The sequence below is a fragment of the Coptis chinensis genome, chromosome 7 (assembly GCF_015680905.1).
Source record: "Coptis chinensis isolate HL-2020 chromosome 7, ASM1568090v1, whole genome shotgun sequence".
NCBI lineage: Eukaryota > Viridiplantae > Streptophyta > Magnoliopsida > Ranunculales > Ranunculaceae > Coptis > Coptis chinensis.
In genome coordinates this window covers 10,868,446-10,940,534 of record NC_141462.1, presented here as the reverse complement: position 1 = coordinate 10,940,534, position 72,089 = coordinate 10,868,446, and the positions used below count along the sequence as shown (strand labels likewise).

Here is a 72,089-nt window from a genome sequence, read left to right as displayed (position 1 = left end):
GAGTGATGCTGCTAACAAGAACCACATCACTACGGCAATCCAACCGTGATCAATTAGAACACTGAAGAATAAATTCGAAAACAAATGAATGTTACTTTGTCAGGACTTTCAAGCTGTGTAAAATTATATATGGAGCTTATAAAACTACCAGTTTGCAAATTCAAATTACACTTATTCCTGATATGGCTCGTTCGGACATCTGAGCTTGCTAATGGTATTATCTCTTCTCATTCTTCTGGACTAGAAATCTCTTCCACAAAATTCTCCTCCTTTCAGATACTAATAGAATCGATGAGGAATGCGGATTCGTGAATTCAACAAGTAGAAACATATGCCCAGGCCCCGCATTAAAATTGACAGGTAGTCAAAAGGATCACACTCAACTGCAAAAAGGGAAGGATTGGAAATGTTGAGATTCGAAGAACTAAGACCTGGAGTCGTTATTCAAGGAGATCCACGCCTTGAATAATAACATTAGTCCCCCTCTTTACGATGCGAGTTTTCCAAACAAGATCCCACTAAAAACAAGTGCTCCAAACCACTTATTGGACACAAACCTGCAACCAAAATTGGAAATGTTAACTTAATGGTGATTGAAAATTGAAAAAGGGCGACATGTTCCAAGAATGATAAACCATAGGGTACTGACGCTTGTGGAGTACATATTCTGCAAAACAGGACTTGTTACTGTTTTCTGTTCTCATAGCATAGATCATTAGAACCTTACGAAATCCAGCCTGACTAGTAACTGTTTATGAATTTTTACTATCACCCTCAAGGTTGGTGAAATGGAATCTGCATTATATGATGCAGTTAAGTACATATAGCATCATATACTATGTTGAAATGTAAAAGATGCAATCAACCTGATTGGTAACAAGACTAACAATTAACAACTCATCCTCAGCAACATAAATTATATTCTGGCACTCTACTTAAAGATCCTATAGACTTGCACATCTTTTTTAACCTAATTTATGACCATGACAGGTCCTAAATAATTTTTTCCTGGGTTCCTACAAAGTATATTGGTTCATTTGGTTGAAAAGAAAATGGAAAAAAGATGCATGGTGAAATGTGTCGAAGGATATACAACAACTTTCTCAAGTACTTTGATAGTATCCAGCATTCATACAAGTCACAACACTAATTCTTTTTTATTTTTCTTTTTCTATCTTTTTTACTTATTTATGATCCCCAAAATGCAAGTAACAAAAAATAGAGAAACAAGGCAAAAGCCAGGTGAAGGAAATCCAGTCAAAGCTATTGAACATTAGAGGATATTGTGCAATTACAATAACTTCGCAGAATCTCTTTATTCCAGTTGGCCGACCATAAATTATTTGGTGCGTTATATATACCAAACGTAGGTGGAAATGGTGCATCAGTGAGCTACAGTATAGTCAGCAATAGAAAAGTTACCGCCTAGCTCTGTCAGTCATGCTCAGCACCAGAACATGATTACTCTTACAGATGAATTTACGGAAAAGAGGTTGAAGATGATAAGAGTGATGACTACTTACTTCCTGTCGCAGTCTGCACGACTTGACAAATCAACAGTCCAAATCTGCCATGCCAGTTGCCCAGATGCAGCCAACAGAAAAGGATAAAATGGCCATCCTGAAAAAGGCAAACAGATAAATGATACAATCCTGATTCAGTTTCCAAAACCACAGTTGAGACTTGGGTAAGGAAGATTTAATACCAATGCCTGCATTATATCCACTCAGAGTAAGGCTGCTTATACACGCAATACCAAAACCAGTGACCCAGTTCTTTGTTAAATCACCAAACCTCAAAGCTGTAGATTTAACACCCACTTTCAAATCGTCCTCTTTATCCTGAATGTGATTATTGAGTATAAAATCATATCCTGCTTCTAGCAGAACCAATCATCCCCAAAATTATTGAACTGTTTCCAAACGTATACCTGATGTGCATATATAGTATCATACACAAGTGTCCAGAAAACTCCAGAACAGTACAGTGGGAGGACTATAGCAGGATCCAAGCTTCCTCGAACTGCAGCCCATCCTAATAAAGCTCCCCAGTTAAAGGTTAAGCCTAAATATGCTTGAGGCTGCATATGTGTAACCAATGAAACGTTGGTAAACTTGTCATTAGATGTTTTGCATTAGAAAAATGAAAGCAAAAGCTGTTCAATGAATCATTACCCAAAATGTCACCCTCTTCATGAGAGGATAGGAGAAGACAAGAAGCAATGAGGATGCTCCAAGAACACGACTGGAAAAAAAAACATAAAATATGATAAGCTCTTAGCTCTAATATACTACACAAACAAGTTTAAATGTCAAATCAATAATACCAAAAGGTACTAGAACAGAAACCTCGAAATGGAAACTCGAATTACAAGCTTTTAAAGAAAATGCAACTCATAGTTGAAAAACTTAGCATGGATAGGTGGATTTGAAACAAGATAACAAAAATTTTGTGAAAAATCCCTTCCTTTATATCATTCTAAAGATCAATAAACAGTTGAAATTAATATCTTCATTTTTAAGTCCAGCCAAACACATAAGTTGCACAGCAGCATGATTACATATGCTGTTTCGTGACACCCAGATATTCTTAGCGATCACATAGAAAGAGCAGCTGACCTATAATTATTTAGCTGAAGAAGAATCCCAAGACCCAAGAGCAGTTGAGCACCAAGAAAGCTGAGCCCCTGAAATGGCGTTATGAGGCCACTTGCAATTGGTCTATGTTTAGTACGATCCACCTGCCATACAGAACTAGTAATTAAACAATAAAATCAAGAAACCACAGGCACTAGATTCAGACTTGCTCATTGTATGACAATATAAAGTATTTCAAATTGGAAGAGAAATCAGTTGCATATTGCAGGGTAAAATCAAGATAAGACGAGAAGTGCCGCACATTCTTAATCCCAACAAGAAGAACAATATGTTGGCAGGTACTTCCAAGTTTCTATATTGTAAACCTTACATATTTCTTATATAATAAGTGTGAGAGAAGGCCGAACTAATCAATCCGTACTCTCTTTTCTTTCCAAACTTTCTTCTTCATTGGGAATAATATAACTCTACTCTGTATAGACATGGGAACTCGTATTCTTCTTTGGATTTCCTAAAAGTTGTGATTTTGAAAAGTATGAGGATTCATTTAATAGGAGAGAACTGCAACACATAATAATTAATCAATGAAACCTACTGATGAACGCTTGCCTACTGTGGTTAGTAGGACACTGGAGATAATTATAATCCAATTGGCCAATCCAGCTCATCATCAAACTAGATGTGTAACTTATTTAAGTATCAATATACATGTAGTAAATTCCACTATGTTGGTCCTCACTCTCAGCTTGTGGAACCTTTCAGGTATACAGAGTGTTTTAGCTTCACACGGGCATCTAAAGGTGGCATGCGCAGGGCAACCTCTTAGAAACAAAAGAAACTCAGCCCCATCCACATACACTACCAAGTTTCTCCTCCTCCCCCATCCCAAATGTAGTTTTCCTTCCTAGATCCACACGACTTCAATATCAAATGTTAAGGGCCTTCAACCAAAAGAATCACAGAGGAAAACCAATGCATGGGTAGGTTAAGGCGTAAGGCTGTCATATGAACCCAGATAATTGTCTATTCGATCATTGAACTGTTCGCTATAAAATATCTATTTTGATATAAGAAAAGCTCATATCAGGCGCAAGACAACCCGATGAACTTAACATAAGAAGCCAAAACATGGATACTATCGGAGGAGAAAAAATGGTGTCCACAAAGATAATAACTGATAAGTGACTTGATACATATCATAAAGCTAAGAGTTGATCAAAATTTCAAAATGAAGAAACACGGGAAATTGTGTGCACATGTTACAGTCTACAAACAATCTAAATAGAACATCAATGGGCTACAATTTTATTACTGAAGTATTGCCACCAGAAAAACTGATTCATCAAACAAATGAGTTCTAGATGGCAAATTATATCTAGATTTCATCACAACTCTTCTAGTCAAGCCATCTTGTATATACAAAGACCAACTCTCATGAGTTAAAATATATTGAAAAACATGCTTTCTGATAAGACATAGACAAGCGCAAGTCAACAAATACAACAAAACATAGTGACGTTGCGTTTCTACCAAACTACAAATCACAAATTTGTAGGAACAGAGCTACAGTGTATATTTTCTTTAAAATAAAATAGAAGTTAAGACCTTTGGATCAATATCTCTGTCTAGGAGGTCGTTCACTGTGCATCCAGCCCCCCGTAGAAGCAAAGATCCACAACCAAACAGTAACAACATCTTAACATCGGGAAGGTTTCCTGAAGGTGTTGCCAAGGTAATTGACCTACAGCAATGGATTAGCAATTTCAAGTAAGATTTAGTGTTCAGAGATGGGCAGCACAAAGACCTTCACTTAAGAAAATTATTTACCAATATAAATGGTGTCAATTGATGTATAGAACCAAACTCCTTACCAAAGACACACACCCTCAACAAATTCACAAAGTCAAATAACAAGATTGGAATATACAGATAGAGCAGGTACAACAAAAATCCACCACCACCCGCACAGCAATTTCAAATTAACACAGAAGCCCTATGTGAAACATCCAAAAGATTTAATAAACTACAGGACCTTTACTAGAAACTACGATATAATCATTAAATTAAAAGAACATGGATAACGTTGTCAAGAAAAGGTTTGAAGACATGCAATGCATAAATCTAAGTCACATTGACACGGATAGGTGTGTCCGTATCCGACACGGATACGAAGTGTCTGACACAGCAAGATATTAAAAATTGTGGTATATCACATACAATAAGTGTCTGATAGGTGTCCGACACGTGGATACGTATTCGACACAGGTTATTTTTAAAATATAGTGTGTCCTTGTAACATAGCTATAAATGTATGCATTATAAGTCCAAGTATATGCTTTTCAATAGATTTACTCAAAAGTGACCTCAGTTTTCTATATCTAAATCTTCCAAAGAAATTTTGAACCCAAAACCAAAAATACATGAATTTAATAAGAATGAAAAAAAAAAATATAAGAAAAAAAAAAAAAAAAATTGAAGCTTACCACAAACATGGCCAAGCGAGTAACCAGGTTCCAATTGGTTTATCCAACCGAGCAAGCTGAGCGTAGGGGCGCACTGAGTCGGGAAGATACAGATCAATCCATGAGTGCTGAATATTTGATCCTTTGTTAACATCATGTTGCTTCCCTCCGTTGTTTGCTCCAGAAGATGTACAGATTTTGGCATTATATAAGTTTAAGCCACAATGGTCAATTTGAAGATCAACAACAAAAGGATTATATGGACGTCCAAGCAATTGGGGTCCACATATTTTGTGATGCAGAGGAAGTTTATGAAATGATTCTGAGAGTCTAGGGTTTGCTGGAGAAACCAAAGCTAAAGGATCAGAGATGGCTTGGGTGAGTAAATATGAAAATGGAGTTCTCTTGAGCTTCTGACAAGCATGAGACAGCCAGGAGATTGTCATTTTTTATACTAAATATGATTGAAATAGGTTATACTCTATCAAGCAACAAGTCAAACATTTGTTTGTACTTAACTGGCCAATTAATAACAATGGAAAGACTTTTGACTCATGGGAGCCCCTTGCTTGATCAAGAACACGTAGTCGAACCATCCATCTAAGAAACGATGAAATGTTAACAAAACAATTATATGAGCACATGATGTTAAATTCACTGAAAAAGGATATTCATAAACAATGTGTAACTCGAAGATTGAGCTTAAAAGGGTATCGACTAAAGGTAATTGAGTTTTTTCAGCTCTGGAACATGTTTTAAGTAGTTGCATTTTCACATTAATACAAATGATGTACAGAATCCTACTTACAAAATTCACAATTAGCATTTACGTAAAACACTAATAACATTCGAAATTATTATTTATTGCAATATAAACCAACAGTTGAAATTTGGTGTAAAATATGAAAAAGAACGTACCATAAAATAAAGCAAAACTTCAAAATGAGAATCTTATTAGATTCGTACTTGTCCTCGTTTTGGTGGCGGGAATGGAATTTATAGAAAGAAAAGAAAGAGATAAATGATGAGGATTATGCACCAAAGCTGACGGGCCGGGCCAATACATTTATGGGTCGGGCTTCAAACTTGTGCAGAGTCGAACAGGCGTCTGAAAAGTCAAACATCATATACTAGTATACTGCTATGCAATGGGGGCGTGAGCGGGGAGAGGGAGAGATTGAGAGGGCGTGGAGAGAGAGAGAGAGGGACGAAAAGGAGAGACGAGGAATGAGGACAGATGACAGAAACCAACCAAATGAATTTTTGTCCGCATAGCCCCTTTGGCCCAGAAAGTTTGCTCCGCTCACTTGATGATGATGACTACGTTCTTGATAAGAGTTTTTCCCAAGCCCAAGCTGGATACAGTGGATGGGATGTGCCTGAAGCTGGGACTCAGCAGAGTACACCTACAACTTAGACGCTCCAATAGAGGGGGCTTGCATTTGTCTGGATGCATGTCTTGCTTGAATGATGTCCAGTTGACCGTGCCAAGATAAAGCAGGTTGTAAGGATCTATGCTGTTTTAGTGTCGGTGAAAGATGCTCTATTGCTTTACGGCATTGTGTAATGTTATAACCTCAAAATACATTTGTGATCCGGTTCGCATTTTCCTTGATGAAGTTTAAAAGACTACAAGCTAGGTGATGCTCGATCAGTCAACGTTAGTGTGTCCCCATGGTTGTATAGAAAGCCTGAAAGATGCCAACAATATGAGGTGCAGGGCTACAGGCCCTTAGTCGCATAATATCTGTACATATAAGTGTATGATAACATATTGATGTTATTAATAACTCATTTGATCTTTGATGGAGTTTCCTGTTCATTGATCTTGAAGTGAGCTTACAAAGTATTTCAAAAAGCAATTTTAAACACATAAAACCCTAAAGCAAAACAAGACTCACAAAGAAACAGTTAATAAACTTGGCATAATGAACTAGCAGCCTAGCAGTTGCTGAGTTGGATAGAGTATATGGGCCGTAGGTCTTTCTCAGTGCCCACCATTAAAGCCCACTAGATAGCTACTCTCAGTCAGTGGTGTTTTACTAAATTACCCTTAAAACCCTGTCACCCAAAAGTCAAAACCCCCCGAGCTTCACAGTACAGTTATCTTCCTCCTCGTTTCCCTCAGAAAGCATGTTTTATAGATGATTTAGAGAGTTTAATAATAATATTTAGTCTTTTTTGTTTGTTCTACGTATTATTATTAGACTTTTCTAAATCCCACTAAACCAATATGTGAAAGTCAACATAAGACTTTTTTTGTAAACTTTCCCAAGAAGAAGCCTGTGTGTAAGTATATATATATATTATAATTGTGTAACCTGTTTTTTCAGTGTGTGCATATATTTACGTGATACATTTTATATACAACTCAAGTTCCATTAACACTTCTTCATTCACTAGCTAGAGTTTTAGCTACTCTTCAACCTATGGAAGGTAACCATTACTTTTTCTTTTTCGACGTAGATAGTAAAGTGAAATGTGAGTAGTATTAACTCTCTTGTTATATGTAGATGTTTTGGTGGTGTAAGTGTGTATAGTTTGTAGAATTTTAGAAGCATTATTTGTTGATTTTTATTAATAGCTTGAGCAAAGCGTCCAACATGGAGATATCCAATGACGACATTTACTTGGACTATAAAAAACTTCTCAAAGGTGTACACCAAGAAGCATTATTCCGATGCATTTGAAACTTCCGGTTGTAAATGGCATATTGATTACTCTCACTTTATTGATTTTTTTTAAATGAAACTGCAAAAAATGTGTTGTACTCACTTATTTTTATCATTTGCGTGGGTAGGCAGGTGCTGATTTATCCTAAGGGGTGCAATGGAGATCATTTGTCAGTGTACCTAGTTGTTGCAAGTCCAGAGTTCTTGCCTCATATTTGGAGTAGATATGCTGAGTTCAGTCTTTCAGTCATTAATCAAATGTACATGCAATCCACTTTGCGAAAAGGTTTGAACTCTATTAGTTCTACAATTCTTTGTAAGAGAAAACTCTATATTAAATATATATATTTTTTACTTCTTTTATCATTAGTTAGAGAATTAGCGGGATAACAGTGATATATTTTTTGCTTCTGCTTTTCATGCTGTAACTGTGCGCAGACACAATCTCAAAGAGTTTGGGAAGTTTGGAGATTATTCTTTGTGTTAAATTGATAACAGATCACATTCTATACCAAAAGCTACTCTGTTAAATGGATTTCATTGGTTTTTGGGAAACATTCTATACGTCTTCAGGATTTTTGTATTTAAAGTCCAAGAACAGCCAATGTCGGTTAAATGCACCACACTTCTAAGAAGGTACCGGGTTCTTAGGAAATGCTCACTAAGGGAGATGGGCGTGGTTGTGTTCTAGCACTTGAAAAACAACAGAGTGAGAGAAGCTAGCTAATATTTTTGTTGTTTTGGGCACAAAAGTTTTAGCTAGCTCGCAACACTTGGTGGGTACATGAACCCCAGCCACAAGTCCACAACTTCTCCAAAAGATGTCAATGCATTGTCCAAAGATGAAATCATCACAACTCTCACTAACGTAAATATAGTTTACTAATTCTCATTATTTCAGTTTCCTCACATGTCCATCTTACAATTTTGTTGAATTTTTGTTTTTTTGGGTGGAGAGTGCAATCAATCAAGTTCAAGAAGTGGGCACTGGCGTTTTGGATTTTTCTAAGAATGTTATTCAAGGATTTAACAGATTAGTATTGCCTATCTTGCAAAAATCTGGTGATCAAGTGGTGAAGATTGCTGAACCAGTTATTGAAGTGGCTTCTAAGAAGACCCAAGAAGCAATTGAGATCTCTGGCAATACAGAGCCAATCCACAAATTTGTTGAGGTTTTACTTCTTCTTTTTATTATCCATCCATGATTTTTCTTCATAATGATCCTATTTTAGCTATTTACTTCAAGTTAATTATTTATTGATTACGTATAACTCTTGGATAAAATATGGATACCCAAATTAAATAAACACTCTACAAATTAGAATGTGATTGCTGGTGAAGAATTGTGAAAAAAGTTGCAATTAGTCCTGTTTTAGTTGTACTAAAATGTAGATTCATGTACTTAGTACATACAGAGTCAGCCATCAAGAAGTGACCAATAAGAATGCATTAGCATAAAGCCATAAACAGACCACTCTTCTGACTCTAAATATCTAATTTAGAATCAGGTAGAAAAGGCCAAATTCCACAAAGATATCTTAAATGTATACACCATTATATACATCCCCAGCCATAATTAACTTGGTTTGACGTTGTAATAAAAAAAGTAAAACTCTAAGAGTGAATGTTGTTCAAGATTTGCGCTGAATTCTAGTCAACTTCATCGCTTCACAAGAACTAGCTGAACACATTTTCACCCTCTAATTAATAGGATGAACATGATATTTCAAAGTTCTCTATTACGTCTGAAAACACAATTTTGTGAATTAAAGTTTTCAGCAAAGAGATAGTAAACTCTGGCATTCATAGAATTTACTAAAATTTACATTGCTTATAATCTTATTTCATATATTAGCATCTTCTCAATAGTTTACAATGGTGACTGATATTACGTGAGTATGTGATAACTGATAAAGTATATATGAGACTTAGATTACCATTACCACCATTCACATTCTTGAATATCAAAAATGTTTTCCACAACTCTACTGACTTTCTATCGTTAAGCTAAAAAAAAAATTCTAATATGAAAAAACTGAAGATGAGTTCCAAAGTTTTAACAAATGAATCATGAAGGTTCATCCTACACTTGAATAGCTTTACAAAATCTACTCATTCTACATCTCTAGCAAGTTCACCCCTAAACAAGAAAGTCAAATTCAAGTTAATACTCTACTTCATTTGACAAAATCAACACAGTGAATAAAGAGCAAGAGGTCACCCAATTACCTTCTCTCCTTTCTGGTAAATCCAAGCACCTTGTCTAAGAAACTCAATTACGATTTTTCTACTGAACACAAAAATAATTCAGTAAGGCTTGCCTGGAATTAAATGAATTTGGTACCTGGTTCGCTTTCAATAAAAACGGATGAATGGGGGAAGATATGAAAATGGAGAAAATGGGAATTTTTCGATTTTTAGGCGCGAGATAATAAAAACATGGGCGGGATAGATGGAAATAAATAGCCGGTCCAATTTTTCATTTCTTTCTATATTAAAATTTACGAGTTTAATTGTTTAACCATTTGGCAACGGCCAACCACACCCCGCGGCCCAACTCCATCCGAGGCAAAATGATGCCAAGCTTCGGCGATAACATATGATTTAGCCGCGGGATGGGCCCTAAAAACTCCATCCGAGGCTAGAAGCCACGACAAAAATCGTTTTTAGCTGCGAGATGCCTACAGCTGCGGCGATAACATATGATTTAGCCGCGGGATGCCCCCAAGTGACAAACCAAATTGAAAAAGTAAAAAAAACCATGTGCGACATTGTCTCTCTTGGCGTGGTGGTCAAAGTCAAAAAAAAAATGGGCGCATTGCAAAAGGGGCGACATTTTTAGCCTCAAAACCTCCAATGTAACAAGAACGCGAAAAATGCGACCATGAATGAGGCCACCTAGAAAACCCGAATTTTTTTTTTGGTAGTGCTTATAGTCTTAAAATTGATTTGATTGAATACAAATTTTTTCTAGAAATGGAGTTAGTGAAGATATGATTGTCTGCATATAATTTTATGCAATGTGATATAAACTAACTCTTTGAGGAGCTGCACCCGAAAGATATCTTGAGTAGAAGTTGAAGCAGTGAGAGAGATATTGGAGGTGTGAGAAATATATGTTTAAGTTCTTGGGGTTTTTAACTCCTCACTAGTGCAACTAGTCTATCCTCATGTAGTACATCTTTTTACTTGTTGAGTTACCTAGGGGTTAGGTTTGTATTAGTGCATGGAAGTTGACAATTTATTTGTTATTCACTTAATAGCTTGTTAATTGGTTAGCTCTATTTATTTAATTGCATGTGCCTTAATCGATTTTTTATTTGTTGCAAGTACTCAAGAAAAGGTTGTTGCTCGTGTTTACGATATTTTAGCAATTGAATTGAGGGATTAATGTTCTGACCAACTTTGACGTGAGCATGCACATAAATGAGTTGGGTCATAAATGTGATCTTCTATGACAAGATATTAGACATCCCAATATTAGGTTAGGTGAATTCGATCAATTCTATGTAAATTTGATTTGTAAATTGGGATTTAGATTGATAACTATATTTTTATAATAATATTTAATTGATTATTGACTTTGTTTTTTGTTATTCATTTGTTGATTAAGTTTGTGGAATGTGATATTTATATCATATTTGCTAGAATTAGATGTGCAGGGTGGACATTATTTGACCCAGGATTTTTTTTTTTAATGGCTACAATTTACTAATGGATATTTCCGTTACAAACAATAGTTAGTAAATAGCAAGTGACACATCCATTACTAACAAATATATCCGTGACATACAAATTTATTTTCCCGCTAGAAACTGAAGCGCGCCAAACTTGACTAACACTTATATCTGTTAGAAATGACAAATTTAATTGGGCTATCAACAGTTGGCTATCTATTACAAAGAATTTTAGTCACGGATATATCCGTTACCAAAATTAATATCACTAATGGTTATATCCGTTACTAAATTTGGCCTAAGTGAGAGTGACACCACATAACTAACGGATTGGATATATTCGTTAGTACAAATATAAGTAACGGATATAGTCATTGGTAAACATCTTTTTCGGTGTAGTGTAGTGATCGGATCTGTTTCTAAAAGACTTGTAGCTAGACTTTGCATGAGTAGGATTAATCCTCTTTTCTCTCTCTCTCTCTCTCATTCGTTTACTGTTTAAACAATAAAACTGAAGTTTAGTTTTTTTTTTTACCTTGTCTTGCATGTTAAGTTATCATAGAAAGTAAAAATAAAAAATTTAAAACTATACTCACATAGTTCTCTAAGGTGCTAGGATTTCAGTTGTGACATCATCCCAGTCTTAAGGTTGGAATGAAAACCCTTACTCTGACAATACTATATGTACCCTCCGTTCTATACTACAGTACATGTGTTCACACACCAGGTCGTACTCCATCAACTCGTACCAATCCATCAGAACGTACCAAACGTCCCAAATCTAGGTCGTCCCAACATCAGTTACAACCATATATGGAAGCAAATTATCTAGCGCAATTCTGAAGCTCAGTCAATGCAACAATCAAGGAGACATTACCTTTGTAACATCAGAGTAATGACGAATCATCAATATAGCATACAATGTAGATCTACACATCATAACGGCCTAGAGCAAATAAGGAAGGTCAGCTAAAATATCTATAAGTAGAGAGAGATAAACTACGTAAGGTTTGATTCAAGTTTACCCCAAAAAACTTGATACGTAGGCAACTCTTATCCTAAGAAGAGTACAACCATTCCCCTTCAACCTCAACATCAGGTCGTAGGCATAAAACAACAACATCTACAAATACAAACGAAAATACGTGAGTAAGGAATTATTGAATGTTGGTACGTAATTGATTTTTAAACTTTCCTACACTTAAAACCATTAATGTGCTCACATCAAGATCCGAACTATAGTGAAACGTAAAGGTGTCATCGATTTCACCGACATTCCCACACTTTCAGTGAAGAATTTGATCCTAGGATTATTTAGGCGGCGCACTTGTCTAGTCGTCGATTTGCACACGAAATTTTGTTAGTCTTTCTCGTGTGGGGTGTTCACGAGAACCATACCTTCCGATGTACCATATAGTTTGAAGTCCATAGTTGGGGTTGGAATTGCAGGGTTGTGGCCAATGGGATAGTTGGGGTTGGAATTTAAGGGTTGTGGCCAATGCTGGAGGCAATAGATATTGTGGATTCCCATATTCTTTCTGTATCTATCATGTAACCCAGAAATGATATTGTCTTCAACGCATGCTCTTTTGTGAAAGAACTTGAATTTGTAGAGGTTTTCCATTTTCGAGAGACAAACTTGGCCTTTTTAAGAAATGGAAGTGGAGCACGTTTGATAATCTCTACACAAATATCACGTGGCATGTCGTATCCTTGGCTCTCGTTGTCACCATTTGAAAAAGAGACTGCCATTGTAAGTTTTTGGTTGATGGTGTTGTTCAAATGGTGAACATATGAGACTTTTCAAGACGTACTTCACTATGTTTCTACTTTTATAATGGTGAGATTCTCTGTATGCGGTGGTTAGAAATAGACAAATCATTTGGATAACAGTATTTCCTATGTAGTCTAACTATATATTGATAACCGTTTTATATAATTATCTACCATATCTACCTATAAGGTGATTTAATTGGGCACTCATCAAATTGCATTGGGCAACTCCCAAAAAAATACATATATATTACAAGTTTGTTATGAAAGCCCAAGCCCAACAACCAATCCAACCGGTCTCGCGATGTTAAAACCCCCGGGTCGTTTGAGTGTATACTCAAACGGTCTCACCATGTCGTTTGAGTATACACTCAAACGGTTTCGCCATATCGTTTGAGTGTACATTAAAACGGTCTCGTCATGTCGTTTGAGTGTACACTAAAATGGTCTTGCCATGTCGTTTGAGTGTACACTCGAGCGGTCTTCACGTGTCGTTTGAGACAAAACTCTTGGGTTTTTAGCTAGATGATATGGCAGGGTCGTTTGGGCAGTCTCCAGGACGACATGGCTGGGTCGTTTGGAGACTCTCTTAGGCGACATAGCCGGGTCGTTTTGACTAAAAAAATTGAGAAATTCATTTTGTTTTTTGGTCACTTTCATATCCCTTTCCAAACACAAATTCTACTTTCATGTCGGGATTGTTGCATGCTGCATCAGTAGATTTGTCAATGCTAGAAATTTCAAAACGAGAAGATGAAATTTGTTCCAAATCGAATTCGGTGGTTGCGAATTCAATTTGTAATTTGTAATACAATTGTCGGGCGAATGCAATTATGTGTGGAATGCTTCACGAGTAGAAAATGGGCGAATGCAATCAAAATGAGAAGATACAATTGTTTTTTTGCTTTTTTGGATTTAGAGTTGTGAGAGAGATGATACCGGTGTAAAACAGTTTAAAAAAATAGTAGCCAGTATGCATTATTGGTGGTGGTGGTGGTGGTGGTGGTGGTGGTGGGGGTATTGGGCTATTGCTGTTGGGCTTCGTTGTTGGGCTTAGGCTGGAGGCTGCCCGATTGAATTACAATGGTACCCAATACAGGACCCTATCTATTATAATGCCTCGAACCGTCACTGTTTCGGCAGTAAACTGCTTCAACACAACGAGAGCAATGGTAAAGAACGCACTAAGAAACAGAGGAATTTGATGTTGGGAGAGATGAAACTGAACCAAATAATGGCTGCCTACGTACCCAAGATCTATTCTCTAGGGATCAAGTTTCCACGTAGTTCCTTATGAAAAATAGTTTGATATTTATAGAGGTAGAGTAGAGAGTCCTTGTAGCTCAAGTAATCTTGTATCTTGAGTAATTGTGATAGAGTATAACTGTCAACTGATAACTATCTCTTTGATAAGAAATGAATCTGGACATAAATCAACGTATATTAGTGGCAAGCCATGTGGCTAAGGTTCAGCCTTAGACACATGAGTTAATGGGCCTGTACATTGATCCATGATATTGCGAATTGGGCTTTAGCCCTGTTGATTAAATGAATAAAATAGAGACCCCTACTAATGGACGTTTGCCACGTAGGTGGGGGTCGAAACACCGCCCCTTTGTTGTCAGGTGAACAAAGTTCACATGGTAAAGAAGAGAAGATAAATCACGGAAAACGTGAATTAATAAAAGAGTAAGCGGAGTGTATAACAAAGTGTCGTGTGAACGTAAACGATAAGAAAATGGACAATCGGGAAAAATTCGTTAATTATCGGAAATGAAAAAATGTCAAATTAACGTATACGGGACGCAATGACGTAGTTAAATAAAAAACGGCCGAAAACGCATAGATAGAATAAAAGATGCACATAAATAAAATACGGGCGAAAATATCAAAAAGAAATTGAGTGCCGAATACTGTACCGAACGCATTTCATAACAAGGCGAAAGTGATGTCAATGACGCGTACCAGCGGAATAGCAATACTAGGATTAGGCCGTTGAAAACTGTGGAGAAAAATCCTCGAATTATCATGGAACGGACATAAATCGGCGAATTACTGTGAACGAAATAATTGGAATTCGATATATGTCCGAAATAACGAGAAGATGTGTACGTGAAAATACCACAGAAACTAGGACTCCAAAATTAAATCCGGATTGGATAATGCTTATCATCAAGTCTTGCACATGAAGTCGGTTTGGCTAAATAGACTTACATACGAACTTAAACACTGGACCAGCGTATATATAAACAGATGAACACAGAGAAATACATACTTAGCATAAATCTTAGAGAAAAATCACGATCTAGCATCGATAAGCGGTAGAAACAAAAAAGTAAACACCACCGTGTTCTCCAAAGTACTAAACCATTGTGGGAAGTTTCCGTCTTTGTGCGGTGGTAGTCTCATTGAAGAAAAGTTCGTGAGGAGAGAAGAAAAAAAAGGTTAGTATTGGTTTTGCTATTCAGTATACATACTGTCTTAGTCATGTACAGATCACAGGAGAAGTGAACATGGAAGCCGCTATAACATTGATGACGTTGTACGAGCTGTTGGCGTTGGAGCTATAGATGAGATAGGTAGTTGCAGCACCTTGTCGTTGGAAGACCATGTCGTCTTTGCCCATGGAAGACTTAAGCTGGGCTTGGAGGGCGCCCGCAGAATATGCACTCGTCAGCCCAGCTTGGATTACGAGGTAAGCATTCTTTGTGCGTTATGCTGTTTTGTGTTTTGTGTTTTTTTTTTGTTTGTTTGCATGGGCGTTGAACTGTTGAATTCCTTCCTTAGGATGTCGGCTGTATTCAACATGTGGTGGTGATACAAAAAGGAAGACGGTGTGGTGTGGTGCGCGACTTCGGCATGAGCTGCTGAAGAGGGAAGACGATGATGGCGCTAAACGAAACCAATATGAATAAACATGTTATGGTGCAACACCTTCTAAGGAAGGGCATCGTAACCGCACTTAATAACCTGGCCGGTGCATTCTGAAGAGTTAATACCAAACAAGATACGGTGAAACGCCCTCCAAGGAAGGGCACCGTACCTGTGTCCCAATGAGTTGGCCTAGTTCGTCCTTGTGGACTCAGTGAACCCGGTTTTCGAGCAATCTGACCCGATTTTTTTTTTTTTTTTTTTTTTCGGTAGAAACTACCATACTACCTGAGACGAAAAAACACTTTCGAAAGCGAGAAAAACTTCGATGACGATCGCAGACTTGGTGAGGTGGAAAGAAGGTGACAGATACAGCGACTACCTGGAACCGCGTCGATGGTCGCTTAAGGAAATACAGAAAATACTAGGACTCGAGAAATTTGGGATAGATGAAGTGTACGAATTTGAAACGAAAGTTGAAGAAGATGAAGTAGTAATGACTTACACACAATTAAATTGCAGGAATGCAATTCCGTTGAGCAAAGAAATTGCGCAATAATTTAGTTATATTGGGCTGCCGAAGAAGACGGAGAAAAGTTCGGAGAATATGACAAAGCGGTGGCAAAAAAAAAAAAATCGACAAAGATGAAACGGGTATGTCGATTATTTTTTTTTTTTTTTTCCAGTTAGCTTCACATTTTGGTTAAGTCTGAAAGACTAACGAAAAGATTTGTATATGCGTCGCAGGTTGAAACGGCGGAATTACGAGCAAAAGATATTGACGAAAAGTTTCGAACGGAAAGATCACAATGCCGTAGAAAAATAATAATAAAGAAGTGAATAAAGTTTTTCGCTTAGAAAGTTAAGCGTAATGCGAATTTTTGCCGCGACGGAGAAACGAGCAGGTTAATGCGAGCCTCGGAAAGTTTCGCTTTCGAAAAAGTTCGGCTTAATGCATTAGAAAAATAATGAAGATGTCAAAAATTTCGGTTGGTAAATTTCAGTAGAAAGATCGGAGAATGCCTTAGAAAAATAATGATCTTGTTAAAATTTTTATTTCGGAAAATTTTTCGGAGAAAGATCAAAGACAATGCCTTAGAAAAAATAATGGCGGTGACGAAAATAAAATTTTCGGAAAATTTTTCAGAAAAGATCGGCACAATGCCTTAGAAAAATAATGAAGCTGACAGACAGTTTAACTCGAAAAGTTTTTCGTTCAGAAAGTTCGACTTAATGCCTTATAAAAAATAATGAAGCTGGAGAAAGTTTTCGCGAAGAAAGGTGACGTAATGCGAATTCTCGCCGCACGGAGAAACGGCGGTATTACGAGCAAATTATATTCATAAAGAGTCGATGGAGAAAAGTTTAGCATAGAAAGACGACAATTAATGTCGTAGAAGAATTAAAGAAGCTGACAGAAGTTTCGTTGAGAAAGAGCGGCACAATGCCTTAGAAAAAAGAATGACTGCGGAAAATAGTTAACCGAAAGCGCTAAGCGAAGCGAATGCAGATTTCGAAGAAGAAAATGAAGATTTAATCGAACAACCGTAAGACAGTTGACAGAGACAATTGATTAGATAATTGTGTGAATTTAATATCATAGAGCTAAAACTTCTTTTGATGAAAAATAAAAATAAAGATGGGTTTGTTATTGAATATTGTTGTTGTGTCAGATAACATACCTGCGGAAAACTAACAATGTTGTAGATTTATGTAGTTGAAATGAAATAGAACGAGACGCCCCCACGTAGAGAAAAACTCCCCAAGGCATACTTAACTTTGCAAAATTAGGCTAAGCGAGCATAAAAGCATTCAAACTTAGGCTGACAAAGCTAAACGTGATAACCTCGTCAGATTTTGTCGGAACAATAGTAACGAACTAAACGAGCATAAAAACGTTCAAACTTAGACTGGCGAAGTTAAAAGTAGTAACTTCGTCAGATTTTGTCGTAGCGATAGTAATGATTAAGCGAGCGTAAAAAACGTTCAAACGTAAACTGACGAAGCTAAATGTGGTAACTTCGTCAGATTTTGTCGTAATGATAGTAATGAACTAAGCGAGCGTAAAAAACGTTCAAACGTAAACTGACGAAGCTAAATGTGGTAACTTCGTCCGATTTTTTCGTAATGATAGTAATGAACTAAGAGAGCGTAAAAAACGTTCAAACGTAAACTGACGAAAAGATGACTGCAAAAGTGATGTGTCTTGACCATTCGCTTTTAACGGCGGCGGAGAGATAAGCCAATGAATCTGCATGACGTAAGTCATTTTAGGGTCTTTGAGTGATAAAGATGCTATCAAATTGTCGAGCAAGACTATGTATCAAACTAAGATAAGCCGCCATACGCTCATCGCTTGCTTAAAAAGACCCACCAAACTGATTGGCAACAAGGCGAGAATCCGTGTATAACTGGAGCTTTCACGCCCCCAGTGTCAAAGCTGTTCTCAAGGCACAGATGGCAGCCTCATACTCGGCTTCATTATTTGAAGCGGCGAAGCTACGTCGCACAGATTTCCCAATCTTTTCTCTCCCGGGTTTAACAAAAAATGCATCCAATTCCAGACCCATATTTACTATGGGCGCCATCTGAGTAAACAATCCATATTACAAAGGAATTGCGTTTTCATGTTGGTCTTCGTCGCCCCCAGTTATTGGTGGCAGAATGTCTTCCATATATTCTTCCTGGTGCAAGAAATCGTCAATAGGAGAATCATCAATCGGAAAATCAGCTATCAAAGAAGCCAGAGCATGTCCTTTTTCAGTAGTACGACTTTCAAAGACAATGCTATATGCACTAAGATAACTTTCCCATTATGCGAAAGTTATCGCAGAATATGCCACTAGGTTGACCCGTTGAAGGACTTGTCAATATAGGAGGACTGACCAAGTATTTCTCCAGTTGTTGCAATGCCATCTCACAATCAACGTTCCAAGTTACCGCCCCCTTTAAAGTCTGGAAGAAGGGATGACAACGATTGGAATATTTAGAAATAAATCTATAAAGAGCAGCAAGCCGACCAGTAAGTCGTTGAATTTCCTTCTTATTTTTTTGGTGATGGCATATCAATAATGGCGCGTATCTGATCAGGATTAGCCTCAATACCTCTACGAGTCATGAGGTATCCCAAAAAATTTCAAGAAAAGAGGCCAAAAGAACATTTGGCGGGATTGAGTCTCATGTTATACTTGTTAAGCCTATAAAAAATAAGTTGAAGATCGGAAAGATGATCACCAGTATGCTTCGATTTAACGACTATATCATCGATATAAGCCTCCATTATTTTTCCCAACAGATCGGAAAAAATTGTATTAACAAGCTTTTGGTAGGTTGCACCGGCATTTTTCAGACCAAAAGGCATAACAGTGCAACAAAAAATGCCTTGGTCGGTGATGAAGGCGGTGAACTCTTGGTCATCCACATTCAAAGATATCTGGTAGTACCCTGAAGAAGCATCCATGAAAGATAGGCGTTGGAAGCCCGAAGTGGCGTTCACCAGTTCGGAAATTCGTGGCAACGGATACGGATGAATCGGACAAGCTTTGTTAAGGTTCAGATGAACTTTATGATGAGTGGGAAGTTACATCAAAGGGACTTCGTGCTAAGCGAGGTGAAATCCATTTTATCTAGAAGATTTAAACAGACAGACGCCCCCGGTCGAGCTTATGTGGAAAATGACACCTGCCATTACCTCTTACAAGAGTTAGAGATTTTAGGCGGTACACACGTTCGGGTCCGACTGGAGATTGTCTTTTTCTATGCGTGTAACCAACCTATCTAGGTCGGTAGTTTGTCTGGGATTGTGGTCTTCCATCTAATTGCTTCTGTGACACCTTCCATCCCTGCTTGGTCGGACCTGTCTGGGATGGCAATTTTTCTCAAATCTGCGAGGTCAGCCTTCCCTGTCGGCCGGTCCAGTCTAGGATGAATGTTTTCCCTGTACTTTCTTCCGTGACGCCTTTTTTTCCTTTCTGGTCGGACCTGTCTAGGATGACGATTTTCCACAAATCTGCAAAGTCAGCCTTCCCTGTCAGGTCGGTCCAGTCTGGGATTAAGGTTTTTCTTATACTTTCTTCCGTGACGCCTTTTTTCCCTGTCTGGTCGGACCTGTCTAGGATGGCGATTTTCCGCAAATCTGCGAGGTTGGCCTTCCCTGTCAAGTCGGTCCAATCTGGGATTAAGGTTTTCCTTATACTTTCTTCCATGACGCCTTTTTTCCCTGTCTGGTCGGACCTGTCTAGGATGGCGATTTTCCTCAAATCTGCGAGGTCGGCCTTCCCTGTCAGGTCGGTCTAGTCTGGGATTAAGGTTTTCCTTATACTTTCTTCCGTGATTCTTTCTTTCGGAGGCATTTGTATCGCCGTTTGTGGTAGCGGTGGCGGCGGTGTTGCTGCCTTTCGGAACCTAGTAACAAAAGTACGTAACTTTTCGTCATGTTCAGAAGTGAGTCGACATCCTTTGGCGTCTTGCAATTGTGGCGGAAACGATTAACAAACTGATTTTCTAGTTCATTGAATTGGTGAATTGATCTTGAATGCAACTCATTAAACTAGCGTAATGCTTCTCCCTTTAGAGTTGATGGAAAGAGCTTACATATAAGCGGATCATCTCCACCCCATAACACCAACTTATTTTTGAACGATAGAACATGCAAGCCAGGATCTCCTTCCGACTCATCATAAAGTTCAAAATCGGGTTGTTTGAAGTCGGGATAGTGGTAAGCTTCCTGAATGTCGGCGAAAACTTATCAAGCACGCATCATCACCGGTGTCAAGTTTTTCATTCTTACATCCCTTGACTCTCTATCGTTAAGTTCTTTTGCAATCAACTCTTTTCAACCGTTGTTCGTTAGAGTTAAAGTATTGGCTCGAACAATTTGGGACGCCCGGTCGTGCCCATATGGAGAAGGATACCTTCCATTATCTCTTATTGGAGTTAGAGATCTTTGGCGAGCGCATACGATCGACTCCGACCCGGTGATTGTCTTTGTCTATCCCTATAACCCGACTGTCTAGGCGGTAGTCACCCTTGGCGGGTGGTCGGAATAATTACACCACTTCTCCCATGTTTTGTTGCTCTTGTCTGGGATGCCCGCCTTCCCAGTCGTGTCGGACATATTTCGGATGGCGGTCTTCCCTGAAATTGCTTCTCAGAGGTAAATCTTCCCTTTGAGATCGGACATGTCTAGGGTAGTAGTTATCCTTGCCAATCCGATTCTCCCCATAAGAATCACGGGTAATAGGGTCATTACTCCTGAGCGTGTTTGGTTGATTGTGCTCGAGAAATAGCACGTTGCTGAGGACGACGAAGTGGATCGTCAAGACGGTCCCATACACTGGAATGGTCTGCATCCATTCGTGGTCGCCTTGATGTTGTTGAATTTGCAACATCGTCCACCGGCCTTTGCCTCTTTGCCAGCTTCCTTCTCAAGTTCCTGTTTAAATTTTTGACTCGTCAGTAACTCCCACTCAACCGTATTAGGGGTGAATTGGCTGTTACTATCACCTTTTCCGCTAGTTGGCGTGAGAGTAATGTCCACGTCCATATCCATGTCAACTGAAGGATTGACATGGACAGACGGCGGACCGCATGGAGGACTACTGACTTGTCGGTTTTCTTGTTGCAAGGCTGTTAGGGTTGGTGCCGGCGGTTTCAGACGGCCTTTTATGGAGGCGGTGGCGGCTCTTCTGATTGGATGTTGAGAATTGATTCTACTACTAGGAGCAACTTGATTGTTCAACGGTTCTTGCATTGGCCGATTTGAATTTCGAGGGTTACGAGCATTATTAGCGGGAGGAATATGTCGACTATTTGGTATGCTTCTTGTGCTTACCATCTTGATTGTTTCACGTGATAATGAATTCTAAATTCCCCACAGACGGCGCCAATTATGTTTCGACAATAAACTGCTTCAACACAACGAGAGCAATGGTAAAGAACGCACTAAGAAACAGAGGAATTTGATGTTGGAAGAGATGAAACTGAACCAAATAATGGCTGCCTACGTACCCAAGATCTATTATCTAGGGATCAAGTTTCCACGTAGTTCCTTATGAAAAATAGTTTGATATTTATAGAGGTAGAGTAGAGAGTCCTTGTAGCTCAAGTAATCTTGTATCTTGAGTAATTGTGATAGAGTATAACTGTCAACTGATAACTATCTCTTTGATAAGAAATGAATCTAGACATAAATCAACGTATATTAGTGGCAAGCCATGTGGCTAAGGTTCAGCCTTAGACACATGAGTTAATGGGCCTGTACATTGATCCATGATATTGCGAATTGGGCTTTAGCCCTGTTGATTAAATGAATAAAATAGAGACCCCTACTAATGGACGTTTGCCACGTAGGTGGGGGTCGAAACAGTCACATTATTGTCTTATGAAGCAGTTGTTGTGTTCTCAAAAGTCTATTGTGATGGTCCACGTGGTTTACAGAGGGACCACTCAATCACTTTAATTATGGTGTGTGCGGCGTACCGGATAACATAAGTTTTAAGTTTTGGGGGGAAACCGAAAAACCTTTGGGAACTGAGACGTCAGCTTGTTCGACACGGCAACCCCAATTTCAATCTTCAGTCTCTCGCCCCTAATTTCTTCTCAAACTCATAAATCCCCAATTTTCTACTAAAATCCCCTAAATCATGACAAATCCTAAAACGAAATGCCCCAAAACTGAAAGGTTCTTTTTTTTTTGTTCCATGCTTTTATACACTTGACTTTGATTATAGTAAATTAGGTATTGCAGATTTTTCTGAATAAAAATTCTTAGTAGGATTATTCCTTTGTCTGGTATTTGAGTTTTTAATTTAATACTCGAGTTCTCTGTGTTTGATATTGGGTCGACCGGATTATATTTAGGCAGTATGCGTCTAGTTTTTTTAATTACCTATAGCCATAGTAATTTTTATCCACGCTTTGTTGTCCTGATACTATCACACTATGGCTTGATGTGTGCTGCGTAGTGGAAAGAGGAAGAAACCTGACGCACCATCCTTGGCAGGAACAAAGATTGCTTGCCGCTGCTGTCCAAAAATGCTTCAAGTGAAGCTTTTCCAAGGGTTTGATATGGAGGAAAAAAGCATGTTTGCATCATCCCCGTTTGGATTTCTACTGAATGTTGATGGCAATGTGGACCCTCAAGATCCTAAACAAAGGAAGTACAATCATTTTACCCACCCCCAATTGGTTGTCTCCATTCTGAAAAGATGAATTGCACCATTGACTTACAAAATTGGGAACAAATATATCAGTTTTAATTCTTTCAATTTCTCACTACTGACCGGGCTTTCCACCGACCGTCCAAGCAACAAGTATTACGATTTGAATCCCCATAATCCGACTGATTTCAGATTGAGGTATTTTAAGGACAGTTGGGGTTCATTATGTGGTCAAATTCAACTGACTGCTATTGAGCGAGCTAGGGAGGTGGCAAAGGCTAATTCATTACGCCATGTGGAGATGAGGAATGATATACATCGCCTTAATAGGTTGTACACCCTTGGAGCTTTCCTTATACCTACTAGGTCGAAATGAGTCAATGTCAGATGGGTTGACATTGCTGCTGATTTGGAGGTGTTTGATGCTTTTCCTTGGGGGTATCTTGCCTATGAACTCCTTTGTAAAAAGTTGGAAAATTTGTATCATAGTATTACTGACCACTTTCTCCAACGCCCTACCCAACAATATACTGGCACCCTCCAGGGTTGTGCCCTTGTATTCACCCTTTGGGTATTTCTCCACATTCCGTCTCTGGAGGCAAGAAGGTTGGATCCACTGACCTTCCATGGTTTAAAGGGTGGGTCCGAGTTGCTGGACACAGCTGCCGTGGCAGTGTTTGGGATAAAAAGCTTGGTAGTGAGACAAAACTTCAAATTCTGGATCGGTTAGACATTCCCCCAGTTGTTAGGGATGAACCGGTGGTCAGAGATGCTTTGGAGGTGTGTATTCATTTACCCAAGTGTTCACAGCCTTGTTACTTCTTTTGTGTTAAACATATTTTCATGTTTGTTTTAATATTTTTATGCTTTATTGTGACAGCGAGAGAGGCTCGATCTGACTCCGGAATACAATATCCTGTTGGAAAGAAGAAGCCTAGGCTTGAAGACTGTATCGGTATGGCTATGATGCGGACTTTTTGTTCACTTTGCTATTCTTATACCATATTTTCATTTATGTTTCTTGTTGTTTTCTTTACGTTTATTCATTTCAGGTGATGAAAAATACGGCAGAGAAGCTCCTTGCTGCTGCTCATGCGACTGGCCAACCCGCTATAGTTGTGAGGAGAAAGGCTAGAAGAGAACTTAGCTGTGAAAATAGTGAGGGTAATGGGGAAGTGGATGAAGAGGAAGAATGGGTTGGCAGTGAAGAAGAGTCCACTACAAAAAGGGTGCGACGTCCCACTACCAGGGAAAGCAGGTCCACAAATCTGGGGAGTGTGATGAAGAAACAACATACGGTCATCAGCATGAAGACACATGTTGTTGTTGTGACAAACAATCAAGAAACTAGTAGCACCACCTTTGAAGAAGACACCACCAACAACTCTGAAAAAGAATGGAAACCCTCCAAAAAATAAGGCTACAACCCAAAACCAAGTCCCAAATAGGGTGTCTGGTATTGCTTCCCCTCAGAGGTTGCCACGGTCAGCGATGAAAGTCACCACGAATGCGACAACTTTTTCAAGCAACACCTTGCCCGACACGATGCCTGTTGCAAAATATGTCCAAATCAAACGTAAACCATTGTCCAAGGTAAACAAAACTCCAAAAATTACGTATTTTAGTTTCTAAAATTGAATTAGAAGCATAGCTTCTAAATTCATTGGTTCCTTAGCTATATATTGAGTTGTATGCCTTTGGCCATACTTGGTTGATTGATAATAAACTTTGTGTTTGTGTCAGAAAGGGTTTCTCTCTTTGTGTGTGTGTGTATTCGTTTAATAAATTGCAGGGCTTCTTTTGTGATTCCCTTCTCAATTTTGTGGGTTTCAAGTCTGGTTGTCGAGCACAACAACCGTAGTGGCTCACAAGCAATTAGTTCGTGATTCTTCGGCATCACGTTCATATCTTTATTTCACATAAGTGCATCACTTTGTTTTTAAGTTGATATGGTATAAGTGTTAGCTATTAAATTTGCATGGCCTCCCGCGTGAATTTTGTTTTATATAGTGCTCGATTCTGGTTATTTACATAACTACTAAAAACATGATATTCACATTTTTCGTAGAATATATCATATATGGGTTGTTAAATATAGGCATGGGCAACAGTGGCACGTCATTGAAAAAGAAACGGCTTGCGGAATTTCCCTCAGTAGTTATGAACTGTGATTTTGTTATTGAAGTTTCATTCAGTATTCTCTTGACGTTTCATTATTGAAGTTACATTAAGTAACTCTGTAGTCAATTACTAGTCTTTGTTGAGGAGAGTGCAGGATTTGTTTTGTTGACCTAAAGTTTGATTAAGCAGAGGATTAGTGCGTTGATGAGATATTGTTTTGTACTACATTAATGATAATTAGTGGCTCAATGACGAGTTGATTCTGAGCTTCCACAATGTTGGCTAACCACTTAATGTCACTTATAAGTATAACACATTGAATGGATTCTGTATTCATTTATTTTCAAAGAAGTGTTCTTAGGCTGTCCATACATATTTTAAGCATAATACACTTGATGTTTCTTTCCTAGGTTGTCCATTTCCGATCACTTGCGAAACCAAAGGAGGATGCTTTTTGTTTACAGCTGTAAGCAACTTACATTCCTACTGTTGTCATTATTATGGTCTGAAAATGTAATGTTTTTGGTTACATATTTTATTCGATGTGTTGAAACCCATTGCCCTTTTCCAGATCGAATATTTTCAATTATGATGAGGTGGTGGAAAGTGTTGCTCGCCAACTTCTTGTTGATGTTTCATCAAAAATCAGGCTTACACCTCACAATTGTTACTCTCAGCAACCTGAACTAATTCCTATTAGGTACAGGGGTGTGGATCATTTGTCTGATATGCTGGTCCAGAACAACCAGGTGATACATCTATTAGTCTGGATTTCTGAGGCTATCTGGATAACTGTTTTGTTTTGTTTTTTTTTTTTTTTTTTTTTTTTTTTTTGTTTTTTTTTGATATTGTTTTGTTTGAACAATTATGTTGTGCATGACTGAACAAATCTTGATGCACTTCATCCACACAGACTGCTCATATATTGTACTATGAAGTATTGGACATTCCTCTACCAGAACTGGAATGCTTGAAAACGCTGGAGGTGTCTTTTCACCATGCGACAAAAGATGAAGTAAGTGTATGCACAATTGGCAGAACCTGGCTCGTTTACATTTATTGTTCATTTAGTATGCCTGATCCTGGCACATTTTCAGGTTGTGACACATTGTATTACACTTCCAGAACATAGCACTGTGGCAGACCTGATAAGTGACCTAAAAAGAAAGGTAATTATTGCTACTGTTAACTTTCGATCATCCAACTCAAAAACAATTGGCAATGAGTGGAGCTGCCCGAGGAGCACATATTCATATGTATTCTCTTGCGAGGCTTAAAATTCCCTATGTCGGATCATGTATGCTAGGTTCTCGTCCTTGTAGGTGGTAGGGATGAGATAGATTTCCTGAATGCATGTTTTATGCTATCTTCTCATCCTACTAGAATCTTACTTGAAAGTTCTATGGTTCGCTTACACTATGCTTAATTTCTGTTTGTTCATCATTTTCCCTCCTTATTTCCTGAGCTACCTAGAAACATCTTGGTTGAATTACAAGTCAGGTATCCTGGTTGGTATTTTGGTAACAGGTTGAGTTGTCTCATCCTAATGTGGAGCTTAGATTGCTCGAAGTTTTCTATCATAAAATCTATAAGGTTCGGAAACTTTTTATTTCAATTATTGTTGGTAATGTGCACACTGCCCACGTCATCTGAGAACACAATTTTGCAAATGAATTCTTGCAGATTTTTCAAACTAGTGAAACGATTGAGAATATAAATGACCAGAACTGGACATTATGTGCAGAGGCAAGTTATATTTTCTCTGTCGAACACCGATATTTGTTAGTAGTCAATATGAGTCTTCAAACCCATATTGAGATATACGATTAATATCACAAGGAGTGGGCTTACAAATTACTCTGCCAGTGAAATTGTTTGATTGTCCGTTTATGTCGTACCACAGATTCCAGAGGAAGAGAAAAACTGTGGTGCTCATGATCACATAATTCATGTTTACCATTTCACCAAAGACACCTCTCAGAATCAGATGGTAAGTTTAAATATCAAGCACAACTTGAGTTAGAATAGGTACTTGTCAAAAGTTCTTGCAACTTTGGGTACAAGATTTCGACCTATTAGCCTATGCAACTTTGGGTACAAGATTGTATCAAAAGTTCTTGCTAATAGGCTGAAAGGGCTGTTGAACAGGATTGTGTCTCCATTCCAAGGGGCCTTCATCAAAGGAAGGAGCATTGGGGACAATGTAGGTCTTGCCTGTGAGGTGTTCCACAATATGAAAAACATGAAAAATAAGGGAGAGGGATGGTGTGCCCTTAAACTAGACATGGCTAAGGCCTACGATAGGGTGGAATGGACCTTTGTGGATAACATCTTTGAACAACTTGGGTTTACTAACAAGTGGAGAAGCATGATTCACCAATGGTTATCCACTGTTTCCTTCCAAGTTATGCTTAATGGCTCTCCTTTGGAGAAGGTGATTCCTGAGAGAGGGCTGAGACAAGGGGACCCCTTATCCCCATATATCTTCATCTTGATCTCGGAGGCCCTCTTTAGGATGATTGCTAGAGATGAGGTCAACAATGAGCTTCATGGTGTTCGGATAAGGAGAAATTCTCCGGCCCTAACACACTTGCTCTATATATGCTGATGACTTAATCTTATTCATTAAGGCTAATCTTGCTGAAAGTGGGCACCTTAAAAAGATCCTTGAGGATTACTGTCATGCCTCTGGGCAGAAGATTAACTTTGATAAATCCAGTGTTTTTTTCAGTAGAAATGTCAATTATAGACAGAAGATTAAGCTTAAACGCTTCTGGAAAATGAGGAACTTTGACCCAAAAGAGAAATATCTTGGTGTCCCCATTATGCTTTCTAGAAAAAAGCTGAGGACTTTGATTTTCTTGTGGATAAAATACATAGGAAAGTCAAAGGTTGGAAAGCCAGAGTGTTGTCTCAAGCTGGGAGAACTACACTCATCCAAGCTGTTATCCAAGCCACCCCTCTATATGTTATGTCTACTTACTTGTTGCCTGTCTCAACATGTAACAAGATAGACAAAGCTTGTAGGGATTTCTGGTGGAATGGAACAGAACTATCAAAAAGTGTTCACACCATACGGTGGGAATAGATTTGTAAGAGCAAATTTGAAGGGGGCCTGGGGATCAGGAAAACAAGAGATATGAATGTGGCTATGTTAGCCAAACTACCCTGGAAAGCAGCCACAGACATTCACTCTCTGTGGACTAGAACTATGTTCAGTATTTATGGAAAGAAATGGATAGGAGATGTGGAGAAACCTCCCGACCAAGCCTCCTACTTCTGAAAGGGCATACATCAAACCTTTAATTCCATAAGTGGGGGGCTAATATGGAGAATAGGACAGGGATCTACCACTTCCATTCTGAAGGATCCATGGCTAAAATGTCTTGATAAGCCTATGACTTTAGAAGAATTGGGAGTATCGGATGATTCTCTGTCCAATTTGCATGTGTCTGACCTCTTTTTGTCAGATAATAGTGGCTGGGACTCAGCCAAACTTAATCAGCACTTCCACCCTTTCATATGCCAGCTGATTCAAGAGATTGTTGTCAGACCTGAGGGTGCAACAACTGATAAAATGATATGGGCTATGGAAAGGTTTGGGAAACTCACTATTAAGTCTGTCTATGATTTTCTGAGGAGAAATAAAAACTCTGAGGTGGGGCAAAGTTCTAGTATGAACTGCATAGCCCTTAAACAAATATGGAAAACCCCTTTGCCTGCCTATATCCAGATGTTTGTCTGGAAAGTTTATATGAATGTGCTCCCTCTAGGAGACAGGCTGGCTGAAAAGAATATGAAAGGGGACTTCACATGTCCTTTTTGCTATAAAGAGCTTGAGACAGCTGAGCACTTATTTTTCAACTGTGACTGGACTAGAGCAGTATGGTTTAGCTCACAAGTGGGATTGAGAATCAATCACTTCCAGCAACATCAAAACTTGAGGAAAAGAATTGATATATGTTCCTGTCCTGGTGCCATAGTAAAAACAGTGAGATAGCCTTGGCTAGGACACACATCATGTACCTGATCCAACATATTTGGAAAGCTAGAAATGAAGTCAAATTTGACAACAGGAAGGCAAATAGGGACCGCATCATCAGACTGAGCAAAGGATTGGCAGACAAGTGCTTCGAGGCTTTCAGAGAAGCTCTTCTAAACCCTCGAGAACCTTCTATCTCTGATTATGATTTGAATAATGTGTTTCCTATAATACCAAATGATTATATTGTGATGAGATTTGATACATCTTTCTGCAGGAACACAGGATGGGCAGGAGCTGGAGCAATCGCTAGTAACAGCGAAGGGGATATAGTTGGAGCTGCAGTCAGGAGATTCAAAGCTAGGGAACCAGGGGAAGCAGAGATGGTTGCAGCTGAAGTGGCAGCTCTGTTGGCTAAACAGCTGGGACATAGCAATTACATTTTGGAAGGTGACAATCGGGAAGTGATCAAAGCGCTTCAAGGGGATGACTGCCCTTGGTTCCTAGAGACGCTGAAGACTTCTATCTCATATAACATTTTGGGTTTGAACTCATGTATTTTTGTTTGGAGAAGTAGGACTTTTAATGGGGATGCAGACACCCTAGCAAAATGGGCTAACCATCAGCTGGGTGGGTCCAAAGTGTATGCTTGATCAGAATTGTGTCCCAGTTCACCTTTAGGTGGTTTTATCTAATCCAATTAGGTTTATATCGAAAAAAAAAAAAAAAAAAGAATAGGTACTTGTCCACGTAAAATTTCTACCATTTGGATGCCCTTGTTTTGAAATCTTGTAATGTGTCTACGAGCTGGTTCAGAATTTTGGCAAACCATTTTTGTTGATTGTAGGGGAGCAATATCCTCATTAAGGAATATAGCGCACGCGCGAAGCATAAGTGAACTCAGGACATCGACCTCCAAGACCGATCTGCGAGCAGCTCCCTTCATGTAGGTGGTGTAGGGGAGCAATATCCTCATTAAGGAATTTAGTGCACGCGCGAAACATAAGCGAACTCAGGACATCGATCTCCAAGACCGATCTGTGAGCAGCTCCCTTCATGTAGGTGGTACGCCTAAGCTCGTTCAAGGATGTCTCAGGACGAATAAACGGCTGGAGACAGAATGCCTCAGATAAAGTCACCACCAGGTGTAATCATTACAAAAATCTTACTTGTACTTCCCACCACCGGGAATAGGGACTACCGCACCAACTTCTAATCAGCCCACGATTCATACTAAAACCAGCCCAACACACCTTCATAATCTCCATCCTACACATGTGCAAGAGGTACACGTGTCTCTAGGATCAACACTCCCTTAGGCCTATAAATACCACCTGCTTGAACTACGTGAGACCTGATTCTTCTCTCCCCTAAAAAACCAAGAGAGGATACGTAGGCAGCTCGCTCCTCAGCGAACTCGGTCTCTCCAGAAAACCTCAACCTATTTTCCTCTCTTCATTTTCAGCTAAAGAAAAACCTAAACACCCCTTTACATTGGCGCCGTCTGTGGTCTCGATTACTTGAGAATCCACTTTCACACTACTCAAAAACTAACAATTCTCAAGCCCACGAAGCATGGCAAGCCTCGAAGCTCAAGTTCAAAACCTCACAAACCAACTGGGTTTAACAAATGAGAGCATTTCCTTGCTCAGGCAAGAAAATGCGCTTTTACCAAGTAGGCGCTAACAAGCAACAAACCGGTAACGCCGCCGAGAACCAACATCAACGGTTAATCAACAGATTAACGAATTATCGCAAAGGATCGGCCAGAGTGCAGTAAGAAAGGATGCGACCCAGATTGTTCAAAAAATGCTCAAGACATACCGCGCATCTCCGTTCAGTGTCGAGGTCCTCAGTAAACCCTCTCCTCAAGATTTCATCCAGCCACGTTTCCCAATGTACGATGGCAGCATGTGCCCCGGTCAGCATGTGGCTCGCTATATCCAAAGTTTGGCGCTTTACAGTTCCCCCGAGTTTGATCACCTTCACTGTCGATTATTTCCAGCCAGTCTCAAGGATGGCGCACTTGATTGGTTCTTCTCGCTTGAGCTTGATTCTATCAAAACCTTTGAACGACTTTATCGATCCGTTTTTGCTATCAATATGTGCCAACATGCTAAAGAAAGCGGATCTTGACTCACCGTTGTTCGGCTATCATTCAGGGGAAGACGAAACCATTCGCCAATTTTAGGACGGTTCAAGGCCGAAGGCGTTATGTATGGAAAGCGGCCCGAAAGAGTCTTTTGCCATTAATCGGCATTTTCTAACGCCTATCGAGTGCGTAATACCGACCTCTCCAGATCATTGATGAAAGAGCGCCCAGAAACACTGTCCGAACTGTATGCTCGGGTCGACAAGTATATTAAGTTGCAAGAAAGTTTGAAGTTCAATGGTTTAGTCGAGGACCAGGAAGTGGCAGCGATCTCTGATCATACCTCGCGTGCCAAAAAGCGATCCAGGTCGCTTGCACCAAAGGCAGCTATCCGACCAGACAACAGCAGAGAGTTCGCTGTCTTGACACGCTCCCCCAGTTACATACTGGACAAGATCCAGCGCACCTCATATTTCCGACCAGATGTGAAGCAACCAATAGATTGACCTGACAAGCCCTACTGCGCATTCCACAAAGCAAAATGCCATGAAACCAATGAGTGCTGGGGGCTTAAGCACTATCTTCAGGACCTTGTGGAAGCTGGTCATATTAAACAGTACACCAATATTCCTGACGGAGATTTGCGCCATAAACTTATGGCTCGCCGAGTACGCAGTCGATCTCCGCCTCACCGTAACCACCAAGAGTTTCAAGCTCGCCCTCAAAGCAGAGGACGTCCCAGAGACCGTTCTCGCCACGAGAGAAGACAACACTCGTCAGATCGTGACAATGCTAGAACCATTCATATGATTACTTTCCCCGATGATTCTGTAACCTCCTCCAGAGAGAAACGACGTCGTGTCGGCGCTCTTCCGGAAGTGTATCATTTCACTTCCCAGGCAGCACACGCTCCGCAAAGCTCAGGTCGCAACTCAGGAGATATCATTTTCACATAGGCCGACCTCAACAAGGTCTGCCTCCCTCACAACAACGCACTTGTCGTCCACGTCAAGATTAGCGACTAGACAGTAAAGCGCATCCTGATTGACCCTGGGAGCTTGTGCGGCATTTTATTTTATCACACCATTCAAGAAATGAGTTTACCCAAATCAGTCCTCATGGATCCGATTGCCCCCCTTTATGGATTCAATGGCTCCAGGGCCGACCCCATCGGTGACATCATACTCCCAGTATCGGTAGGGTCTAAAGAAGACAAAGTCAGCTGCAATACACGCCGTCCGCGGACATCAAGTCGTCCTATAACGCCATACTAGGCCGGCGGTGGATCCATCAAATGCAAGCTGTACCTTCAACATTGCATCAAGTTCTCCGTTTTCCAGGCCCTGGAGGAATGATGGAATTGCGCAGCAATCAACTTGAAGCGTATCATTGTAACCAAATCCTATCAGCAAGTAAGACCGACAGTGGACCAATCCACCTAAGGAACGAACCCACCAGTTATACAATGGCCAAAGACCTGGTTACCGAGGTCAGAGCCAAAGCATCAAAACAGCACGCTGGGGGATCCAGCAAGAAGGTTCAGTCGTCTGTTTTAGCTCCAAAAGTCAGCCCAACCATTGTCGATCCATCATATCGGATCTCAGAAGTCGCATCAGTTGTTGTCAATCCAACAGTCAAGACCCCAGAAGTCACCTCCACTGTTGCTGTTCCACTAGTTAGCACCCCAAAAGTCGCATCGTCATGTTTCGCGCAACAAATATCAATTCCGGAGGTCACCCCAGACTTTATTGTCACGACCACAGCAGCCATTCCAGCCCCTGTTGTCGTCGCCACAGATATCGCTCCAGCTCCTGCGGCCAATTTCACTCTCCCTCATATCGATAAAGTATCACCATCTGAAGAAGTATCAGCGCCAAAGACAACACCTCAGCATGCAGACAGAGAGCGAGTGAACCTAGGAACTGATGACGATCCCAAGTTAGTATATGTAGGGTCTAACCTTGACCCCACACTCAAGGACCAACTTGTAAACTTTTTGGCTATGAATAAAGATGTTTTCGCTTGGTCGTATATCGATGTACCCGGAATAGATCCTAATGTAGCATGTCATAGATTAAATGTAAATCCCAATGCTAGACCAGTTCGCCAATGGCCTCGCCGGTTATCCCTGCGGTTTCAGAAAGCCATTAATGACGAGGTCGACAAACTCAAGCAAGTCGGTTTCATCAGAAAAGTGGACTATCCAGATTGGATCGCCAACATCGTCGCGGTCCCCAAAAAGAATGGAACAGTTCACCTATGCGTCGATTTCACGAATGTCAATCAAGAAACACCGAAAGATAGTTTTCCCCTACCTCGCATTGACCGACTTGTCGACCAAACCTGTGGTCATGAACTTCTCTCCTTCATGGACGCGTACAGCGGATACAACCAAATCCCACTCGCTGAGGAGGATCAAGAGAAGACCTCGTTCATTACCGAGCAAGGAATTTATTGCTACAACGTTCTCCCGTTCGGCCTTAAGAATCGCTGGAGCAACGTATCAACGTCTGGTAACTGACATGTTTCAGGACATGTTAGGAGATACCATGGAGGTTTACATCGACGACATGGTCGTCAAAAGCAAGAAAGCAGGTGACCACCTCACTCACCTCGAGCAAGCATTCTCCAGATTACGCCGAACTCGAATGAGGCTGAACCCAGAGAAATGCCTCTTTGGCGCGTCCTCCGGAAAGTTTCTAGGATATCAGGTGTCACAACGAGGGATTGAAGCAAATCCAGATCAAATCCGAGCGTTCTTAGACATGCCCGATCCACAGACAAAGAAACAGATATATAAGCTGTCAGGTATGGTCGCTGCACTCAACCGATTCATATCCAGGGCGTCAGACAAGTGCCGACCCTTCCTACAACTCCTCAAAAAAGGCGAGTAGTTCTCATGGAACGATCAATGCCACCAAGCATTCGCCACTCTCAAAGAGTACCTCACTATAACCCCCGTTTTAGCCAAACCAACAGAAGGAGAAACACTGGGGCTCTATCTTGCGGTATCAAACTTTGCCATCAGCTCAGTTCGCTTCAAAGAGGACAACAACTCAGAAAAACCGATCTAATTTACAAGCAAGACGCTCACACCAGCGGAAAGGAATTATTCTTTCCTTGAAAGAGCCGAACTTGCTTTGTTGTATTCGGCAAGAAAATTCCGGCCGTACTTTCAATCACATCCGATCAAAGTACTTACCGACCTCCCCTTGAAGAAAATCTTCCACAAAGAAAACAAGACTACTCGTATGGCAGTATGGGCCGAAGAACTCGGCGAACACCATATGGAGTTTGTACCTCGAACTTCTCAGAAAGGTCAAGTCGTCGCAGATTTCCTAGCAGATTTCCCTGTCGATGACCCAAATTGGGAACTAGAAGCGGAGCTCGCAGACACAAAGGAGCGTATCAAATCAATCTGGTCTCTCTTTGTAGATGGCTCTAGCAACCCTGGAGGGAGTGGCATCGGAGTCGTCTTAGTGTCACCCGATGGAACTATGGTAGAGAAGTCAGTTTGAATCGACTTCGCAACTTCCAACAATGAGCCAAGAAGTCACAAACCAGTTTCGAGAACGGTATTTGCATATACGCTCTCAGCTGGCCCTCACAGATGATTACCCCCCCCCCCCCATTCGGCGGGTTGTACTCCTCACTACGTACATTCTCACTCAACCGTGGTTCGTATATCTCTAGATCGGGAACGTTGATCCCATACTCTGCCCTCAGTTCAGAGAACGAGCTCACAGCACGACGATCCACCGTCCTAGGGGGCAACTCACTTGATGACGAACTCTCCCCTCGACCTGACGTACTGGCCACAGCACCTTCCGACCCAGATCATGTATTACCCTCGTCTACCCTAACTCCCTCATCCAACTCAACCTGAATGCCAACACTCACCGATTCTTCATTGTCATCCTCATACTCACCACAACTTAATGAAACCTCCCGAACCTCTTCTGATCGAGTATCGTCAGAATCAGACATTATGACGTCTCCTTCTTATCAACTACCCAAGCTTAAACCCAACAACCTAACACTGACCTACTTACTCAACAAATCGCACTTGAACAAGAAGAAAGCAAATTGAAAATGAAAGGCAGCAGCAGCAGAAGCACTAACCTGAGAAACCCTAGCTTGCGTTTTTGCTGGAGAAGAAAACAAGAAATACTTTTTCGAATGTCCCAAATTTGATTTTGTACAACCGCCCGTTCAGTTACCAAGAAGTTATGATTACAGCCTATGCTCTAGCCCACACACGTGTTCCAAGGACCTGTCTTCTCAAAGTTCTGAATAATGCGGCGACACGTTTCTTTACCAACTGCTACGATTCGGTCACGTGCCAATCACGGGCCAACTTCCCTTTCCCGCCAAATCATCATGCCACATGGTTCAAACTTTACGGCATCTCAGTCAGAACGTTCACCATAGCTCGCTCACGCTTCACACGAACTTTCGTTTTTTCTCTCAGCAGATCGCTTCCATGGATATAAACAATCTACTGAGAGGGGGCTGTGTAGGGGAGCAATATCCTCATTAAGGAATATAGCACACGCGCGAAGCATAAGCGAACTCAGGACATCGACCTCCAAGACCGATCTGCGAGCAACTCCCTTCATGTAGGTGGTGTAGGGGAGCAATATCCTCATTAAGGAATTTAGCGCACGCGCGAAGCATAAGCGAACTTAGGACATAGATCTCCAAGACCAATCTGTGAGCAGCTCCTTTCATGTAGGTGGTACGCCTAAGCTCGTTCAAGGATGTCTCAGGACGAACAAACGGTTGGAGACAGAACGCCTCAGATAAAGTCACCACCAGGTGTAATCATTACAAAAATCTTACTTGTACTTCCCACCACCGAGAAATAGGGACTACCGCACCAACTTCCAATCAGCCCACGACTCATACTAAAACCAGCCCAACACACCTTCATAATCTCCATCCTACACATGTGCAAGAGGTACACGTGTCTCTAGGATCAACACTCCCTTAGGCCTATAAATACCACCTGCTTGAACTACGTGAGACCTGATTCTTCTCTCACCTAAAAAACCAAGAGAGGATACGTAGGCAGCTCGCTCCTCAGCGAACTCGGTCTCTCCAGAATACCTCAACCCATTTTCCTCTCTTCATTTTCAGCTAAAAAAACCTAAACACCCATTTACATTGATCATTCATGATGGCGAAACTTTAGCTGATGTTAAAGTGCGTATTCAAAAGAAATTGCGAGTCCCAGTTCCAGACTTGTCCAAGGTATTTTTCACTTGCAGATTATTTATAAACAGTTAGAGACCTTATTTCAGTCTAAGTTCTACTATGATGAATACAAACTAAACATACATGCGTGCACATTCACACTTTCTGTTGGCGTTTTTTTATATTGGCATTGGTATTGGCATTTGTATTGGTATGGACTTCTACAGTCTAGGAGTATATGCAATTTATTCTGAATTTAAAACAAATTCTTTTGGTTAGTGGAAGTTTGTATATATCTCATTGGGTCGGGCCGAGTACCTCCAGGACAGAGACATTGTGTCTACCCGTTTTCAGGTCTCTCTACCTGAACTTAATATTTTTACTTATATACTTTTCCATATAAATTGACATTTTTTGGTATGTATTGACAAATGCTTCTGTTTGCATTGTTTCACCCACATAGAAGAGAATGTTTTGCACCGTGGGAGCAGTATCTTGGGTTGGAGCACTCTGATATTGCTCCAAACAGGCTTCATGCAGCTAATCAGGTTCAAACTTTAAACCATTAGGTTTTAGCAGAGAATCTTTATAACACCCCGTATTTTATTTCGTTTATTTTTTCTAATAATAATAATAATAATAGATAATAGATAAAATAAAATAGGATAAGTGTTAGTGGAAATAGGAGACGTGGGTTTATGGGATAAACCTTCTTCCCTATTTCGGGGGTTTTTGTTTTTAACAGAAAGAAAACATAATAGGGTTGGAAAAAAAAAAATAAGCGAGGGTTTTAGAAAAAAAAAAGGGAGAGTTTGGCTAAAAGAAGAAAAGGAAGAGTTCTTCGGATAGCTAGCTGACAGTTGACTTCGATCTTTCGGGGTATCGCTTTCGGGAAGCTGTTCGGTTTTAAAAACTGTGAGTAGTCTGAACATGTTCTGTTAAATTCTTGTTTAGTGCTGAATCATCATTTTTCTGTCGACTGTAAAGGTCGGAAATGTGGTTGTATATACGTGTGATTGTTTGAACTAAATGGTATAAAACAAAGAATTATATAAGATTGTTAACGCAGAGAAACAGATATACTGTAAACTCGTCGTCTGATATTGATGGAAGTTGAAGATTTATCTTTTTGTTTAACCAGGAATGAAATCGAGTTTCCATTGAATGATATAGTTAATTGTTCTTATATGGACTCAAAACTTAGTGCTTGCTGCGAGTGTAAACTGTTTGACTGATGAAGTTATATCCTTGCCTTGTTGTTGTCGATTGAATGGTGGTTGTGGTGTTTTTCTTGGTTGTTGGTTGTGGTCCGGTGAAGAATAGATGGGTTGTTGTTGCCGGGGGATGATGGGTAGATTTGATTGTTGTTTGGTGTTGTGAATGTGGAAGGAGGCGTTAATGGCGTTGAATGCCATTGGTGAGCAGTGAGGTTTTTTTTAGCTTGTGTATACCCTAAAGTTTTGGTTGTTGATGGGGATCAACACCCAACTGTTTGGTGGTGGATGGGGTGATGGAGAGGGGACGATTGGAGCTCTATTGATGTCGATCTCGATTTTTTACAGTAAGTCGGAATCATGAATTGACGGTATAGGTAGGTGGGGTTTTTCGTGGGGATGAAAACCGCGGGGTTCTTTTTGGTTATAGCTGGCCGGTGGTGGTTGTATAGGCGGTGGAGGCGCTGGTGGAGAATGGGAGTGAAGAAGATGAACAGTACATCACGATTTGGGCTTGAGCCAAATCGTGATGGGCTTATATGTTTTGTTTGGATTTTATTTTTTGGACTTAATTTTAGACTATGGGCCTTAGGCTTTGGGCTTTTAGAATTTTGGAGTTTAGGCCTAGTTGACCAATGTTGACTGTTGACCCGAGTTGACTGTTGATTTTGACCAGGGTTGACTTTGACCAGTTGACCCAAATTTGACTTTTACCTAAAATTATGATTCGGTCTATTAGGATAAGTTTAGGACTATTAACGTGTTTGATTTTAGGCTAGGACCTTCCTAAATATATTTGTGTACGTGTATTTACTGTTTTGTGTTTTTTTTAGTCTTTTACGATACACAACGCTATGACACTAAGACATCCATATAATTAATAACGTGTAAACCAAAAATATATGAATCAAGATACTCTTTCGTTCTCTGAAATAATATATGAAATAAAGTTCAATAATGCGTAAACAAAATTTACCGCACTCTTTTAGAACTCTCCACGCCTCAAGTTTTGGAATTGAGTTTTATGACTGTTGATGTCATAGGTTAGGTGGGCATTTATTGAATGTGCCATAAATGACCCGTTAGCGTTATATATGGGTATTCATTGAATGTGCCATGAATGACCAGATTGTTTGGACTACCCTAGAGAGGAACTAAGGTATTCGCCTTGCGAGTTAGTTGTATTCCTTGAGTGTACGAGAATGTAGGGTTGGATATTCCTTGAATGTGGCGGGAATGACCTAAGGTACATAGGTTGTGAAATATGTGTATAAGAAAAGTAATTGATTAATTAATAAGAGAAATTAAGTTGATTGTGCGAGTGTGTTTGGGTTTACTTTTGAATGCCTAATATAATATCTACAAAGGTTATATAGAAGTTCTAACTTTCTTTTGCAGGAGGGTAGGACTTAATAACATTTTGTGCAGGGACGCGATCCTACCCTTATATAGCAGTGGATATCGGTAAGTTTTAATTAAATGATTTAGATATTAAAACGAGTTATTTGAATGAGTTAATATAATGGAAGTTTTGCTTGGGAAGAAACTATGCCGATTGAAATGACGGAACTACCTGTCTTCCAAGCTGAGAATGATTAAGTTATGGGAAAATATAAAGTGATTGTTTGGATAATTAAAGTATGATAATGTTTATCTGTGGTTAGTCTACTCATACCAAGCAAATTCCATTTTGTCAATCCATGTTTGCTTTGTTTTGGCAACGTGGGTGTGTTATTGGGAACATAGGTGGAAGGCAGTGGAACCGCGGCGTTTGATTTGGGATTCTTGCCTAGAGCAGTCCGTTAGTTTTCTTTTAGGTCTGATTCTTATTGGAATGATGTAATAACGTAATTTACATTTTTAGTATGACATGAGAATACGATGTTGAGGACCTGTTATTCTTAGAGTGGTTTGATATTTTATTGGGGTGGAAGAAAGTCTTTTAATAAAGTGATGGTTGAGGAATTTTGGAGATTATATTTGTGGTTAAGATTGTTTATGATGTGGGTTTTAGGTTTTGACATGTGTTGTATCCACCTCGTCATAGTCTGGGTTTTTAGACAATTGAAAAGTGATGTTTGAGATATTTATATTTCAAATATTCATTTTTTTAATTGTTTAGAAATTCGGGCTGTGACAATCTTGCTTTGTGACTTTGTACATAGCGCATTATTCTTGTGTGACGATGAAGACCCAACTTGATCCATTACGAAGATATTTGTCATTTAGTGCCTTTTATCATATAAATATATTTTTTTTAATTGCCAAATATGACGAGTTTTTTCCCATTGTGGAATTTTGCCAATTCCCATATTGCTAAAAAGGGTATAGAAAATACCCAGCAATGGTTTTTCTTTGTCAGTCGAACAAGACGAACATTGACAAGTGGGTCTTAAGTTGTTTCAACTTGACTTCGTCCAAGAGTTTGCTATTACAAGATTTTTTGTCAGGGATGTGTTGGTCAGTTGCTTGATCAATAACTCCTTGTAGTTAGGGGTGGGAATGGCCGTGTTGGGTCGGGTTCGTGTCATATCATATTTGGGTACGTCGTAGGAGAGCAAATCCAAATCCGATTTAATTACTAATCGTGTCGAGTTTGTCAAACCCAAAACCAACCCTAAGCCAGCAGGTCAATTTTAGATCAGTTTCGGATCGGATTCACAGACAATCTGTATGCAAAATATTTAGAATTTCACAATTTTATTTATAAATATATATATATATATATATATATATATATATATATATATATATATATATATGTATTAATTCTAAAAAATCATCCATAATTTAATTACATATTAATGAAAATTGAATAATAAAACATATCTTTATCGAATGAATTAATATGACAGCTAATCTTTCTCTTTTTAGTCGTTTATTTTAGATAGTTGGGATGATAGATGAGATTTTAGATCAGTTTAGGATCATATCGGATTCACAGACAACCTGTATGCTAAATATTTAGTATTTCACGATTTTATTTATAAAAAAAACATATATATATTAATTCTCAAAAACCATCTATAATTCAATTACATATCAATGAAAATTGAACAACGAAACATACATTTATCGAATGAATCAATATGACGGCTAATCTTTCTCCTTTTAGTAGTTTATTTTAGGTTTTTGGGATAATGAGATTTTAAAAAAATAATGAAACTTATCTTAAAACAGGTTATACAGGTCACGGGTTGATGACCAGACCCATTAGACCCGAGAACTAATTGGGTCTATTATCAGGTTAATATATGTGACCTTAACCCAACCCATTTATTTGACGGGTTCGGCGGGTCAACCCTTAAATGACCCAAAAGCTTTTTTTCCCAACCCGAATCCGCTAATTTCGTGTCGGGTTCGTGTCGGGTTAGCAGGTTATGTACAAAACTGCCACCCCTACTTGTAGTCTACAAATCTTGAGTTCCTACTACTTCCCCTTTTCCCAACGGATTCAAGAACGTAGGGTGTATTATGTGTATATGTAACAGGAAAAGTTCATTTTTATGATTGCATGCTTCTTGACTAACGCTGTATTGTACATCTTCCCTATAGCTTTCTATTCTGCTTATATGCTTGGGCTGCTACGTTAGAAGGTTTCTATTTGGTCACACTTTGTCAGATTTAATAAATTTTACGATCAAATTTGGGTATTGTGATTGAGTAATTCCCAATTTTATTGTTTGAGTATGTGATGATGTGAATGCCACATGTAGTTTTCTGTCACTAATGTACATGAATTTCTCATTGACAAGCTTTGGCGGTTGATATCGGTGATCAGTCTGCAATAAAAAAAGAACTGATACAAATGTTTCACTCTGCTGGTAACAAAATGTTGCTGTACTAAAACTCTGACGTTCTGCCCCGCAGGTGATGAATCCCTCCTTAACGGCACCACTTATTTCGGCAACTGCATCACCGACTACAAACGAAGATTTAGAATTATCCATGGCAATCGCTGCCTCTATCCATTCCTCCTCCATGGACGAGAGACCACTGCATCCCAATGCACACAAGAGCGTTCTAGTTAGCAAACCAGTTGATTGGATCAACTCGTCAGAAAATAGCTCCACTCCCAACAATCGGGCCCTACGAGAGGACCTGCATCTCCTCTAGAGAGTAGTAGCAGCAGGTGGTCGTACAAGCCAGCCCAAGTTGGCTACAATGGATGGGATGTGCCTGAAGGTGGGCCTAGTAATAGTGAAACTCAGCAGAGCATACCTTCAACATGTGTGATATGTTTGGATGCTCTAATAGAGGGGGCTTGCATCCTTTGTGGTCATTTGTCTGGATGCATGTCATGCTTGAATGAGATCCAAAGTAAAAAGTCGGGGTGCCCAGTTTGCCGTGCCAAGATAAAGCAGGTTGTAAAGATCTATGCCGTTTGAGTGTCAGTGAAAAATGCTCTATTGCTTTTATGGCCTTGTGTAATTATTTGTTATGTCCTCAAAATACATTCGTGGTTGTTCACATTCTCCTAGATGAAGTTTAAAAGACTACAGCTACGTGCTGCTCAGTCAATGTTAGTGTGTGGCCATATTTATCTTCTTTCTACGATAGTATTGTCAGTTTCCACTTGCAAAGTTCTATTGGACGATGTTTTGCCGGTATTGAAATGGCTTCGTTTCACAAAATTGGTTCCAATTGTTTGTTACTTGTGATTTTATATTCTTACCAATCTCTCTTGCACCTTGCCTTGTGTAAATATAACCAATTGTGTGTAGCATAGCCTCACCAAAACTTGAAATTGAAAGAAATGTAATTCTGAAATCCAAAGATCATCCCCTGCGGTTCACCAATATTGAATCCAAACTGGCTGGAGGGAATAAGTGGTGAAAACGTAAATGAAACTAAGCTCATTTAAATTACTTGATCCAGAAAAAGAAATAGGTTTTTTATCCATGTCATACGATGAGAGGACATAGTCTATAAGCTTAAATGCAAAAAATAACTGGAAGTTAATACCAACGCACCCCCAACCCTCCTTTTCTTGTTTTGTCTATCATAGTTTCTATTCAATATTTTTTCCTTATTCAATTTCCATGTTTTCTAAATTTTGTCAACTGCTCAAATCGACCAAGAAGAAAAGGACCACCGTTGTCCTGGACTCAACAACTCAAGATTGCAGTTGATATTGCACGTGGCCTGAACTATCTCCATTTTGACCATGAGCAATTTTAGTGGAAGTGCTTGTAAATCTAAGGTCGTGAAACCAATGACGTAACTTGCTTTCATTTAGTGACCTATCAAATAGATATTTTACAGAACTGCAACTGAAAAAACCTTCTTATTAAGATGAAGCAAAAACAGACAAGGGGCTTAATGTCAAACCATATGTGGAATATCCTCTTATGCAATTATGTACCAGAATGACATAGTACTTTTTCAGGGAAAAGAAATTCAACAATGGATATGAACAGTAAGTATAGTTAAGAAGCTAGAAGTTTCATACTTGTTTGTAATCTGTCGCAACAAAAGCACTCCTGATAAAGAAAACTAGAACAAGCAAAGATGTTGTTCGAAGGAGACTGCACATGCACGATCTCCTAGTTTTTGGATCTGACAGCAGAGAAAACTGAAAACAAAAGGCAGCAAAGAACATGAGACATCTTTTCAAAAGGTAGAAAAAGTAGAGAGTTAATCCAAAATGCAAGCAAAACTAAGAAAAACAACAAGTAACATATAATTTTTCTTGAGTTTCTAACATACTAATAGCAATAGAAATTCAAGGTAACTCAAACTAATGTCAATATCCCAAGATGAAGTATGTTTTTTTCTTTAGTGATTTGACCAAGTTTGGGGATCATGGTAGAATAATCGAAATCTATATTTTGGTATTGATATCAGGAACTAAATTTCAGGCGTAATGCTCTAACAGATGGACAAACAGGATCAGAATAATGAGAAATCTCTTTCATATAAGGCATAGTTATTCTTCATCAAAACTACTTTACCCCTACCATATGAACTGTTGTACACTCTCAAATTGCAAAATTTGTACTACAAATCGTAGATAAACTAAGCTCAAACAATGAGCAATACAGAATCACAAACATGAGAACAACATAACTATATAACATTTTTTTTTACACAAAGGTGGAATGATTGTAGAGTCTATTAAGGACACATTAGGAATACATTAAACATTGGAAGTTGAGAACTTCCTGCACTAGCCACTCCATGCCAACACTTGTTGTATGTATTGTGTTATGCCTCCATGTTAAGATAAAATAAATAACATTATCTATTACCAAGTTTCGCGCATATGAGATCAGAAATCTTACCTTATATTTGAGCATTTAATACATTAACTACATAAAACTGCTTTTGGGAAAAAACTTAAAAAGGCCTGAAAGGATATGTTGCTTGCAAAAAAATCTGATTACAACTGCATTCTCTTCATATGTATTAAGTCGTGGCTCATGAGATATGAACTAAAATATACGATTACAGCCAACTAGCAAATATTAAGTACTTGAACTAAGCTTTCTTATATAATCTGTGTCTTATCATATAAAATAATTCAGAATTCAACAAACCTTATCAATCACTACGCAAAAGGTTAAGATAAAAAAATGCAGAACTATTAATTTCACTTGACAGAAAAATGCTTGATCCTCCAGTGGTGATGCTTGGAACCTTATCAATCCAAAGCTTTAAAAATGGTTCAATTATGTTTCTAATATAGGTCACTTCGTTGCCGACAATGTAGTTGGGTTGTAACAAAGTCCCATGTACATCATTTTCCTGTGTATCCAAGAGACATGCAATTTTTAAACGATATGCATGTAATTTTAAACGATATATCTAAACGATAACTACGTGTATATAATTCATGATTTCAACACCATGCCACCAATGTTTATAGCATTTAGAAACATAAGTAAACTTAGATAAATGAACTAATATAAAGGGATAACAATATCAAGAACAATATCAATGAGCACAGATAAACACCAAACAAGAAATGGCGGGCATGAAATCCTTACACCAGGAAATGTTGTATGAAGCTAAGCAGGAACTTTACCTCAAAACCAAACTTATGTGCATTCGGAGCATTTGGTGCTTGGGGGACAAGGATAGCGTGTGACTTGCGATAATCATTATGTTCGTTATTGTGTCAATACCCGTCGGCACTTGACACATGTCGTTTGGTTTAAATACACAGTGTCCATAGAATACCCGCCTTCATACGAAAAAAATGATTTGTATCACAAGTCCCATCAGGTCATCTACTGCCTTTAACTGCCTTTCTAAAGCTACCAAATATAGGGGGAGTGATCCTCATCAACTCCCACATTAATGAAGCAATTTATCAAAAAATACTCCAACTTTACAAAGAAATACAAATGTCTTTTGTTAATGGATCGACTATGATAAAGGTAATTATCACTATTAAAATCAACATATTACAAGTTACCAAACACAAAACTTTCATTTTAATTTTTATCATATTCCCCAAAGCTCTTCTTTCAGGACACCAAACAAAAAAAATTCCCACCGCTAAACAACATCATTAGCATTACGGTATTACACAACGTGATTGCCTAACAAATAATCGTCAACAATATCAACACGCACAATGTTGAATTTGGTCATTTTTAATTTCTAAACTTTTAATTATGCATCTAGGTTTCATTACCAAACGCAAAACCAGCTGACAAATCAATGAATCACTAATTTCGAATCTGATTACAATACTAACATGTTTAACGAATTTCGAATATGATTACATGTTTGAAGATTATATGAATTAATCATTGACAGATTAAAAATTGTCAAAATCTAACCTAATCGCTTAACCATAATAACTGAAATCAAAAAATTGAAATTACCTGAAGAGATTGTAGATTTGATGTGATTGAGATTGTACATTTGATGGAGAGAGCAATTTGAGGATCGATCAAATATTATGAAGAGAAATTGAGGATTTTGAGAGGTTTTCTTATTTTTGTGAGAGAGAATAAACAACTTTTTTTGGGATGATTTTTTTTTATTTTTTTTTTTCCTATGGGTTCTGATCTAACGTTTACGGGGAGTTCAACGACGCGTGTTGGGCATACTCACAAAAAGACAAAAAAGAGCATCGGTAGTCTTGTCTTGTCATTTCTTTTTAAATCTGGTGTAGTGCAAAGTCTTGGGTGGGTGACTTTCTTGGTGTGAGCTCCAAGAGAAGTCATTTCGGATAGAGAGTAACTAGATTAAGGTGTGACTTCTTAGTGAAATCTCCCAACAATATAATTACAACTTTAGGGACATTGTTATGCATGCATTGGCATGATCATCGCTGAGAAGAGGAGCTTAGGGGAGTAGTTTGGGGTGTCTTTTATTTCTTATATGTATTGGTTATTTGTTTCTGTCAGAACTTGCAGGTCATGTAAGTGAGGTCCTCTCACACTGGTCTGCCCTTTCGGCTGGCCTTCTTGTTCTTTTAATACATTTAATAAAAGTAACTTATAAAAAAAAAAAAAATAAATAAACCACCGTACATCTTGGCATTATCATTGTTTTCAGTTTTCACTATCTCTGAAGTCTAGAGTCCAAGTTGCAGACTCGGAGAATTTATCAAAGTCGTCATCATCGGCATGACTGATTATTTCATAGTGCAAAGAATTTATCAAAGTCGTCATCATCGGCATGGCTGATTATTTCATAGTGCAAGTACCCAAAATTCTCAAGGTACAGTATTACTTTAGGTCATGTACCCCCTTTAAAGTTTTTCCCTCGTGGCATCCTTTAAAATGCTTGAACTCTGGCTTGGTGCTATTGGACTATATGGAACGAAGGGCTTGAATAGTGTAAAGTGTAAACAGGAAGGAGAACAAGAAGCAAAACAATGAAACAAGAATTGAAAGATTTGAAACAGTTAGGAAAAACAAGTAAAGGTGACCAGAATTGAAGTAACAAACTATGGTCAAAGCCAAGTAAGCAGTGATAGATATATGATTGAGTATTGTTTATAAATAGTTTGAAACTTTGAAAATTTATTTGTTATATCATAGCATCCAGAAGGGGGATGAGCCCTTACATAAAACAAACACATCCAGTACTACTTTTAACATAGTAGCATAGAATTTACTAACACATGATAGTCTCAAACACTGATCACAACAATTCTAGATTATCTATTGTACAAGGCTTTAATGCCTTGAACGTCGTCTCCATGCAAATCCCTTTTAACGACCCCAGAACGAATTCTCGGGTACATTATGGCGCCCTCAACGGAGCTATGTCCAAGCCCAAGCAGGTGACCGATTTCGTGCAAAGCGACAGTTTCCAAATCAAATGAACCAACAACAGGACCGTTAGCCCAACTCTCATCTGCATCATAATGGAACCTACCATCTGTGGGTGCAAAAGCATGAGCTAAAGCTCCACCTCGTCCATCAAAGGGACTTCCATCACCATGAGCGCCACTGTGAACGCCAATGGTAAGATCTGAAGTTCTATAGTCTTGAACTTCCTCGAACGTAAAATGTGTGACTGATGACCACCTCCCGAAGGCTCTTGCACATATTGGACTCAAAATGTCTTTCCTCGTTCTAGGGACGAAGGCGTACCTAAGATGCGTCTTAGTACTTGGCCACTTTTGGAATCCAGGGAAGAAAGAATAATGGGACACAGTATGAAGAGTACCAGAACTATGACGGTCTTGTTTATTTTTGCCGGACCGCATAGCACTTGTTCCATTTATTATGTCGGGAACTCCACATCTAGGCGTCATCATTTTTGTCACTGTCTCAGAGTCGAGAGTCCCTGTTGAATTAAGATGGTAATTGAGTTGGTATGTCTTGATTGCGGACTCTAAGAGTTCATCAAAATCGTCGTCATCAGCGTGGCTGTTATTGGTGACTTTATCATAGTGCAAGTACCCAAATCTCTCAAGATACTGCTTAAGGTCATGCACTCCCTTAACAGTTTTTCCCTTGTGGCATCCTTTCAAATGCTTGAGAAACTCAAAGGGTTCTGGCTTGGTGCTATTGGACTTAGAGGGAAGGGCTTCAACACAAAACACTGGAAGGAGAACAAATATAAGAGCAATGAAAGAACACAATTTCAACGCCATTCCAAATCTTATAACTTGAGAAATTTAGTTCCCACTGCTTCTTGCATTTCTCCCATGTACGTTGAGGCTTATTTATACACTTTGAAGGACGTACAGGCACCTATAAGTTTAAAACTGGTCATTTTGCATGTCAAACACGTTCATTTTGGACTAAACTAACTTAGAAGACCGGGCAATAATAAGACTGTCGTAACTTAATTAAGACTTTGCTAGACTTGAGATTGTCGTAAATTTTGGACTAAACTAACTTAGAAGACCGGGCAATAATAAGAAGTCTGCTGACATTTTCATACAAGAAATGGGGAGTGTAAACCCCTTCATATCGGCCCATACCACATAATCTCCCTATTTATCAGTTCATATCACAAAAACTCCCTGCTTTTCAATATCAGCGAAATTCCAGTCCGATTTCTATTTACTATTTTATTTTATTACCTTTTTTACCCTTCTTCCATATTTGGATCAGATCTCATTGCTTGAAGCTTCTCATCCAAATTAAAAACCTCCTTCTCCATTTCATCGACCTCTTGACCAAAGATCATTTTTCGCTTCCAACTTCTCAACAAATTTAGGCATCCAACTTCACAAATGAATCGTCATCACAACTTATGATCATCATGTACTCACGCGATTTGAACAAAGCCAATTGTAACACCAAGAAGAGAAGGCCAAGCATGAGGAGTACCAGGTGCTTTAAGAGCAGACTTGTTAAGGTTAATAGGACACATCATGAATTTCAACAAAGAAGGTAAATCTTCCTCAAGTTTACCAGTATTACTAGGCCAATCAAATTGGGTGATAAGGAAGCGAATAGTGTCGGTAATGTCTTTAGCAGGAGGAGTTGGTTTGTTAAAATAAAGTTTGGAATATAACGAAAGATAATTTCTTATAGTACGAATGGCAGAAGATTGGTAAGACCGGTTAGTAATTGGAACGTTAGACATACAACCAAGTGAAGATGACGGACGATTGGTACCGTAACTGGCATCGGAATCTCGGTTACTAGAAACGATATATTGACTAGGAGTTTCTTGTTTTATCTTTAGATTGAGTCTAGAGAGAAGATCTCCGAAAGTGACGAGTTGTGCGGGAGACGATTTGCGCTCATGTGGATACCTTTGTTAAAGAAGAGATTCGGACTCCATAAATAGAAAATGTAACCAATGCTATCTCTTTTTCTGCTAATGAAGAGACAGAGAGAGAAATTAAGAATGGACAGCCTGATACTTCAATTGTAGCTGAATCGGAAGAAAAAGATTCTCGTAACTTACAGAAGAACACCGATTCATCTGGATAACAAAGGGAAAAGGATATAAGATCAAGTACCATGCAAATGGATACGAGAAAGATCCGATTGAAATTGACTTCACTCCTCCTTTCAGGTGCGTTTCAGGTGCGTGTCTTTGTTTGAGATAATCTTTTATAAATAATATATTCTAAACTTATGATTCAATGACCTGTATAAATTGATTTTTAATTGTCAAGCTCATCTTGGTCTCACCGATCACATTGTTTCCAAGGTCTCATTTCTTTAACATTTTTTTTTTTACTCATTTATGTTGTGTTTATTGATGAATGGGATGATGAGCTTCTTTCAATTTGACAAATTTATGATGAATGGGTGATTTCAAGAAACCTCATTTGTTTCAGTTTAGATGATTTCGATGTGATTGATGATTGCATTTAACTTGATTCGAGGTATGAGTTTTAAATTAACAAAATCTTAACAATCTTCACTAGCGAAGAGTCAACAGCAAAAAAATGGATTACCCAAGTTCAGAAAGCCTACCGTAACAAAAAGAAGAAAGCCCAACCACTTATCGTTGGTGTTCAAGTGTTTCGTGAACTCAGCCACACTAAGAAAGGTATCGAAAACAACCCTTATGACTACTTATCACTTTGTATCGGTTCCCAATGTCTCGTTTACAAACTACCGAACCTAAGCTATAATAGTGGTGGACTGGTGGTTACCGTGGGTATTGTCGTTATTATAGAGTTCCCCAAGTTATGAAAGATGTTTTTACTGATTCGAATGTGATATTTGTGGGAATGGGTATTGGTGTTATGTCCAAGAAGATTGAGAAGGGCCAAGAGCTGAAGATCGGTCGAACTATTGAGGTTAAGGATTTGGCTGAGAGAGTTAATGGGAGAGGGATAGATTATGTACGTGAAGAAGAGTGTGGATGAGCTGAGTAGGATGTTGTTGGGGAAGGAGAATGGTATTTCGATGAGAAATGAGGGCTGTGTTTAAGAATGAGCTTGAGAAATGGCAAGATGAGAATAACTTTGGGATTACTAGTGAGGAAGCTATGGATGGATTTTGTTGATCATGAGGTTGGAATGGAGTCCGAGTATCTGAATTTCATTATCAAGGGTGTTGCTGAAGGTCCTCGTTCAAGGTGCATGGTATTGTCTTGGTTATGTTAGTTAGTATGGTAGGTTATGTTTAGGTTTCGTTTTAACTTTTCAATATTTGCTTATGATGAACTGCTTTTCTGCTCTATTGAAAAATGCTTGTTTCATTTCAATGGCGTCATTATCATTACTTTATTGTTTTGATCCGGAATGATGATGAATCGATATGATGGTTGGAAATGGTAGCGGTGGTGTAATTTCATTGGTTTGATGGCGTGTAAAGTAGGATTCTCTCAGAACACGCAAATAAAACAGCACACACAATCCGCACCTCTTTTCTTCCGCCCAAGGTGCCAAGGAAACTGCGAGGATTATGTTGTAGCACTGTAGAACTGTTCAAACTCCTCTTTTCGTCGTCCGGTGGCCTTGGTGGTATTTGCTCCATTGATTGCTCATTTTGATGTTATATAGACACATTTTGTAAAACTATATTTCTGATCACTGAATTTTTATAGATGTTTTTTGACATTTGAGTTCTAACCGGTGGCGTGGGTTATGGAAATATGAATTTACATATGCAAATATGAAGTTACATATGTGAATACAAATTTACATATGCAAATATGAAATTTCATAGACGTTTTTTCTGACATCTGACAGGTGACACAGGTTATGTAAATATGAATTTTCATATGTAAATATAAATTTACATAGGATGATGTCAGCCCGGTTTGTCCTTAAGTCGAAATTATAAGTAAAGATTGATGACATCAGCCCGGTTTTTACAAGGGTATTTTGGTCTGTTTTGGCTTTAATGTTATGTTTTAAATAATAGGGAGGTTTTATGCATGTGTTCGGTTAGAGGGGGTTTTTATGCTGGTTATGTATCAACCAGGGATATTAAACCCAAAATCTGCATTTTCATATATCAAGGTTTCATCGTTTGATGTGTACATTTACCAAATAAACGACTCAATTTGTTTTTTGTGAGCATTAGTAATTTAGTATTAAAAGTTGGATGTTTGATTCGGGCGGAGGTAATCCTCGCTGCCTAACCTAGACTTGACTTGTACAACACTGCCACCACACCATTTAGGCCAAATAGGAACCCATTTTGAGACGGCCCATCCGTTCATGTTTAGCCCAAATGGCAAAATCCGTTCTTGTTTGGCCCAAATGGCGTAGTACTGTGATGCGGCAACCCTCCTCAAAGGTTAAACCGACATGGCTGAGTAGATGTCCCCTTTGGGTTTGGGGTGTCAACTTTGGTACAAAGTCTGTTTGAGACGGTGGTAGGCGCTTGTCTCCGTAACAAAGAAAGCATGTCCCAACCATTCATCCAATTTTATGCCCCCACTAAGGTGACAAGCAGGCGCTATCAAGCTCGGTGACTCCATTGTTTGTTAAGATAGTTTAAAAGAAGTTAGCTTCATCAAGGGGTAAGGTAAACGCGCTTATGAGACTATAGAAAGACATAGGGATGTCCAAATGGGTACCTGACCTAGCCCGAACCTGATTTTTTGGGTTTTGAACGGGTATCGGGTTACCTAAACTCGGACCAGTTTTCAACGGGTCGGGTTCGGAGTCGGGTATTTTGTTGAGAAGTGTGACTAAATCCTATTCTAACCCTATATTTTGGGTACCCATCGGGCTCGGGTTCGAGTTTCGGGTAGGATAAAACCGGTATAAATGAAGAAAAAAGACAATAAAAAAACTCATTTGAAATATATATCTACATTTTATTCATTCTTTGGCTATCCACCAATCCTTCAAACAAAATAAAACTTCTAATGAACTGGGAAATAATTTTTACCTATACTTGGACATAATTTTTTCATATGCTTTAAAAATAGATGGACTCGGAAGGAACTATAGATATATGATCATGTGCAATTACTAAAAAAATTGGAAATCTCGACATAAATTTTTCCATAATCTAATATATTAAATAACTTATCATTGTAAACATGAATGAGATCATAATCCAAATATTTATGTAACTCATTCTTTTATATGAATTTAGTAGTATGCAATTGAAACTGGGTTTGGGGTTCGGTTTTGGTCCGGGTTCTGTTTTGGATTTTTAGCCTTTTAACGGGTTTCGGGCTAAATTATCGGGTCGGGCTCGGGTCGGTTCGGGTTTAGAGAGTGTGACCAAATCCTATCCTATGTATTTCGGTCTGGATTCGGGTTCGGGTTTTGTCGGGTTGGGGCAGAATTCGGTGCGGGTTTTTTGTTCGGGTTTTGGGCGGGTTTCAGACAAGTTGCATTGATACCCACAAAAACCGATGCTCACTCTTCCTTGACAACGCAGTCGAAATTTTTGGAGACAATTGAGAAAAGCGCCTTCAATGATATTTGGAGACAATTGAGATACGACTTTAACCACCTTCAGACAATGATATTTGCTTGACTTTGTTTTCCAATGTTCTATGCACTTGCCCCTGGCCTCATTCTAATTAATTTATATTCTCAAATGGTGTGGCAATGTCGTTTGGGACTAAGTCCAAACGATGTGGCCACACCGGTCAAGGGGCAAAAAAACAGACAAGTCATTTTTTATCCAAGTTCAAATCCAAACGATATGGCCACACCGTTTGGAATTAGTCTCAAACGGCATGGACCTACCAATATAACATTATTAATCAACGAAGAATAGAGTTAGCTTTTGAGGTCATTGGAGTACGTGATAATGAGACCTCCCGGAAACCCCCTGAACTAGATATTTATTTTGATAAAAAAAATGTACGAAAGCTTTTATAAGGGAGTTATGTTAACTCTTCTCCGACTCATATGTCATACCCTCCGCATAGTCCCATCAAGTATGCCAACATGTTTGTTAAAAGCTCAGAGTGTGATAGCTTAGTTTAGTATTATCATTTTCTAAAGCTTTTAAATGAATGCTTTGAGTTTCAATATAAAATCAGTATATATGTGTTTGTTCTCTAATAATTACCTTAACACTATAGTCTGTAAACCTGAACAACTTCGTCTGCCTTTGACTTTCCTCCACTTTGGTTAAACATTTTTGGACTTTCAGACAAGACCACAATTTGGTGTGGGTGTGATGTTGAGATCTTTTAAAAAGTTCGGATTGAGTTGTCCATTCACTCTTGCAGCGAAGATGTTGGGATTTTTATGGTGTACTAGCCAAGACCTCTACTCCAGTTTTAGGTAATTTACTGGGATTTTTATGTTGGTGTTAGTGGAGTGACTTTGCCCAGCCATATTATATTGGGTATCTAGATTTTTGGATTTTAAGCCGACACTTGGATATTAAGACTTAATATTTGTTTGCAGGTGTGATGACAATGGGCTATTAACACTGAATATGTATTGAATTACGACCAAATAATGATATATATCCTGAGGTATGTACCGCTAATCCACTAGAATGAAATTTAAAATTATGAAGATCAAATTAATCCACTAGAATCCATTGTTTTGTGTGTTTATATAATTATATAATTTTATTGTCATTGCTTGGTGTTTCACTGCCTTTATTGGTTCACCTCTATATTGAAATCTACAAGGATGAGCATATTTATTAGCACGTGATATAGATGAGACTCTTAGATGCTATATATCCAGGTTATAAATAATGAAGTTAATTTATGGAAGATGGAAATGAATGGACTATGATACCATGCTCAGACTATTACAATTTAATTTGGTAGAAAATATGACTTTTTTTAACAACTAATTTTAACGAGTCGGGCCTACTTACACTTTTGGTACTCATAAGTAGCAAAAATATGCCAAAAAAAAAGGTCTACCACTTATAAATAACTGAAAAACAAACACCCAAAGAATAAGTAGTAAGCACTTGCAAAAAGCAAAAAACAAACACCTCCTTAGTTTGGTTTCACAGTAATTACTACTGTTATGTTTAGAGCACGCACATGTTAGGTCTATATAATCTTGAGCCTAACAATTGATGTAATTTCATGCAACCTTTTGTGCATTGAGATATTCCCTTTCTATGTGTATTTCAGTGTATTACAAATAGCAATGGAATTTGGTTTTTTAGATGTAAATGAAGTTCAAAATCTCTACCAAACCCAACATGTGAACTCAATCTAAATTTGTTTAGGCTTCAAATGATCTTTTATTTAAAATCGGGCCAACTTGACCTATACGTCCAGTACTATTTATGTTTCTACATTCTTACTATGTTTGACCATATTCAGTATAAACTTAGAGATTTAACAATTTTAAATTATGATTGCATTTGGTTTTAAGATGTTATGGAGTATATTGAAGAAATGAAGCCAAAATAGGGTAAAATGAGTTTAATAGGATTGCATGGAATGAGAAGACCAGCTAGGCATAGCTTAAGGTTTCCTTTTTTTTTTCCCCAGATAATAATAGCTTAAGGCTGCCTAAGGCCTCAGACTGAGTTCTTTATATTAAATTCACAATCCACATAGATGTTATAGGTACTGCCATTGTTTGTATATATTTAATTCAGTTATGAACTACTTATTATTTATATTTGTTTCTTTGGTGAAGATATTGGACAACTTGAAAACCTCCACCGTCTTATTTTATATTTGTTATATGTTTTTCAAAGCTACTATGCCATAGTGTATGGCAATGGTTGAAATCCTTATTTATTTGAAGTATTGACTTACTAAAAATGTATTTACTATAATTTTTTTGTTAAATTCTAGGTTTGGAGGTTGAAGATATATTGATTTTCCTGGATGTTAGGTCACTACACAAAGGCTCAAAAGTGACAATTGTGTAATGATAAGGTAATTATTTTTTGCCAGTAACTGTATGTGTTTTTTTTTTTTTTTAAGGATTAGTGTAATTCTTTTTCGGTTTTGTTTATCAGCTTGACTGTTATATGGACGCAATTCCGATGAAGGTTCATTTAGTAGGTTTGGATTTTTTTTCTATGGTTTCTAAATAAATAGGTATTTGGGTTTTTGGTTTTATTTTTTGTTTTAACCAGTGAAACAACTCACCTGTCATGGTATGTACCCTCCCATTTAACATGTTTACCTTCCCAGATTACTATTACTGTATGACGGATGTTGGTAACATGCTACAATGGACATGATATTTATAATGGACATATCACATCTATAATGGATATAATAATTTCACTTAAAAAATGGCATTAAAATAACAAATATCAAACTGTTTTGAGTATTTGTAGCTATTGTTTGTGCATTTAGAGTGAGGATTGATGTTAATATCACTTGCTACAAATCAAAAGGTGATTGATAGTGTGGTTATAAGCAAGCATTGATGTAGATATTGTTTTGGTTTATATCGTTTAAGTGGCAAGGTAATAACTAAGCGCTTTAAGTATTTTTTATTAGTAATACGCCTACATTGGTAATTCTATTGTAGAAGTGTTTTATCATGTGTCTTACTAAGTGTTTAGGTGAGCGTAAACGTTGAATTTTTAATAGTTAATCTTAAGATTAGTAAGGTTGCAAGAAAATATTAAGATTAGTAAGGTTGCAAGAAAATATAGAAGCTTTGAAGAAGTTCGATGCCCAGTATTGGAAAACATTGTTTAACTCGTGGGAAGACTACTTGGCCTTACGGATCAAGTGTTTGGAAATACAAAGAATGGGTCTTGCCTGAAATTGATGCCGATGACATTGTTGGTTTGTATGAAGGCAATACTAATGCATTTTGGGCTGCCAGGTTTGGTAAAGAGAATTTAGGTATGAATGAAGTGTGGGTCAAGAATTGTGGGATTAGTCATACTTGCAGTTTTAAGGACTTGGGCATGACTGTATTGTCACCACCCTCACAGCTAGACTTGATGATATAGAAATAGATGAATTCCAGTCCCATCTCTTTGCATTTGAAATGCGCCTTGAGGCCCAAAATGCTGCATTGCTGCCCACACCTACAGCAAATATTGTAACTCAACATCGCAATGGTGGGAGATACAATCGCTGTATGTAATAATCACTCACAAGTGCGGTATAACCATCCTCAGAACCGCTTGAATAATTTTCAGAGTCGAAGCAATAATCGGTATGGACAACGATCTGGACAATCCAATTATTCTCTTGGTCCATGCAACATATGTGGCCACAAAACCATAATCTTCGCTTGGAAGTGTTGGTTTCATGAATGAAAAACCTCAAAGGTCAGATTCAAATTCTTCAGATCCTATGGCTTTTTTGGCATCTGGTCCTCCTTCATATAATCCCAATTGGTACCCTGATAGTGGAGCTACAAACCATATTATGTCTGACCTTGCAAATCTCCATCTTCGGACTGAATACAATGGACCTGATCAACTACGCATAGGTAATGGTGATGGTCTCCCTATATCACAAACATGTTGGTAATCATTGCTTGAAGATGTGTAATCTCTTCCATTTTTTTTGTCGTTTCCATTCCTGTTTTATTTAATTAGGAAGTTTTTGATTAAATGCTTATTTTATGTTTATGTCTTCTCACCGGTTTTCGATTAAAGTTTATTAATGTTTGGGTAACATCGATCTCGAATTGAAGATTTTCTTCTCATTTGCTTCTTAAATCTTATTCTTTATTATTATTATTTTTTCCGGTTTATGGGCTTTGATTTTCTATGTAATATGGATAATGATAATGCCAAGTGTTGAACGCTTCGCATTACACATCAACAATGAATCCACGAGAATGAACGGTGATGACATACTGTATGATTAGGGATAGATATCGCTATCACCGGGCGATAAACCAAACTGAAGGTACAACTCTACTACTCTGTCATGGCCTTCTTATTAAAAGATTATTTAGTTTTTTTTTTTTTTTTTTTTTCTAACATGCATTTTATTTTTAAGGATTCATTATGCTTCTGATGTTGGATTTCATGTAACCATAATGAAAATATTTTTTAGGGTTAAAATTGAATTAGTTAAACAGTATAAAGGTAGGCCTACGGTTGTTATATGACACTCGCTCTTTTTGTGTGTGAGATGTGGTATATGGATGATGTAGATAGATGATGGTCGTTGAACAAAAAGAAGCGTATCAAAACCTAATTATTCCTCAATAAGTAAAGGATGAGTAGGGTATCATTCCACTTTTAAGTGTATGTTTATATGAAGGACAGGACTGGAAAGGGGGTTTGAGGGATTAAAAACTATTATTATAGATATTGTAGATTCTAATGTTAAACTAAACTAAACTAAACTAACTAGACTTATACTAAAACTAAGAATTGGAAATAGGGAGAGAATATGAGAGAGATAGATTCAAGAGATTCAAATCCACCAATGCTTTTGATTCAATGACCTTTTGCTTCATGTTGTTCTCCAAGTAGACTACAATCGGGCAATTGAGCGAGTGCCGATGCCTTTTTGGGTGAAACATCGTTAAACAATTAACTCTACTTAAGGTTGTTCCTATGTTCATGTTACTAGTATCCTCTTTCCTTTTATGTGAGCTTGGGCAGCTATTCAATGAATCACCATCTAAGGCAAACACAAGGAATACTTCCCTTACTCTAAAACACTACACAATTAGAAGAAAAGTAGAGAATAATAGTATAATATTCAATTACAATAAATAAAACTCTATTCTAGCATTATATTCAATTGCAATAAATAAAAGCATATTACTAGCAAATATTCAATTGCAATAAATAAAACCCTAAACTAGCATGATATTCAATTGTAATAAATAAAAACCTTAATCTATACTTCCATCCCCTGGTGTGGGCAATGGAACTAATAACTAAAAACATAAAGAACTAACCTGATTGAAGAACACCACAAACCAGAAGAATCATTAAACCTTAAGCACCGGCTTCATCTCCTCCCTTGAAGGAGAAGATTAGCCTTCCATATAGAAGGAAGAATACGAAAAACGAGAAGAAGAAGAGTTGAAGAACATAAGACTAGAAAGACTAATTTATTAAGACTCTCTGCCTCAAGTTCTGGAGACAAGAATATAAGTGAATTGGCAAATTACATGAGGCACTTAGGTCCTCTATTTATAGGGGTTACAATGAGCTCTAGAAGCATTCCAAACCGTCATTTGTTTCCTAATACAAATAGACTTCTTCCAGAGTCCGACTTCGTCTTCAAAATTGAGAAGGAATTGGCTCTGTCGATTCGATTCATTCGGACGCATTATTCATGCGTCCCGGACTTAATAAATGCTGCCGGACGCCGATTTATCGCCCAAAGCAATCAATGCGTCTGGACGCTCGATACATGTGTCCCAGTCGCATAAGCCGATTTTCTCTCTTCTGCTCTATCCTTCTATCCTCTTTTGCGGGTTTTGGTCCAAGTAACGAATCCTTTGGCCTTGGGCTTCCAAATAGGCTTTAAAATAGGTCCAAGTCGCATCTTTAAAAGCTTCAATTCCTTGGCCTTATCCATGATTGTCCACAGGCTTCCCATGTGATCCTTAATGCTCCGAATTGCTCCATTTTACCCCTTTTTCTCTAATATTCTACAAAACTATCTTTTTCACCTGTAGAATCTTAAAACACAACTTATAAACACTATTAGTCCACTAAGATGGCTAAACAAGAGGCATAATCAAGGGTTAAATAGCACTTTTTGAGCACTTATCACAACTCCCAACTAGCTTTTTGCTAGTCTCTTAGCAAATAAGATAAAAAAATAGATAAGTGATCAAAATCACATCCTAATAACAAAAATAAAATCCTAACTCATTTTCGCAGGCATCGCGATTGCATTTACCATATGCAACAAGGCTTTAAACCTTTAAGTTCCCCAAAAAGGACGAGTTATAGTCTCGTGAGGGTTTTCAGGTGATATACCCACAAAATCAATCAATAGCATGTTCAAGAATGATGATATTTTTCAGAGAGGGAAATTCCTTACCCACTTAGTGCTTACTTCAATAGACAATCTCCATTGCTAACTACATTGCTGCAAAGACTCATAGATTATGATGAGAGATAGTAAAAATTGACAAAAATTCTCAATCAAGGCTTATGTGTGTACTTAGTCAATTTTCTATACTCTCCTATCCAAGAAACGGAATCCCTAGTTTACCATAGGTAGATAATATCGACTTTCAATCCTCACATGTCATACTCTCAGAAAAGAATCTCTCAGAAGATGGTCTACTATTTTACCTCATGTATGTGGGGAAAAGAATAATGCATATGAACATCCCACATACTACTTTGAAAAACAAACTTCTGAATAAAAGTAGTCTCATGGAAAGAATGTCAATCACATATGAAGTGTCGGGTCCTTCACTTTAGCATCCTCTCACCTATTTTAGACTTCGTACCATACTGTAGTGATAAGTCATGGGTTGTAACTTGGCTTGGGTATTGGTTTATGAAGGAAAGGTAAAAAGGATTCTAAGGTTGTTTCTGAAAACACTAAGGGTTTTGCTTCTTTCTTTGGAAGATTTCTTCAAATTCTGTATTGCAGAGAAAATTCTTCCTTTCTCTTAGCTTTTCCATCCATTCTGTTTAACTTTTTTTTTTTTTTTTTTTTTTTTTTTTACTCAGTGGTATATCCTTGATTAGTACTGGATATGCTTTTCCACTAGCTTCTTTCACTTTGAACAGAATGATGGTCTTCATTGTATCTCTCTAATATTTCCTTGTAATCTTCCTTTTGTGGTCTTTCTTCCTCCTTGTGCCCCTCGTATTCTCAGAAACATATGGGTATGGCTGATAAAGATTGTGGCTATACTCCTTGTCTGGAGTTGGGTGACGGGTAAAGGGTTTTATGAAAGAAAATGGCTTATTGTAAGGCTCAAAAGGGTTTAACATGATGGTTCTACTAGGTGGGATAAAGGATGAATGGGTTCACTACTTAACTTATCAGTATGATACTCTGTTTCGAATAGACTACAAGACCTAATGGCTATCTCCCCAGTTGATGTCACTTCGTGATTAACCAAATCAACGAATAAGGAGACTATATTACAACGACATAAAGAACTGAAAGATGTTGAGTCACTAAGACTCGGATTTTTCGTAAGAACTCTCCAAAGAATGGGTATAAAGCTCAAGTCTCACGGGCTAAGTCTAAAAATTCTACTTCCAGTTTACTAGGGGTTTAAATCTCTCTTCTAGCAAAAGTATACAAAACTGATCAAGTATTATGGTGGTGCCTTGATAACGAATTCTATCAACAAGAACTATGTCCGAGCATAATAAATAGTCTAAGCGGTAATGAAATCAATAATATCAACTATCTATCAAACTCAACACTAAGCAGTATAGAATATATATCCCAGACTCATCATTAAAATTCATTTTTCTCATGCTGCTGATATAGAAACAAAAATATTTTTGTTTTTGTTTTGTTTTTTTTTTTAAATTCATTTTCGAAATTCATTTCTCAAGTACACCCTCCCCCAACTTAACATATGCATTGTCCTCAATGTATAGAAATTAAGTAAATGAAATGAATGAGAAAAAGGGAAGATGTTACCATTGATGCCGAATTTTTAGGTCTTTTTACGTCAGATCCCCAAGACGTAATGTGAGTCTTTTAAAGTCAGATTCTCAAGACTTTATATCATGCATTATTAATTTGGAGTGAGGAGATCAGATTTTCTCACCCAAATCTGACGAATGTTTGGAGGACGAGGAGGTCTCACCTTGTGGGTCATCAAAAATACTCCTTGATATCCTGGAAAGATTGTTGGTGAAGTTGCTTCTCTACCTTGAACTATTTCAGGTCTGATGATTGTGTGATAGGCCTTGTGGTTCCCCTGTGTAGAAGGTTGACGAAAATCTCTCTTTATAACAGGACAATAGTATCTGATGTGCCCTTTACCACCACAGTGATGATAATGGATGTCTGGCTGACTATGCTTAGGGTGGGCAGTAGACTGGTTCACATACTTCTCTTGTTCAGACAATGATGGTGTAGAAGAAGCTTCAACAGTGCAATTCTTCTTATCAATATGGCCCACTTTCTGCTTCAGAAGACTCATATCAGTTTCTAGATTCTGTTGTTTTTCCAAAACTTCTTTAAGCTGATTTTCTAGTAACTGATTTTTTCAAGCGAAGTTTGTTGTTCATCCTGAAATGTAAAGTTCATCTTCTCAAGATATGATACTCTCTCTGTCAATTTTCCATTCTGCTTACTTAAATTCTGAATTTTCTGCAGAGATTCCAAGAACATGGCTAGCAACGCCTCTGTGGTGGGGTTCTCAGGTTCATCACAGTTTTCTGTAGATTGAGCACTCTCAATTGTATCGTCGAATAGGACGAATTCTTGTGTCATGCTATCAAGGAAGTACACCTCTCCACCTTCGGCTTCATCACAATCCTTATGCAACAGGTGAAAGATATTTATGTCCACGGACATCTTACCAAAGTTGATCTTCATTTCACCGTTGTGACAATTTATCAAAGCTTTTGCGGTAGCAAGGAAAGGTCGACCTAGAATAATTGGAATTTTATCAAAGGCCTCCTTGGTGTCTATTACAATGAAATCCACTGGATAGTAGAAATCAGCTACTTGAACAAGAACATCCTCAACTATGCCTCTGGGAATCTTGGTAGAGCGGTCAGCTAACTTCAATTTGACTTGTGTAGGCTTTAGGTTTTCTAGGCCCAACGCTTGGTACACATGATATGGCAAGAGATTAACACTAGCACCAAGGTCTAAAAGAGCATTACCCGTAAATTTTTCTCCTATCTTGCATGATATTGTAGGACTTCCTGGATCTTTGAGCTTGACCGAGCTTGTCGATGGATAATAGATGTTGTTTGTCCGCCTAGAAACGCCGCTTTGGAACATGAGTACTTCTCTTTATGTTGCATGCATCCTTCAAGAATTTGGCATATGATGGCAACTGCTTGATTGCTTTGAGAAAGGGGATATTGATGTTATCTTTCTCAAATGCCTCCTTCATCTCTAAAAATTGCTTGTCCTTTTTGCTTTGAGCAAAAACATAGGAAAAAGGTGTGCCGGTACAAACACATCGGCATGTGTTTGCTCTTCTTCTCTTTGGCATTCTTGCATATCTTGTCTTGGTCATCTTGACAAATGGGAGTGGAAAGGATTTCCCCACTTCCTTTTGAACTTCATTTGAAATCTTGACCGATTGCTCTCAGAAGCAATGTCATCATGAGAAGGTAAGTCAACCTTGTTGTCTATCTTCAATCGATCCGAGTAGTAATCGAGCTAACATGATCATGGAGGTGATCAGTACTAAAAGTTGTCCCAATGTGGCATACATCTTCACTCTTCAATATTGGTTCCAATAAGCTAGGTTGAGTGGCTTGTGTCTTTACAGACAAAGCAGTGGTGAGTTGGTCGACCTTAGCCTCTAGAGACTCCATTCTAGAACATTGACTTGCCTGAGATTGCTGGAGATTAAGTGAGACTGCAAGAAGCTCTAGAACACTTTCAAACTTCTGATTTTTTTCTGTGATAGCAAAGTAATTGCATTCTCGGGTTGGCGGTCGCGGCATAATTTCTCCTAGGATCGGGCACTAACTCTCTACTTGTATTGGAATTTTGTTGAGAGTATAATTGTTGTTGAGGGACCAACCGCGTGAAACTTGACTTGTCGTGGAATATAATTTTGATCTTGAGAACACGGGGGTCCAAAGATTCGTCTCCAATAATTACCTTGAAAGTTATTACCACCTTGGTTGGGCCTCTCGAAATGAGTTTATATTGTACTCTCCAACTGATGCATGTTGATAGTAACCAGGACATTCTGGAGTTGCATGAGAAGTGTCCGAACAGACTTCGCAGTATTGGCTAGCTTGCATGACTGAGAGAGATTTAGCTTGAGACTTGTTGAACTTGGAGGGATTCATAGAGAACTGATTAAATTTCTTACTCAGAGTTTCAATGCTGGTGGCCAGGCTGGCCAATGTAGACTTCAGTTCTTGATCTGCTTGTGCATGTGCTTGGTAGCCAAATTGCTTTGGCTCCCCCTCCATGCTAGCGACATCCTCGTTGCTAGTAGTCCATTGTTGTGTTTCTTTAGCTAAATTCCCGAGAAAGTTGTAAGCTTCCTCTCCATCAATTGATGTAAATTTGCCTTTGTGCATTGACTGTATCATCTGCTTGTTCATCATCGAGAGTCCTCGATAGAAAAAATGAGCCAGTGTGCTCTTGTCGTATCCATGATGTGGACATGAGACTAGCAGATTATTGAATTTCTCCCAGCTTTGATGATATTCTTCAGTCACTTTTCCTTTGAAATTGCTGATAGCTTGCTGCATGGCATCTGTCTTCTGGGGTGGGTAGAACTTGTTCATAAACTTTGTTCTCAACTTCTCCCAATTATCTATTGAATTGATCGGCTGTGCAGTTAACCATTCAGATGCTTTACCTTCTAGTGAGAGCGGAAAAAGAATCAACTTGATACTCTCATCCCTGATATTCTGGTTCTTGAAAGTTCTGAGGACTGATAAAAATTTGTTCATGTGAACATAAGGCTGAACATTGTTTGAACCGTTGAACTTTGGAAGCATAGAGATTACTGATGCTCTAAGCTCAAACTGGTTAGCTTATGTTTCTGGAAAAACAATACTGCTGGGTGGGTCTTCAATGATTGGCGAATAGAAATCGCTCAACTTCTTCCTCTGTTGTGCTTGCATGGGTGGGATAGCTTCAGGATTATTGGTGTCCAAAACACCTCCATCATTGCGTGCGGCCATTATATCAATCCTGTCTAGTATTCTTGCTATGCGAAGATGATGAAAACTATCCTATTATGCTTGAATGCAATTAAACTAATATGCAACTATTCTAAATTATACTAATATGCAAAACTACTTTCCTTCAATTTGGTTGGGCTTTGCAGCTAGTATCTCGCCCGATTGTCTAAAGTTCGTCTCTTCTAGGGTTATGGTGAATCACTTGGATTGCTTAAGTACCACGGCCCACGAGGCGATAGTAGTCCGTCAAGATTCAGACAAGAAACACTAGAGTTTGATGTTTCGCTGTGTTGGCTTACAACTTCAATTGTTGAAAAGGTCCTAAATGCAATTATACTAGAAAGCAATAAAACTAAACTATGATGCAACTATACTAAGAAAGCAATAAAAAGAATGAAGATTCGACTAACCTGGATGGTAGATCTTGTCTTCGAGATGTCCTTCAAGCTTCTTTCTTTCTTAAAAGGATGGATGATGCGGCTAAAATTACCTCAAGATCCAAAATTCTAATCTTGAAAGAAAACGTTAAACATAAACAACTTAAAACGGCAGCGGCGCCATTGACACTCGCTCTTTTTGTGTGTGAGATGTGGTATATGGATGATGTAGATAGATGATGGTCGTTGAACAAAAAGAAGCGTATCAAAACCTAATTATCCCTCAATAAGTAAAGGATGAGTAGGGTATCATTCCACTTTTAAGTGTATGTTTATATGAAGGACAGGACTGGAAAGGGGGTTTGAGGGATTAAAAACTATTATTATAGATATTGTAGATTCTAATGTTAAACTAAACTAAACTAAACTAACTAGACTTATACTAAAACTAAGAATTGGAAATAGGGAGAGAATATGAGATAGATAGATTCAAGAGATTCAAATCCACCAATGCTTTTGATTCAATGACCTTTTGCTTCATGTTGTTCTCCAAGTAGACTACAATCGGGCAATCGAGCGAGTGCCGATGCCTTTTTGGGTGAAACATCGTTAAACAATTAACTCTACTTAAGGTTGTTCCTATGTTCATGTTACTAGTATCTTCTTCCCTTTTATGTGAGCTTGGGCAGCTATTCAATGAATCACCATCTAAGGCAAACACAAGGAATACTTCTCTTACTCTAAAACACTACACAATTAGAAGAAAAATAGAGAATAATAGTATAATATTCAATTACAATAAATAAAACTCTATTCTAGCATTATATTCAATTGCAATAAATAAAAGCATATTACTAGCAAATATTCAATTGCAATAAATAAAACCCTAAACTAGCATGATATTCAATTGTAATAAATAAAAACCTTAATCTATACTTCCATCCCCTGGTGTGGGCAATGGAACTAATAACTAAAAACATAAAGAACTAACCTGATTGAAGAACACCACAAACCAGAAGAATCATTAAACCTTAAGCACCGGCTTCATCTCCTCCTTTGAAGGAGAAGATTAGCCTTCCATATAGAAGGAAGAATACGAAGAACGAGAAGAAGAAGAGTTGAAGAACATAAGACTAGAAAGACTAATTTATTAAGACTCTCTGCCTCAAGTTCTGGAGACAAGAATATAAGTGAATTGGCAAATTACATGAGACACTTAGGTCCTCTATTTATAGGGGTTACAATGAGCTCTAGAAGCATTCCAAACCGTCATTTGTTTCCTAATACAAATAGACTTCTTCCAGAGTCCGACTTCGTCTTCAAAACTGAGAAGGAATTGGCTACAGTGTCGATTCATGCGTCTGGACGCATTATTCATGCGTCCCAGACTTAATAAATGCGTCTGGACGCTCGATTTATGCGTCCCAGACGCAATCAATGCGTCTGGACGCTCGATACATGCGTCCCAGTCGCATAAACCGATTTTCTCTCTTCTGCTCTATCCTTCTATCCTCTTTTGTGGGTTTTGGTCCAAGCAACGAATCCTTTGGCCTTGGGCTTCCAAATAGGCTTTAAAATAGGTCCAAGTCACATCTTTAAAAGCTTCAATTCCTTGGCCTTGTCCATGATTGTCCACGGGCTTCCCATGTGATCCTTAATGCTCCGAATTGCTCCATTTTACCCCTTTTTCTCTAATATTCTACAAAACTATCTCTTTTTCACCTGTAGAATCTTAAAACACAACTTATAAACACTATTAGTCCACTAAGATGGCTAAACAAGAGGCATAATCGAGGGTTAAATAGCACTTTTTGAGCACTTATCATTATAGTCTATAGAAACATTCTAATGCTTTGAAGCAAATGTTTGTTTCTTGACAAATTAGAAACTTAACAACTTGGTTTTCCAAAATGCATCAGAATTGACTATTTTGTCACATTATGGCAATCATACTATTAGAAGGAATAAATGCATGCTAGCTTCTCACGATCGACATATAATCCTTGGCTAATATTATTATTCTATCTGTTTGTGTCATTATGTTAGGTGTAGTCTATGTTAGCATGTTATTTATATATCCTTGGCTAATATTTCATTGGTCCTTAGGAACAAGTGATGACTCTAAACGAATAAGAGAAGATGCGGAAACCAGTACTCTCAACGAAAACTACTGAGGAAAGAAAAGTTGACTCTAAGGGATTTGAATCTATGAAGCTTCTCAAGAAAGGAAATCATGAAATTTTCGTGAAGTTGGTATGTACTCTTTGTTTGGCCTGCCTTTGTCATTTTCTCACTTTCTGAGAACTTCATCAATCAGGGTTGGTTTCTAATGGAATAATGGCTACGTGGGGGTGAAAACGATGGTGCAAAGCGGAAAGAGGATGCCAATTCTAAAGCTGATAAAGTGAAAAAGGTATCGCAGGCACAAAATGTACTTATGGTTATCTAACCCAGACCTGAACGAGGAAGGGGCCATGGTGAGAATCAAGGAAGAACTCATGGTGATAATCAAGGTAGAGGTCGTGGTGAGAATCAAGGAAGGGATAATGGTGACAATAACGGAAGGGTGGGAATTGCTGATAATCAAGAAAGGTTTAATGGTGAGAATCAATACAGGGGTCGTAGTGGGAACCAAGGTAGGGGTTTTGCTGATAACGAAGAAAGGTTTCGTGGTGGCATGAGAATCAGTATAGTGGTCGTGGTGAGAATCATGGTAGAGGTCATGATTGTCCACAACCTAGAAGTTGTTTACCCTCAAGCTCACAAATTTGGAGTGTTTAAAACCAAGAAGGCTTGCAAAAAGTCGAGGAGCTATATATTCTTCGATTCTTAAAAGGTACGTTCCATTGATTCTCTACTATTCCGAATTGACTACTTTTAGCTATTATTTTTAGTATTTTTAACTACTTAGTAAGATTAAGTATCCCCTAAAATTTGCAAATGCATTGTTTGCATTCTAATCCTTGCCAAAAAATAATAGTGATTCCAAATTTTCCCGTGCACATAGAATGAATTATATTGATAATTTTTTTATGTTCTAAATTATCGGAATTATTATGGTGCACATAGAACTCTTAAAGCAATTACCAACTTAGTTGAATTCTCCATAGCCCTTGCAAAATCTAAGCCACACTACCCATTTGATTTGTTGTAGATTTGAATTTGTATTCGAAAGCAAAACTCAGCTAATCGATGGAGATTGATAATGGGATTGAGAGTGTGAGACGGACTAACCATGACACACGACCATTCTTTCCAATCATCAAGCAATAAGGGGGGTTCAACACGATTATTTCTCACTAATGTTTCTACTTCTTGAAATTTCAGATTCAAGTCTTTCAAATCGACATGTATAAGGTTTTTCTTCTTTCTTATTAGTTCAGAGAGACCTATTTTTTTTTTTTTCTCAACTAATATTTATATTTTTTAATGCTTCTTTCTTTCATTTGTTTTCAATATTTCAATATATTATTTAAGATGCCAAATTCATTAAGACAGCTATTTCCTGTGTGGCATATGAATTTTGGGTTTTAATTAAGTCTCCAGGGACACATATAGAGTGACATATTTATTAGCAACGTCGAGAACGTATAAAACGAAAAATGGATAGCGCCTTTAGTGACAAAAATGGAAACCCACATTGTGTGTAGTATTAAATGATATGATTTGCTTACTTTTGTGATATGAATCGAAGAATTGAATATATATTCCCTTTATTTTATGCTTTAATGGATGATATAGGTAGCAAGTTGGGGAGTTTATCTATCATCCAATATATTTTTGCACTATCATTTGCGTTGGCTGATTGGCTGCTTCCGAAGTCTCCCCGTTTGCATTCCTCTCCTCCTATTTGCTCTATTACCCTCAACTCATTCAGCGGTAATCTAGTATCTATCTTGCACTACGACAATTTATCATTCTAATATTTTTTCATAAACTGAAAATGTAATTCTGAGCTTTCTGCTTAACCCAAATCAAAAGATTTAATTTTTAGGTCTTTCGAATTAATGTGATATTTTTTTTGGTACCCCGATGTATCTCACAACCAGGTTTCTATCTTCTTCTCTACTCCCTATCATCTTTTGTAGCAGGTAAATAATTTTGATGTAAAAATCCATGACAAAGTATTATATACAAATGGCCCTATTATTTCTCCCTATTATTTACAGATATATGATCATCACATATTATTCCCACATCAGTGCAACCTTATTGCGTTTTTTCAACTGTTAATAAACAAAACTTACTGAAAGAATATGTTAGAAAACCCTTTTCTAATCACTAGCAAAGACCTGACGAACCTTCCTTTAAACATCATTCGAAAAACCCTATAATTGGGGTACATTAATTGAAATTTATACTCTAATCAATCAATAGTAGTTAGTGTTATTCATCTCAGTAAGTTTGGTTTCTATCTTCTTCTCTACTCCCTATCATCTTTTGTAGCAGGTAAATAATTTTGATGTAAAAATCCATGACAAAGTATTATATACAAATGACCCTATTATTTCTCCCTATTATTTACAGATATATGATCATCACATATTATGGCCACATCAGTGCAACCTTATATTTTTTCAACTGTTAATAAACAAAACTTACTGAAAGAATATGTTAGAAAACCCTTTTCTAATCACTAGCAAAGACCGAATTTAACCTTCCTTTAAAATCATCATTCAAAACCCTATAATTGGGGTACATTAATTGAAATTTATACTCTAATCAATCAATAGTAGTGAGTGTTATTCATCTCAGTAAGTTTGAATTTTTATTTTTACTGCGCTAGCTTTAGATTCTTTTTCTTTTCCACATTTTTTGCAAAACATTCTTCTTCTTTTGTGATAAATTTTTGCTTCTTTTACAAGTTTTGTTATTACAAGGTATGACGATTCATATTAGTCCGTTCAGAGATTCTCTTATTTGCTCTCAAGCGTTCATCAATCTCCTCACTCATTGTGGCTCTTGCATTTTTCAGGTAGGTTTTTGTATGCATCATGGAGAGCGAGTGTTCAAAACCTACCAAACAAGTAGCAATAGTTAGGTAATCAGTTTTATGTCCCATGATTCCTTTTGTTATAGCTTATCTTGAACTGATTGAAGTATGCATAATTTGTGTAGCTATAATTAGTATAACTATTTAGTGTTGATTGACATCCCCAAGTTGGACTAAAACTAAACGCCTAGAATCAAAACTTTCTTCATTGTTCCCAAATCACAGTTGTTATATTATGGAGAGAAAAATATGTTTACGACCAACATGAGTAGAACTGGACTCCATTTCCTATCAAACATGGAGAAATTATCTCATATATCTTATTTTTGAACAAGTGTGCATGCTTATTTGTCTATGTTATTGTTGTTGTTATTTCTGTGCAGATTAAATGAGAGCGAAGTGCAAACTTAATATTCCTAAAGTTATTATTATTATTATTAAATGAACAACAAACAGAGTTACCTAACATTAATAGAAATGAAAATAAGTTTTCCCATGATAGATTATAGGCTTAGATATGAATAGGATTAAGGAAAATAAGATTAGAGATTTACTGAGATGAGCTGTGTAGTTACAAGGACAATGAAACGGAGGTGAACCGATAATGGATTCAGTGTGTTTTAGTACATTTTTTATTTCTCACTAATGTCATGGTAGTAATAGTTAGTAGTTATCTACATTTTAGTGATTTTCCTATGCATAGCAAGTACATTATTGAAAGGGATTGTTTTTTAGAGTAGGTGCCTTCACAACATAAGTTATCATAGTATCTAACGAAGGCAACGGGTGATAATGGGTTCGGAAAGTTTTAGGACAATAAAAGTGTACTGATGATTGCTAATCGAAATTCTTGAACATACTAAAACTGATTCATATAAATGCCCTTTTAAAGCTATTTCTTGGCTTTACAATGTAATAAGATAGCCAACTCAAATTAGCATTCATATCTTTATATATAAACGTAATGGGGTAATTTGAAAAATCGGGGAGAGACTCCACGAACACTATTTTAAGGAAACTTTCATTCTTTCTATTTGTTTTCTTTGTTTGGTTGATGATTGTTGTTGAAATGATTCAGGAGTCTTTATGTTAGCTTTCCTTTTCTTTTTCATATACTTCATGTGGAACATCTAAACCTATTGCCTGACCTCTATTTGGAGTAGTTTGACTAGGTGCAGGGGATTAAAGCTGATTAGAGTAAGTGCTTGACAACATAGATCGCAAGGGGATTGTTTTTGAGAGTAGGTGCCTTCACAACATAAGTTATCATAGTATCTAATGAAGGCAACAGGGGGATAACGGGTTCAGGAAGTTTTAGAAGGACAACTAATTTAGGCTTCGATGAGAGTAGAAAACATCAATAGTGGATGGTTTAGTATTATTCTTTGTGTTCAAAGCGAAGTTCTGATAAGGCATCGTGATTCCATTGTGCACTATTAGTTTTTGATGTATCATGTAAAACTTTTCACTTCGAAAATAAAATGTGTGTTTATTTTGTGAACTATTTACTAGTTTTTAACTCTAATCATGGGAAACATCTTTCTGCAGCCTGATAGACCAGATCAAATGGAAAGAGTAGAAGTCGCTGGTGGAAAAGTCATAAATTGGAATGTCTATAGAGTACTAGGAGTGCTTGCTACTTCTCGATCCATAGGTATGTCCAATGATTTATCCTTTAAGAAAAGATTATCAAAGTTGTTTATGAGAGAATCCTAGCTGAGAATATGTTAATATTGTTTCAAGTGTTAATAACTCCTTGGCTATTCACGTTTGACGACTAGCACATGTATATGGATCAATCAATAAAAAGAGTGATATCTCTAGAATCCATTGGTAGAATACGGATTAAATTTCACCCAGAAATTCTATGTAAGAGATTGTTCTGCAACAATCTCTTAGATTATGGGCTTTGCATACTCAAATTGTTTGCACACCATGGTTACCATGTATTCTATTGGCAAATGTTTGAATAGACATTCTAGGTGTTGTCGAATCATGAATGTTGTAAACATATATGCATGTCTAATGTTGACGTTGTGGATTTATGATGTAGCTGTTCAAAGGATTGGAGAGTCCCCAATCTTATTCCAGACACCATGGAAGTTTATTGAAGGTAAATTTCCTCAAAATAATTTGAGTTAGTTTTTGTGTAATCTAAAATGCCTAGATGAACTTACAATTTTTTGTTATCATTTTTCCTGTAATAATGGAAGCGATAGAAACCATTCTTGCCCTTTGTATAGAAAATGCAATGACTTTTGGTGTATATTGCTTTTAGTGGGACGTTATTTGTCATCTTAGTTTATACAAGTAGAAGTTGGTTGTGTGAAGTTGCTTTTTAGATAAAGGAACCTATAAGAGCAGCCTAGAAGGCTGGAACCTTTTGAAGTCCTTAGCGTGTTCCCAATTTAGCTAATGCTTGAATGTTCTAGAGAGTTGAATTATGAGGATTTTGTTACTTGACTATCGTTAATCTCCTCTTATCAGATTTGTAATCCCTCATCATTTTAAAGACGATAATCTAATTTTGTTGATTTGGTATTTAGGTTTTAGTACGTTAAAGCTTTTTGCCTCTTTTGGTATTTTAAATTGGTGTACAGTTATTGGGATTCGTAACTTCCAAAGTATATGAATATGGTATGCAGGTACGCGTGATTGAATATTCGATTGAGAAACAAAATGGATGGATGAATGTACATTTTTTTTTCATCTTTTTTTGGTGTTTTTTTTAAAGTTTGGTATATGTATATTGAATGGATTTTTACTGATACTTTTAACCCTGTGGTTTAGCAGTCATATATGTTTGGTTACAAAAAAGAATACCAAAAAAGAAAAGAGAAAAACGCATGTCTTTTGTATACTCTTATTTTCTTTTTTTCGAAGT

General features: G+C 38.0%; 2 protein-coding genes, 2 long non-coding RNA genes and 1 pseudogene across 14 annotated transcripts in view; 2 read left to right on the top strand and 3 right to left on the bottom strand.

The window, feature by feature from the left end:
* Nucleotides 1-10,254, bottom strand: part of PPT1 (polyprenyltransferase 1) — a 10,562-nt gene extending 308 nt beyond the window's left edge. The window contains exons 1-12 of one of the 8 annotated variants that reach the window (XR_015200753.1): nucleotides 10,076-10,239; nucleotides 9,961-10,021; nucleotides 5,978-6,750; nucleotides 5,081-5,659; nucleotides 4,203-4,338; nucleotides 2,619-2,740; nucleotides 2,175-2,244; nucleotides 1,931-2,080; nucleotides 1,706-1,841; nucleotides 1,524-1,620; nucleotides 149-557; nucleotides 1-61 (exon numbers count right to left, since the gene is read on the bottom strand). The exon at nucleotides 1-61 is cut by the window's left edge and continues 308 nt beyond it. Coding sequence is in view for 6 of the 8 variants with exons in the window: in XM_086569947.1 (XP_086426073.1) it covers nucleotides 488-557; nucleotides 1,524-1,620; nucleotides 1,706-1,841; nucleotides 1,931-2,080; nucleotides 2,175-2,244; nucleotides 2,619-2,740; nucleotides 4,203-4,338; nucleotides 5,081-5,505 (1,206 nt within the window). In the remaining 2 variants the exon portion in view is untranslated. Of the gene's footprint in view, nucleotides 558-1,523; nucleotides 1,621-1,705; nucleotides 1,842-1,930; nucleotides 2,081-2,174; nucleotides 2,245-2,618; nucleotides 2,741-4,202; nucleotides 4,339-4,424; nucleotides 4,726-5,080; nucleotides 5,660-5,977; nucleotides 6,751-9,960; nucleotides 10,022-10,075 lie in introns of those variants that run through there. The other 7 variants (XR_015200754.1, XM_086569951.1, XM_086569947.1 and 4 more) reach the window with 7 other exon arrangements.
* A 15,395-nt stretch (nucleotides 10,255-25,649) lies between these two features.
* LOC147485971 (ubiquitin C-terminal hydrolase 12-like) lies at nucleotides 25,650-27,163 on the top strand. The gene is made up of 6 exons (XM_086573616.1): nucleotides 25,650-25,799; nucleotides 25,905-26,082; nucleotides 26,247-26,348; nucleotides 26,431-26,502; nucleotides 26,861-26,926; nucleotides 27,017-27,163. The coding sequence occupies exons 2-6, from the start codon at nucleotides 26,062-26,064 to the stop codon at nucleotides 27,161-27,163; spliced, it is 408 nt and encodes a 135-aa protein (XP_086429742.1). The 5' UTR covers nucleotides 25,650-25,799; nucleotides 25,905-26,061.
* A 10,234-nt stretch (nucleotides 27,164-37,397) lies between these two features.
* LOC147485970 (uncharacterized) lies at nucleotides 37,398-39,782 on the top strand. Its single transcript, XR_015202181.1, has 2 exons — nucleotides 37,398-37,518; nucleotides 39,564-39,782. It is a non-coding gene; the product is annotated as an uncharacterized LOC147485970 (long non-coding RNA).
* A 1,663-nt stretch (nucleotides 39,783-41,445) lies between these two features.
* Nucleotides 41,446-46,095, bottom strand: LOC147485969 (uncharacterized). 3 transcript variants are annotated; one of them, XR_015200763.1, is made up of 4 exons: nucleotides 45,653-46,095; nucleotides 44,414-44,564; nucleotides 43,270-43,392; nucleotides 41,446-42,633 (listed from the first exon to the last, which is right to left on the bottom strand). It is a non-coding gene; the product is annotated as an uncharacterized LOC147485969 (long non-coding RNA). The 3 variants fall into 3 exon arrangements; XR_015200762.1 differs by having other exon boundaries at nucleotides 44,357-44,564; nucleotides 45,653-46,093; XR_015200764.1 differs by having other exon boundaries at nucleotides 41,446-42,104; nucleotides 44,357-44,564; nucleotides 45,653-46,093.
* Nucleotides 46,096-46,770: 675 nt separating this feature from the next.
* Nucleotides 46,771-47,943, bottom strand: LOC147485968 (metalloendoproteinase 3-MMP pseudogene; annotated as a pseudogene). Its single transcript, XR_015202987.1, has one exon. The product of XR_015202987.1 is annotated as a metalloendoproteinase 3-MMP pseudogene (transcript).
* Between the last annotated feature and the right edge of the window lie 24,146 nt (nucleotides 47,944-72,089).

Excerpts from the sequence above, each read along its gene's own strand:
- LOC147485971 (XM_086573616.1), top strand. The coding sequence starts at position 26,062 with ATGCTGGTCCAGAACAACCAG. Across the intron at positions 26,349-26,430 it reads ACCATGCGACAAAAGATGAA|GTTGTGACACATTGTATTAC; the intron begins GTAAGTGTATGC and ends GCACATTTTCAG. Across the intron at positions 26,927-27,016 it reads TCTATCATAAAATCTATAAG|ATTTTTCAAACTAGTGAAAC; the intron begins GTTCGGAAACTT and ends GAATTCTTGCAG.